At 35.4% G+C, this 72,089-nt stretch overlaps 3 protein-coding genes across 5 annotated transcripts in view; 2 read left to right on the plus strand and 1 right to left on the minus strand.

Annotated features, from left to right (window-relative positions):
• The window catches only part of LOC144562198 (GDSL esterase/lipase At5g33370-like), a 3,137-nt gene extending 3,121 nt beyond the window's left edge, over positions 1-16 (minus strand). Inside the window, exon 1 of the mRNA XM_078311369.1 lies at positions 1-16. This exon is cut by the window's left edge and continues 435 nt beyond it. The gene's annotated coding sequence lies outside the window, so the exon portion shown is untranslated.
• A 17,022-nt stretch (positions 17-17,038) lies between these two features.
• Positions 17,039-25,917, plus strand: CLASP (CLIP-associated protein). Its single transcript, XM_078311617.1, has 21 exons — positions 17,039-17,521; positions 17,787-17,942; positions 18,040-18,102; positions 18,336-18,404; positions 18,775-18,940; positions 19,346-19,507; positions 19,602-19,699; positions 19,807-19,881; positions 19,962-20,030; positions 20,191-20,276; positions 20,407-20,524; positions 20,775-20,873; positions 21,699-22,056; positions 22,481-24,102; positions 24,194-24,295; positions 24,388-24,492; positions 24,575-24,649; positions 24,806-24,874; positions 24,962-25,030; positions 25,161-25,262; positions 25,487-25,917. Exons 1-21 carry the CDS (start codon positions 17,189-17,191, stop codon positions 25,643-25,645), a joined length of 4,155 nt encoding a protein of 1,384 aa, XP_078167743.1. The 5' UTR covers positions 17,039-17,188; the 3' UTR covers positions 25,646-25,917.
• A 2,448-nt stretch (positions 25,918-28,365) lies between these two features.
• On the plus strand, positions 28,366-31,428 carry LOC144562354 (uncharacterized). 3 transcript variants are annotated; one of them, XM_078311569.1, is made up of 8 exons: positions 28,366-28,599; positions 29,263-29,349; positions 29,464-29,547; positions 29,619-29,759; positions 29,838-29,972; positions 30,192-30,294; positions 30,374-30,431; positions 30,545-31,428. In XM_078311569.1, the coding sequence occupies exons 1-8, from the start codon at positions 28,503-28,505 to the stop codon at positions 31,301-31,303; spliced, it is 1,464 nt and encodes a 487-aa protein (XP_078167695.1). In that variant the 5' UTR covers positions 28,366-28,502; the 3' UTR covers positions 31,304-31,428. The 3 variants fall into 3 exon arrangements, with proteins under 3 accessions (XP_078167695.1, XP_078167697.1, XP_078167696.1); XM_078311571.1 differs by having other exon boundaries at positions 30,192-30,261; XM_078311570.1 differs by having other exon boundaries at positions 29,856-29,972.
• The last annotated feature ends 40,661 nt before the right edge of the window (positions 31,429-72,089 follow it).

The following is a 72,089-nucleotide window of genomic DNA, read 5'->3' on the forward strand; positions in this document are numbered from 1 at the left end:
GGACCACAGAAATAAAAAAAAATTTCTGTGGGCTAGCTATGCATGCAGTATTGCAGTCAAGCATTGAAAGGCAGAGTCTCTTTTGGATAGACTTGGTTTATCGTAAATTTCAAAGCAACTGCAATTAGATAGAGAAAATATTAAGTAGAAGAAACGAATAATCTTTTTTTTGTTTAATTTTGTGAATTTTAATTACCCCAGCACACTACTATTCAATAAGAAAATTAAGTATTATAATTAATTCCAGTCGTTGGATTAACCAAAAGAAATATGAAAATTAAATATAATCAGTTTTATTTTTGTGGTAGCAAATACAGCTTTTTTTTTATTATTATATGTCAAAGATCCTACACTCTCTTCGTTTATTTATGGTTAAAACTTTCAAACCTATATTGCGAAATATTTTCATGTGAACAATTTTAATACACCTAATAATTGAGATTTTGATTAATGGACATAATTGAGGATTCTTTGATAGCTTTTTTTTCTATGTTTACTTACTCTATCAAATTGAGGTTCTTAACTCTTGTTGAAAGTACACATGCTTGTTTATTTTTTTTCTTATATATCCTGGGTTGAGTGACTTTTGAGCTATGAGAGCCAACTATATATAAAAAAAATTCTACAGAGAATGTGATCAATTTTATAGTACTATGACATTTTATTCTACATTATATAATAATACATAAATACAAAAAAAAATGAAGTCAATTAATTTTCTGTTGGTCAATTTCCAGACCACCCTTGTATATAAGATATACGAATAATTAAAAAATGGAGATAACTCTAGATTGCTTTTTTCTTACAATCCATGGTAGTAATTAATATATTTTTGTTTTAGATTTTTAGCAATTGAAATATATAATTAAAGGGTGCTATGAATTGTTGCATTGTTGAGCCAACTTCAATACGCACATAGTGATAGAACGTGACTAAAATGCCGGACTTGGTCACGTCACCTCACATGATTAAAAAAAAATTCACTTGAAGTGGCGTGAGGTAACTAAATTGATGGATAACAATCACATCACATCACATATAGTTATTTCATTGAAAAGAAAACAAAAATGCTAAAATGTATGAAAAAATTACAAATAATTAATAAAGAAATAACGTTGAAAAAATAGATCAGGTGAATCGATTACTGCATGACTAATTTCTTTCACTGCCCTTACAAAATTGACTTAGGGTTCACGCCTTTCTGTACTCCGGGCCTAGACAGACTTAAGGACTAAGACACGGGCACTAACTTTCTTTGGTTATGCTTCCTAATTTTATCGTTATTATTAATTATATTTCCTGACTTTCACGCTTGGTTGGTTGCATGCTTTACTAGCTAGCTACTGTATCTAAATATTTTTCTAAAATTGTCGTTTGGTTCTTTTGCAGTGTAATATTTCAACATATATAGGGTTATGGACTTATGGTTGTACTTGTGCTATATGCATGTTTTGATTAATTTTACATTGGGAATTCTCTCTGAGCAGGGAAACTTTGCAGATATATTTTGTAACTTGGTTCCTAGAAATGAATGTTTTTTGTTTATTATGCAACATTAGCTTCAGATCTGCTAACTATTTGATAATAGAGAATTATGACACAGTAAGTTAATTCCAAATTACAAGTACTTGTCCAACATGCGTATGTTGCAATCAGTATATATATATATATGTAGAGGCTGCTGGTAGCAAAATTCAAAGTCAAATTAAATGTTCTAAGGTTTACCTTGGTTTCTATATTAATTTTACCTTTCAAATCATATTGAGTTATTGACAAAGCAATCTTAGGCTAAGTTTATATACTGATTAAGCAATAACGAGATAACATAATAGCACCCTCTAAATAGTATGTTCTCACAAATTTTAACTAGGCATATCTTCTATAGATTGTGCCAGCTCAAACTCTGGCAAAGGTCATTTCAAATTTTCAACTAATACCTAAACAGGGGCAAATTGATCCAACGGCGCCATTGAACTACTTTTTTTGTATGGTGTTAACCTCACATGTCATTTATTACCATGTCAGATGGGAGATAGAGCTACACAAATATAAAGTTTCCAGCTATGCATGTGAGGTAAATAAATTATGTGGGGTAACAGTTTTAAACTTTAGCATGCCCAACTCATCATCGTCAGTTCTTATTGTGATGGTACCATTGTGTCATTATTTCATGTACAGTAATTGGACTTGATCGATACAATTTTAGTTTCTAAATCAGCGATGTATTTTATTTTACTTCTAAGCAAGGTTCTAAATAGCTAGCTATAGCTACGCGGTAGTTGCGCTATAATTTTTCAGACCTCAAAAGCTATAACGCTATTAACCGCTTTTCTTTTACAATGATTCTAAATAGCTAGCTATGGTTGCGATATAGCTGTGCTATAGCTTTTTTGAACCTTAAAAGCTATAGCGCTATAATCGCTATTTGATTAGAACCTTGCTTCTAAGCAATCTGAACCAATCAAGTTATGGCATCATTCATTTTTTCTTCACTAAGTTCAAAACTATAACAAGTAATGAAAGTAAAGCAAATGAAAAAAGAAGCAAAGCAAATTAAAGTGGAAAAAATGACAGAGACTAATAATGTATGCCAAAGAAGAACCAGGATGTAAAGTGAAAATATATAAAATTAATGTTAACCAGTATCGATTAATATTGGCCGAGGCAGAGTCAGATTTTCAAATTATGAGAGTCAAAAACACATTGAGTGATCAATCATATAAAATTTTAATGTTACGTAAGGGGGTCTAACATTTTACTCCAATATATATAGAAATCATGTATAAGTGCAGAAATTGGCTCCTATTCAGTAACACTGGATCCGCCTCTGAGTAACATCAAATAAAGTCTTCCCTTGTTAGGGTAATTGGTTTTAAATTCATAGCCCTAGTTTACAGCTGGTGCAAGTACTGAAATACAGATTCTACACTTAACTCTCACTAATGCTACCTACTGAGTTGCAAGACCTTCCTCTGAAGATTTCAATAGATTCACATGAAGAGAGGACCTAGAGGGGGGGGGGGGGGCAGGTGCAATGCTTGGGTGTGGACCAGACACTGAAGATTTTTAGTGTGATTGCTAAGAAATTATGAACTTCAAGGGCTTCTTTGCTTTTTTGATGTACCTTGTTAGCTTTCAATTTCTGGTTTTCTATTGAAGTTACTTCTGTTTTATTAAGATAGGCTTAGTTTTGATGGGATGAAATTGGTGGGGTTATTAATTCTTGCTATTACAAAAAAAAAAAAAATTCCAATAATCCGACCCTGGCAATTTGAATAGAAACAAAAGGGAGCGTTAATGAAAGAGGAGGCATGTCATGAACTATACTGGCACAAAGGTACCAAAACACTGGTGCATTGTCATGCAGATATTAAAGCATATTATGATATCAGATTCAGAGCAGTAAATAGTGCGTTGCCATGCTGTCTGATCCAATTGCTCATCATTTCAATGCTTTTTACCAGTCTGATCCATCTTCCATTCATAAATTTTTGGCGGTACACAGTAAATTATGTAACAAATTTACTGACGCATGCAGTTAAAATTTGTCCCTTCTCTCTCTCTCTCTGCGTACTAAGTAAGCACCAGTCCTCTTGTGGTACACTTCAACCAGTCTATTAAATTAGGCACAAATTCACAGGATGATTACGAAGAAGCTACGATTCTTCTCAATTTTTAATGATGAGGGTTCAGACACGATCTAGAACATCCAATCTGAAATGAACGGTGCAGATTGGACCGTGCAATGAGATGTGTTCGACTGGAGAGGATCGGAAGATTCGGACCCTGGCCTGATACAAACAAAATTAGATGATTTTTTTTTTTGGGCCTTTTGGAAAGGTGGCCCGTAAGCCATCTTTCTGTCGTAGCATTGAAACTTAAACGGTTCGAATTGAAATTTAAATGGTGCATTACCTCAAAAGGACCTGAACTCTTAGGGGCCGTTCGGCAACAAAGGATTAAGTCTCCTTAAGGCTTAATCCGCTTCCTTAGCCGCTTAATTCTACCGAACACCGGTTCTTTAGCGCGGATTAAGAACACCTCTTTTAGCTTCCTTTTGCCCGGATCTTAATCCTCTGTCCAGACTTTAAGGCACCCATACCCCTTCCTTTAGCTTCCTTAGCAAAACCCACGGATTAAGACAACCGAACATCGGTTCCTTAGCACTCCTTAAGCTCTTAATCCTTTGTTGCCGAACGACCCCTTAAGCATAATAGATGACTCGTTTCTTTCAGCACTGGTTATAATTTATTAAATTAAGTGAATCCGACCGATTTTTTTTTTTTTAAATCCATCAAAAAAAATAAAAAATTACATCTTCTATTTGTGATTTAGTCTCTCTTTCCATATCGAAAAATATTCAAATATTAATTCTTTCATTTGCTTGCTCTTCGTCTAATATTCATTTGTAAATTATTGTCTTTCGTTTCAATTGAAAGCTGATTTCGATTATTATAATTTGATAAATGATCAAATAGATACTTATTTCATTTCACTTGTAAAATTAATTGCTCTTTATTTATTATAATCTGTAATATTATGAAGTATGTACTATTAAATAATGTTACTTTGTAGATTTTTTTTTCTTATTTACTTGATTGAAAAAATCATAGACTTGGAACATCTACATTTCTGGTATTATTAGAGTTTCTAATCTTATGTGATAATTTCTAATCCAGTTTCAGGGATGTGGAAAAATTTCTTATTTAGAAACTATGCAATAAAGTTTCTTATTAAGAAATTGTTTATAAACTCCATACTAATCAAATGATTGGCTCAAATTATTTCTCATTTTTAATTTGTTACTGACGTAGCTTAATAGAAACTCTAAAATTAATTTCAGAGATGTGATTAACAATTATTTAGAATCGAAATCATCATGGCATGTGAGAGCAATTAATTTCTAAAATGTGATTAATATTTATTTAGAACTATTAAATAATGTTACTTTGTGTTTCTAAATAACTATTATGAAGTATGAACTATTGATAATCTGTATTATCAAGGCATGTGAGACAAATTAACTGTTAATCACATTTTAAAAATAACTATTAATATTTAAGTATGAACTATTAAAAAATGTTAATTTCAGAGATGTCAAAGATGTGGGAGTTACTGGAATGTAGATGCTCTGAATTAATTGTCATTTGTTTATTACTCTAATTCCTTTAGGTTGATAATGTTGATAATTAGTAAAAATATATAATATAATTTAAAAAAAAAAAAAAATATGTATGATAGTTTTTATTAAAATTACACTATTTGCAATAATTTTATTCTTAACCTCTCTGCAATGACGCAATAATTACACTAATCGTTTGGTCATTATTTTTCAAGCGCAAGCTTGGTTGCTATTCAATTCATTCTCCACTCCCAATTTGATTTGCCTTTCAAAGGGCTTCAATGTGAAATTACATACGGCATGTCACGTGTTGCCATGGCAAAGTACATAGACAAGCACCTGCCAGTTTGCCACACACAGTGTGTCACTGTCACGTACCGTACACAGAGAAATGTTGGGTAGGGATTTTAATCAAGTCATCATGGCATGACAGGTGTTAAATACAGCACGACACGTGTCTAATGTACCTTCAAGCTTGAATCCGCGGCCCAAATCAACCCGAATTTTTTTTATTAATCAAAAATAAAATAAAATAAATATCGGAAAATGATATCGTTTTGATCAGAAATTGAAATTTAGAAAAAACGAAATAATTTATTCCGTCCAGCTACATTATCTAAATGGAATAAATTATCCCGTTAAAATTAGTACTATGTTAATCTCGCTAATCAGAACAAAAAAATTCTTGGACGAGATAGATTGTCTCATCCAACGCTATAGCAATTTCTTCTATTCCATCCAAATTTTTTTTTCTGATTAGCAAAATTAACAGAGCATTAATTTGAACGGAATGATTTATTCCGTCCAAACGCTGTAGCTGGATGGAATAAACCATCCCATTTTTCTTAAATTTTTATTTTCCACCAAAACGATTCTCTTTCACGATATTTTAAATTTTTATTTTCTATTAATAAAAAAAATCGGCAAATCAACACTATCTGTTAGTTAGCATTAATTTCCTTCAATTTGGCGATGACACGTATAATGCTGGATCTGATTGGAGCAAAGCCCAACCCAAGGTGTTTTGCTTCAGTTCGACGCATCGATCAGATTTGAGTGTTCTTGAAAAAAATCATAGAATTATATAGAGTTAATGTCCCGTAAATTTTAGTTTTGTTAAGATTTTCTAATTTATTTTTAAAAAATATTAAAAAAGGAGAAGAATTTTAAGTAAATTTTTTGGGGGGGAAACGAAAAATTATAGAAATCATTTACGAGTAATATTCTATTTTCTTTCATTTTATTGCAATGTTTTCTAATTTTTTAATTTTTTTATGATTGTAACCAACAAAATTATTGTTATTGGTCCAAAAAACAGTAATTTTGTACCTATAAAATATATATATATATATATATAGAGAGAGATGGGCTATGGTGCATTGCAATGCATAGGCCATGGTGTGCATTGGACCATAAATCACCGATTCAAAGTCCAAATGACCGATCCAAACCGTTCATCTTGTTCTCCATATTAATATGTGCTTGGAGATCAAATTTTACATTTTTTGGAATTTTTTTACTATTTATTAAGCCACTTTGAAAATCGCTGATCCAACGGTGCCTTCTGATTTTACTGTTCCAAACAGTCACCGTTGGATCAGCGATTTTCAAAGTGGCATAATAAATAGTAAACAAATTCCAAAAAATGTAAAATTTGGTCTCCAAGCACATATTAATATGGAGAACAAGATGAACGGTTTGGATCGGTCATTTGGACTTTGAATCGGTAATTTATGGTCCAATGCACACCACGGCATATGCATTGCAATGCACCATAGCCCATCTCTATATATATATATATAGAGAGAGAGAGAGAGAGAGTTAGGCTGGGGTGCTATGGATAGCATAGTGGCCTCTATGCTACGGCTCAATATTCGAGTTTTCAAAATCCAAACGGTCGATCCGAACCGTTCATCTTATTCTCCATATTAATATCTGCTTGGAGACCAAATTTTACATTTTTCTGAATTTTTTTACTATTTATTAAGTATTTTACAAAATTGTTGATCCAACGGTGGCTGCACAAAACAGTAAAACCGTTGGATTATCGATTTTCAAAGTGGCTTAATAAATAGTAACAAAATTCAGAAAATTATAAAATTTGGTCTCCAAGCAGATATTAATATGGAGAATAAGATGAACGGTTCGGATCGACCGTTTGGATTTTGAAAACTCGAATATTGAGCCGTAGCATAGAGGCCACCATGCTATCCATAGCACCCCAGCCTAACTCTATATATATATATATATATATGATTTCCAAGCACATTTTAATACAGATATCATATTGAGCAGTTTGAATTGACCGTTTGGACTTTAAAATATAGATAAAAGATGTGAGACACGATGACACGATAATGCATTTTAACCCTTCTCAAAATCATTTTAAATTCAAGGATAATTTTACAGAAGCATGGCGTGTCCAATGACATCAGATTCAAATTTGCTCGATGTTATCTCAGAACTATCTGATTCGCTTCATAATTTGTGCACAATTGAAACACGATACTCACTAATTATGAAGCGAATCAGACGATTCCGAACAAGCATGAAACTTAAATCAAATTAGTTTGAATTCTAATCGGACGGTCTTAATCCAAAACTAAAATTTGAGTTACTTAGGCGAATCCAGACAACCCTAACCATCAACAAATAGTCCGGATCTTATGAGGAAACTCAAATTTTGATTTTAAATGAGAAGTGTCTAAGATTAGAATTTCGATCAATCCGGTGGAATGAACAGGATTTTTCTTAATATTCGTGACAAAACAAATTTGTCAACAACACCCCTAAAACCCCTCATTTTCCTTTCCGTCCTTAAGGGTGTGTTCGGCGTTCCCATTGGGAATAGGAATAGGAACTGAAAAAATACTGTTCACGTGAGAAAAAAAATTCAGTCTGAGTGAATTTTCTTTTTCCCACGTGAATAGTATCACGCCGAACAGGCCCTAAATTTGTCATGAATAGTCTTGGTAACCATCAGATATGTTTTGTAAAACAATAAATTGAATAAAGAAAATAATAACAGTATAATCTTAAAAAATTTGCATTACTAAATTTGACTAAGTTTAATGATTACAGCAAACTTGACTATATATGTCAGTTGAAAATAATTTATTTTTATTGGTTATAGCAAGCTTGCCTAATTGTTGTACTGGAGACTTAAAAGATTCAAAATGTTAATTATGATCATGATTTTCAAAGAAATCAACCATTAAATTTTATTTAATTTGAGACTGTTATCTGTAAAGTTTCGTCCGTTAGAACAACTATCAAACTATTCAGCATCTTGTTAATTAATTAAGTTCATTGATTGTACCAATAAATTATTTACAAATATTCTCCAAACATTTTTCTTATTAGCAAAAGAAAACAACCGGTTGTTGCTAGATGCTAATCAATTAATGGTTTTTTTTTAGCTAGGCTCGTACCAAAAAGATGCAACAAGAAAATTTTATATTATCCTCTACATATGATATCAGTTCGATGTTAGTTTGCTAAGGGTTAGAATAATGAAACAATAAGAAAGTGTCGTTGTTAGGTTAGATAATGACGTGATTGCATATCCTTTGGGCCATCTAATTAACTAATTCGTATCCACAACTAAAATTTCGTTTTGCTCCGCCGAATCAAATAACATTGATGAGGGATTTAATTACATCATCAAATAATAAGGACACATCTTGACATCATATGTTTACAAATTATTTTTCTGCTTTTAAAATTCAAACAGTTAATCTGAACCGTTAAAAATTATCTACGTATTAAAATATACTTAAAAGCCAAATTTTACATTTTTTGGAAATATTTTAGTATTAATTAAGATTTGTACAGAGTTGTTGTTTTCAGACAATTCTGCACCATTGAAAAATAGTAATTTTTCAAAAAAGCTAAAAAAATAGTAATTTTCCAAATAATGTAAATTTTGTCTCTAAGTACATTTTAATATGGAGATCATGTTAAACAGTTCGGATCGACTGTTTGAATTTTAAAATCGCAAAAAATGACTTATTAATATATGGTGTCAAGATATGTCACCATAAAATAATGTAATTGGATCCCTCCTCTTGATATATATGTATCCATTTCGTCATTTTTTATGGATACACATTTTATTTTTAATGTTAAAATAACGCGGATATCTAATGAGTCTATGGTATTATGCATAACATGATTTGGTCCGTATTACATATCAATATTTTCGTTTTTTAAATTCTAACAGTCGATCTGAACCGTTTAATATGATTTTCATATGAATATAAAATTTACTCTGCAAGTACATATTCATACGAGAATCATGTTGAATGGTTCAGATCCACCATTAGAATTTTAATAATAAAAATATTGATCCATATTACGGATCAACTTGTGATATGCATAGTACCATAGACCCACTCTATCTAAATTATCTAAATTATCCATTTTGTCTAAATATTTAAATATGGAGCTGAATATGTATTTTTTATTTAACTTGAGAATTTCGATAATATTAATTGTTTAGATCCACCTAAAATAAAATACAAATATATTGCGGACTTATAAGTTGATTGTGTATTAAGTTGTATGTAATTTTAGTATCATCCGATTTTACATCAGGTCATTAAATATTGTGTCACCAATTTAGTTAATTTAATAAATGTTAAATTTTGCATAAAAATTTATTATTTTTATCTAAATGATATACATATATTATGTATCATATTTTAATGTTGGATTTAAATTTAAAATCATCTATGGTGATTATTAAAATTGTTAAATTAATCAGTCAATGAAATACAACTTTTTATATATTAATATCCACACAATTGTATTTAGGAGCTTGATAATTGTACCCCAAATAAATCTCTCAGCGCGTTTCCCAAGTATTTAATGTATAACTTCCATTTTCAACGTCCATATTCGATCTTTTAAAGTTTTGTTTCTAACATTTTAAAATGCTACTCACAAGCATTTAAATGTATGTAGTTATAACTTCTAACTACTTTTGTATTCGAGCCAAAAAAGGAAAGATTATTTTCACCCACAGTTTTTTTTCCTTGGATCATTTTCGTCAATTTTTCCGATAATCTATGATGAATTTTGTGAATCTAAAAATACAAACACTTTTTACTTGATTTTATATTTCAAATGAGATCTAATGAAGAAATATTTTTGTGTTTTTTTGAAGTCGTTGTTTTTAATTTTTTTTGCAAAGTAAAGTCAATGAGCACTATTTAAATATTTAATACAACTACTTTTAACGATTGTATACAAAGGTTTAAATGCATCATACTACATGATCAACATCAGAGGTTTAAACGATTGAACATAATAGTTTTAAATGATGACACCAGAGGTTTAAATAGTTGTATACTGAGGTTTAAAAGTTGAAAATTTTAAAGTGCTCATGGAATTTAGTAAAAAAAAAAACAATTTCAAAATAACTCAAAAGTATTTCTTCATGGATCTCATTTGAAAGAGAAAATCGTGTAAAAACCGCTTGTATTTTTAGATTCGTAAAATTCATCACTGATTGTTCGAAAAATGTATGAGAATGATTAGAGAAAAATTAAAAAAGAGTGGATAAAAAGAATATTTTTTTTTTGGCTTGAAAATAAAAGTAGTGAGGAGTTAAAACTACACAGATTTGGAATTTTATTGCTTGCATATAGAGGTTTAAATGCTTGTGAATAACATTTTAAAATGTTATAAATAAAACTTTAAAAGCTTGAATATGGGCACTGAAAATGGAAGTTAAACAAAATTGGAAGACTTTTTCTGTTAAACTAATTGAGGGATGCACTTGGGTATGATGGCTTGGGGGACCATAACATTTCTCTTGTATTTATCCCCAATAATAGTAGTGATTAGACAATGATAAATTTAATATGAATTACAAATCAGAGTATTGGAAAGTATAAATTAAAATATTGTCTTTTATTAAGTACCTAATTAGTTAATAAGTTTAAATCCAATTAGATATTTAAATTCGATTCATTTTTTTTGCCCTCCCGACAAAAATTATGAGTCCGTCTCTGTATAGTATATAAGCCAGTTACCAGTGATTTAAAAATAGCAAAGAAAAAAATTTAGATATTATATATAGTATGCAGTGTGTTGTAAAAAACAGCCTTATCGGCCGTTTAATTGTTACCGGCGGCTAAACTGTTACGAATATACTTAACAGATGACTGTTTGCGGATGAAAACGATTACTCAGCCGTTTTACCGTTTAATCGTTCCTTTATTCCCGTTTTTGCACATTGACTTTTTATTATGTGATAGTGTGTGATAATAAGTTTTAGAAATTATTTATTGCAATTTTATTTGAGCTTGGACATACATTCAATATTTTTTTTATATATGCTTTTTCTTCTTACTTACTTTAAAATTGATTAATTTTTCTTCTATTTATTTATCATATATTTTTCTTACTAATTACTGATGTATTTTTTTCAATTAGTATGACATATTAATTTATGAAACTAAGTTGTTATTATAAACTAAATATAGCAATTTTATGTTAGAATGTTTCATTTCTTTCACATAATATGCTATTAGTATTTGAAAAAAGTTTAACTCTTGAATTTATTTTTTCATTAAATAAATGTGTTACTGACAGATGTAATGTGCTTATGTATTATGAAAAAATAAGCGTAGTGTCATGTTATAATAATGAAATTAAGTTAAATTATCTGATAAGTTTAATGAGTTAAATAAATTATGATATATATACATAAATTTAATAAAAACGTTAAATTATCTGCATAATTCATATTAATTAGTCGCATACCAATTAATCATTTTGCAGTGTCCCGTCCGTCTGACGAACGCATATCATTATTTACAACAGTGAACACTGGTATGCACTGAGGCAATTATATTGCATTAGCTATCTGCAATAGATTCCCTCCAAAAGCTAGTCAATGCATGTTTCCTCACCAAACTACGGACGTCTACCGTGAGTGATGCTGATGCATGCGTCTCAACTAAAGTTCATGATCTCTTTGCACTGATGTTCTTTCTCATCTTAAAATCGACATCTTTCACGTTTCGAAGATAGCTACTTTTGTCGTTGTCAATTTGGATCTTTAACCGGGACGGTGGGAAGTCGGAGCCGTTGGGCTGCCAAAGTGGTGAAGTGCCAAACTTTACTTTTTACTTTTTATAATATTCAAACCATGAGGGTTCAAATGTGCCATTGTTTTATGTTTTGATCTTATCTTAATATTTTTATCTTTGATTTTAAAATTTAAATAAAAGATTCAAACTGTTCAATATGATATTCACGTTAAAATGTACTTAGAGATCAAATTTTATATTTTTTAGAAACTTTTTACTGTTTTTTAAAATAGATACAAAATCAATGTTTTTCAGAATATTGTGGACCATCCAAAATCAGTGATTTTGTACCTATATTAAAAAATAGTAAATTTTTTTAAAAAATATAAAATTTAATGTCTATTGTCGAAGCATATTTTAACGTGGATATCATGTTGAGCGGTTTAGATCTTTTATTTAAACTTTGAAATCAAAGAGGCATGAAGTAATAGAGCATTTGAGCCATCCTCTATTCAAACCATCATAATTCATGTTAGAATATTTAAATTTTACAGATACGTATTAAAAAATCTTGTAATGACAAATGTTTAAAGATATTTATTATATAAGATTGTGAAAAAAAAAATCTTTTACGCGCCTCTATATTTGAAGTCTTTAAAATAATATATTTTTAACATAAAACAATATAGATTATGAATTATATTATAATTTGTCCTCATCTTAATGAAATATTTGTTTCATTAAAGCAAAAAAAATATGTAACGCTTTCTATAATTTTTTTTTTTAATAAAAAGTTGTTAGTCCGTTTCATTTAAAAAACTAGTTTCCAAAATACAATAAAAGAGAGCATAACTGTTTACTATCCACAATTACTGACATCCGAGAATAACAATTAAACCATAAAAGTTCATCATCACTTCCTTACATCACATTAATTATCATAATAGAACTAAATTATGGCAAACCAAAAGCAACTAGCTACTAATTAAACTAAATAAACAGTCAACTAAGAAGTGCTGCTAGCTGAGTCCTCTCCGGGTTGCTGGTAAGGTACTAGCCATAGTGACAAACGAAAAGTTCGGATTTGGTTCGGCGATTTCAAAAGTTCGTGATTCGGATATGATTCGGTACAATAATTAAGCCAACAAAAAAAAAATCCCAATGAAACTCCAGCAAAAAGAAAAAAATTCTATGACTTGCGTTTTTCTCGCGAATAATATGTGACTCGCATTTTATTCGCGAATAAAATGTATTATATGTTTTTTGTGTTTTATTCGGAGTACAGCTAAAAAACGTCAAAAAAACATTTTATTTTATATGCGAATTATACCCGAATCATGACTATAGTACTAGCTGAGTATCCGCTGGGTTCTAAATCTGAAAGGTATCACTAGTCTCTGGCAGCCACACTGGTACCAGATCTCTTGCTTGTCTCTTCACCATATTTGTCCAATAATTAACCAAAGCAATGGTCATTAGAATAATTAACGCTTTCAATATCTCTCGCTTAATATTGTTTTTCATCAAATTGAGCGCCTAATGTAGTAAGTTTTCGGTTTCGTCCCTACATATATAATATGTATATAACAAAAAATTATGCCTACAATGTTGAATTTTAAATTTAAACTTTATTTTTTTTAAATTGTCAACGACCCCTTTTATTTTAATATAAAAGTAATTATTTTAGATGCGGAACTGATTATTCCAGAACTTCAATATTAAAAAAGACAGATTTATCCCAGTCACCCGTTGACCAAGTCAAAGGCAGAGCACAATTGTAATTAGGATCTAAACAACCTGCTGTTAGGATTAGTTACTGATGATTCTTAAGGCGATATGAACTCGTTGTGGGTTGCATATTATGTCATACCGTTCTTGCATGAGCGCATTTCTTTCATGTTCAGTTTGTGTGGATATATCGCTCGAAGCTTTAGGCTCAGCACGGAGGGAGGAAACGGCAAATTTTTTTTTGTGCAGAGGTGAGAACTGGCGTAATTCGGATTGATCAGATGAACTTACTTGCTTCAGAAGAGGAGAATCGGAGAGGGAGTGAAGGGGAACAAAAGGGAGCGCGCACTGTTCGGAGGGGAGCGACAAGGTGATTTTGACAAAATCTGTCACCTCCAATTTGGAGTGTAGATTTTACTGTTTGGAGGGTTGTCTCTTCCATCGCTCCATCCCCTTCCTTCCCTTTAATGAGGATTTTCCCTTCGATACTGAAGCACAGCCTTAGGGTGTGCTCCACAAAATTCAAATAGAATGTAAAAGGGAGGAGATGAGAGAAGTAAGAGAGAGAGCTACTCTTTAAATTGGGAGTAGAGATCGGAGAAAAATTCTATTTAGTTGTATCTTGGTTGTTCTTCTCTTCTGTTCTCTTTTTTTGACTCCCCTCCAAAATTTTAGTTTATAGAGCAAAAAAACACTCTTCGAGCAATTCGGTCACCCATTCTCTCCCCCCTCCTCCTCTTCTCCCCTCTCTCTGGAGCACGCTCTTAGATTGCCTAGACATTAATTCTTTTCATACAATGTGCACAAAAATATTAGATGAGCCATATGTGAAGAAAATGTGATATTGGCATTATAAATTATTTTATGTTCTGCAGCCGTTGGCATTACAAATTTAATTGGGACAACAAATATTGGCTTTTTACTTGCATATCAACATTGACATTTATATTTAAAAATATTAATAACTATAAATTTAAAGTTTAAATATTAAATAAAGCTATTAAATTTGATATATATAACTTCTATCAAGACACATAAAAATCGAGGGATCTCATATCTATGGCTTTTGGATTCCATCACGATCGCAATTTTTTTTATTAACAATTCAAATTTGAATCAGCAAGATGTTGAACTATTAAAAAAAAAATGGAGCTTGTTTTTTTCCCAAAAAATCAACAATATTGAAATTAATCAGTGTTCTAAATAGCTAGTTATAGCTATAGCTTTTTTGAACCCTAAAAGCTATGACGCTATAGGCGATATATAGTTAGCTATCGGCACTATAGCTAGTTACTTAGTGCAATTGCTTATTTTTTTTAACTGTCCCGCTATACTGCTATAATCGCTATTTAAACTATTGAAATTAATTAATTTGTACCGTTAATTTTCACCTTTTTATACAAATTTAAATCAAAATTTTACAATTTTTTTGATGTAAATGAAACACTTCGACAAAAATTATTTGGAATTTAGAGTTATAAACTATTAATGAAAAAATGAGTTGCATCATGATTAGACGCCAAAAATATATAAACGCTGAATCCCTTCTTTAAAAGATTTTGAGATTTTGGCTTTTTTTAACATTAAGAGCTTTTTAATTGACTTATATACGAGGAGGGATCCACTTACACTGTTTGATATGACACTTGATTACACCTTACATTTTTAAAGTTTTCAAAATCCAAACAGTCGATCCAAATCGTTTAACAATGATGAATATATTAAAATGTGCTTGCATATTAAATTTTACATTTCGTTGAATTTTTTTTACTATTTATTAAGTATTTTACAAAATCGTTGTTTTTAAACTATTGAATTTTTGTACCTATATTAATAAATTGTAAAAAAATTCAAAAAAAATATAAAATTTAATCTGCAAGTACATTTTAATATATCTATCATGTTGAACGATTTAGATCGACCGTTTAGACTTTGAAAATATAAAATGTAATCCAGCGTCACTCAAAAACAGTGCAGGTAGATTCTCCTCCTTGTATATTAGCTTTTTTATTGTTGTCAGAACAAACCAATAATATCTTCAACCGTATATTAGTGTTTTTTTGTTGTCAGAACAAACCAATAATATTTTCGAACGTAAAAAGTTTACAAAATGATTACATCAATTTCCGCTCACCAGGTGACAGCTAAGTTTATTAAACTAGAGAGAGCGCGCAAAAGGTCGAAGTGTCGAACAGTAGCAATTCCGTTACTATTTAATTTGCTTCCAATTCCTGCTGCGTATAAAAGAAATCTTATATGGGCCGCCTTGTTTTAAAAAAAAAAAAAATCTATTATTTCCTTCTTCGAAAAAGCAAAGAATGAAACATTTTTCAACACGAACGTTTTTTTTTAATAAAAATACTAAATCTCTTTGATGATTTGTTTCTTGGAAAGAATAAATAATTATTAATTCCTCGTTCAACACACGAACCTTCTGACTTATGGGTACAAATATAATCGCTGTGATGATTTGTTTCTTGACGAGTAATAATTACTCGTTCAACAGAATTACCGCTGTAATAATTAATCGTTGAACACAATTACCGATTGCAATTCAACATTCTTCTCTCACAGAAAGACAACAGTATCGAATAGAAAAGCTCAACATTAAAAAAAAAAAAAAAACTTTTTTCATCGCATTTACTAGATCTCACAATTAAATGAATAAATATGATATGAAACTAATTGAGCTATGCGATAACAGAAAAAAAGGTTTGTTTTTGCAAATTGCAATATGGTAAAACTTTCCATGTCTAAACCGCGCTGTCAATTACATTTAGTGGTGCCATCGTAAATTATTTTAAGTTTCTGGTTTTAATAAATAATCCATTAACCTTTTCCCTCGTAAATATAAGTTCTCTGTTCCAGCATTTGTAAAACTTCATATGAAGCAAGTCATCGGCGTCTTTTAACTAGATGGGGTCTTTCTGCGGGTAAAGGTATTAATAGAGCTGTATTGAATTAACGTAGCGCAAAACCAATAGATAGCATGAAAAATATATAATTGGTGCGCTGGATGAAGCAAAATGAATTCTGTCAATATATTTACCCGTCCTGTTCTCTGAAAAGCACATTCGGCACACATAAGTTGTATAAAATCGTTACAGAGATTGTAATCTTTTCCCTTTTCCCTCTCATCTCTCCCAACCTAACTTTTTACTTTTGTTTCCTCTCTTCCCCACTCCCACTCTCTCTCCTCCCCCCCCTCACCGAACCAGATCCAATCCTTTCCACCGATCTCCGGCCAATCCCGCAAAAACCCTAGCCACAGAACCACCGACCTAACCTCCATCCAGCAATGGAGGAGGCACTGGAGATGGCGCGAGGCAAAGACACCAAGGCTCGCATGGCCGGGGTAGAGCGACTACACGAGGCACTGGAGAAATCCAGTAGGCCCTTGACTTCGTCCGAAACAGCATCCCTGGTTGATTGCTGTCTAGATCTGTTGAAGGATGGGAATTTCAGAGTGGCGCAAGGAGGGCTTCAGGCGTTGTCGGCCGCAGCTGTACTTGCTGGAGAGCATTTCAAGATCCATTTAAATTCTCTTGTACCAGCGACTGTGGACCGGCTTGGAGATGGCAAACAGCCTGTCAGGGATGCCGCACGCCAACTGCTGGTGACTCTCATGGAGGTAAGGCATGTCCAAATTATAAAGCTACATTGTAGAGAAAGTGAGAAATTGAGGGAAAGTGAGAGACAGTTTTGGGAAGTCTACTTATTTTTTGCAATGGAAAATGAATTGATTTACTTTAATGAGCTATTTCTATTCTGAGAGAGTATCACAATTTACAGCAAGGAAATTGTAATTAGATTTAAAATATAGTTTGCATTGCAGTCTTTTATTTTGGAACTCTCATTTTTTATTCCCGTCGCACCAAAACAATGTCTATAAATAGGTTTCTTCACCCACAATTATTGTGGAGAGAGCTGGTAGTTTTGCCTGGACAAATAAAAGCTGGAGAGTAAGAGAAGAGTTTGTGAGAACAGTTGCAGCTGCTGTGGGTCTGTTTGCTTCAACTGAGCTCCCTCTTTTACGCGCTTTGCTTCCTAATGTAAGTGGCAAACCTCGGTTGATTTGGATATAATCGAGCTAGGATTTTAAAGGGCCTTTGTTATTACAATAATCTGTGAATAATCTGTGCTTTTCAGGTATTGCATTTGTTGAATGATCCCAATCAAACTGTGAGAGAAGCAGCCATGTCATGCATTGAGGTTGGTATTTTTATTTGTTTAAACTGAAACCCTAGGTCAATTGCCCATGAACAACCTTATAATGAAGGTACCATAACACCACTCCTGTTCATTACGTACTGGCAGAACTGTGACAGAACAGCTAAAGTTCACTTTATGTTATTTTTTTAAATTATTTATGTAATTGGTGTTTCTATGAACCTTTATACATTTAAATTGGAATGACTTTTGTGTTACTATATTTGTATTTTCAGGAGATTTATAGGCACATGGGATCTCAGTTTCACGAAGAGCTGCAGCGGCATAATATCCCATCATTCATGGTATCATACTTAATGCTTTATCTTTCCGGGTATCATCTTTATTGATGAATTTTGACCATAAGATTTGAACATCGTAAACGAGTTCAAGGCTGGGCTTATACTTGGTCAGTAAAGTTGTAACCCTACCAGTTACTACAATCCTGTTTCAGCTAGGTTATGTTAGTCATGCCACCAGTTTTAACTACCTACTACAAAGTTTACTAAAAGTAGCTTAATCAGGGTTTTTTAAACTTTGGCTGGTTCATTGGGGTGCCTCTATGAGATAAAATGAGTAGGTGTGTTGTTGCTTGGTCTTTTCTTTCATTTTTTTTAATCAGGCATTATTACATCGTCATTTGGCCAACTAAGAATATTTGCCGTGTAATTGCAGTTGAAAGAAATAAATGCAAGAGTTGAGAAGGTAGAACCAAAAGCTCATCAGTCTGATGGCACTGCTGGTCACTATGTCCATTCAGAGGTCAAGTCATTTAATTCAAACCCTAAAAGAAGCAGCCCAAGGACCAAGAGCACACCTAGAGAGAGTTCCCTGTTTTCTGGCAAGTTTCTTAATTAATCTTAAAACAAAACTTAATGACAGCCATGTTTGATTTATTTTTTGTAATTTTCCTAGCATCTTCAATGGAAGTACTTTATGTGGTTTTAATTAATTTGGTCCATGACTTTTAGACTGTAATCAAGCATAATAGTAGTCTATTGCTGGAAGCATGCTGCTTTTTCTGATCTTATTTGTTCTAGTTTGTAAGCTTCTACAAGCTTTTGCTGTTAGTATCCAGGCAACATGATGACTTCATTTTTATCCAAAAAACATGATGACTTTATAGTATGTAAATCTCTCTTGTAAAAAGCTTAGTGAGTATAAAAGTAAAATCTCCATATTAAGATTGAGAGCAGGTAGTATTACTTGCATGGTAAACTCAAACCTTTTTTTTGACAAAATATAGGAGATGGAGATATTGTAGAAAGGCCAGTTGATCCAATAAAGGTACATTCTGAAAAAGAATTGATTAGAGAATTTGAGAAAATCGCAGCGACTCTTGTACCAGAAAAAGATTGGTCGGTTCGAATAGCTGCCATGCAAAGAATTGAAGCATTGATCTATGGAGGTTTGTTGTCCATGAAAGAATTTTGTTGAACTCTATGTATCATTTATTTTGTGAGTTTTCCTCGTTAATATTGAAATTCAGAATTTTCTGCCAGGTGCTATAGATCATCCATCATTTCATGGTCTCTTGAAGCAACTAATCCAACCTCTATGCACTCAATTGTCAGATCGGAGGTCTACTATTGTAAAACAGGTACTTTTGATTATCCTTGTACACTAATAGCTTAATAACCTTTATATCGTTTGTATGCTATTTGTCTGTGCTGTTATTTAGCAATTATGTAATTTGCTTTTTTTCAGGCATGCCATTTGCTAAATGTGTTATCCAAGGAACTCCTTGGTGATTTTGAAGCCTGTGCTGAGATATTTATCCCAGTAATAATCTTAAACCTCAAATTTTTTGCTGGTTAATTTAAAGTCGATAGTTTGTTAACTTACAAATATTTGATTCTCAGGTACTATTTAAGCTTGTTGTGATAACTGTTCTTGTCATTGCTGAATCCTCTGACAACTGTATTAAAACTGTAAGTATAACTTTTTCCACATGATGTAGTAAGGTCTTTAGGTTTTTGTATTTACTTGCACCTTGTGTTTCCCACATCTTACCTTTTATACTCTTGCCTGAGATTGTATTTACCTACATACTAGTATTTTGCATATTAATCTTTCTGCCATTTCTACTAGATACTAAGGAATTGCAAGGTAGCACGTGTGCTTCCAAAGATTGCTGACACAGCTAAAAACGATAGAAGTGCAATTCTTCGTGCTAGGTATGTTATATTTATCTATATATTTTTTTCTGTTGTGGTTTTAAAATAATCATATTTTAAAATGGATCATTTGTCCCTGAAAGAATAACAATTGCAATAAAAAAAATGACTTACAATTTTTACAAGTCAGGTGCTGTGAATATGCGCTTCAAGTACTAGAGTATTGGGCTGATGCCCCAGAGATACAACGCGCAGCTGATATATATGAAGATCTCATTAGATGCTGTGTTGCCGATGCTATGAGTGAGGTGAGCAGTCCTACTTTTATATGTTTTATTTGTGTGTTTGTGCTCACCACACCCGCATCTGTTGGGCAACCAGTTGACAAAGATTGAATTATCAGTAGTATTTTTTTTATTGGAGATACTCCTCCAATCTCGGTCTTGTTATGTGTCACATGGCATCACGGCCTTTCCAATTGTAGTTTATTTCCAATTTGTGGCCTGATTGCATTTTTTTTTCCTCTGTCAATGGCTAATAAATTAGAGACCTTTGCAGGTGAGATCGACTGCCAGAACTTGTTACCGCATGTTTTCTAAGACATGGCCCGAAAGGTCACGCCGTCTCTTCATGTCTTTCGATCCATCCATACAGAGGGTATGATATTATCTTATTGAATGATTGCATCTTCTTCTTCAAGCGAAATTATTTCCTTGTATAATACTGTGGTCTCTCCTATTGAGATAATTTTGGATAAAAGAGCATTCTTATTGTCTTTTATAAAAGGCGGTTCAAATGTCTCCACTTTTGGTGCCTCCATCATGCCTCCACTTTTGTTTTAATAATTCAAAATCTAAAACTCAAATATTAAAATAAAACCTTTAGATGTGATCTATAGCATTTCTCTATGCATACTTAAAAATTATGATATATTGACTTTGTTATTGGCATCAAGAGTATGAAAAATGTACTGGACAATTTCTGGACGTTGATTTTTCAAATTATCAATTCATGTTGAAACAATGTGACATATCATAAGTTTTTAAGTGCACATAGAGTAATATGGATCACATCCAACAATTTTATCTAGTATCTGAGTTTTAGAAGTTTTATTATTAAGAATTCAAAATATGAAGGCAATAATGGAGGCATTTGAACCCTCCTTTCATTTTATTTTCATGGAAACTAATATGGCTGCCTTAGTACTGTTTATTTTGTGTTCTTGAACAAAGTTTCTTCCCTGATACTTGTGCAGATCCCTAATCCTTTTGCCTTTCCTGTTGAGATAATGTTGGATAAAAGCATCTCGTATAATCTTATATATTGTTTCTTGAAATTAAAATAACTGCCTTGAGAAAGAAACAGAAGTTAGCATACAGTACTAACAAGTTTCTTCACTGATACTTGTGTACATCAAAAGAACACAAAAGATGGAATATCATGCACATTCTTATCACTAATGTTTTTTTATATGAAATGCAGCTGCTTAATGAAGAAGACGGTGGAATGCACAAGAGGTACGCTTCACCCGCTCTTCGTGACAGAGGTGGGTCCATACCTCTCTCTCGCACCTCCCACGCCTCTTCAGGCCCCAATGTTATCCCTGGGTATGGCACCTCGGCCATAGTAGCTATGGATAAGAGTGCCTCAACCATCTCTTCTGAGCCCTCTCTCTCCTCTACAAGTCTTCTCTCTCAGGTAAAGCCTAACAAAACTGCTGAGAGGAGCTTGGAGAGTGTTCTCAGTTCGAGCAAGCAGAAGGTGTCAGCTATTGAGAGTTTGTTGAAAGGCGTCTCTGATAGAAATTTCTCAGTTGCACGGTCGTCAAGCTTAGACCTTGGTATTTCTTTAAAACTTTTCATTTGCTCACTGTATACCAGTTGGTACCAAGATGCACTGCACATTGATACTGGATCTTCTGATTTGAATGGTCCCAATTCATTATGAACTAAGATTTGCTCATAAATTGGTTTTACAATTCAACTTAATATGTGCTGGTACAGTTATGTAAGTGCCAGACAGTGCCTGATCTGGTTGGCATGCTTTATTGCATTGAAATATGATGTGTAGTTCTTGATTATAGCCTCTCCAAGTTTAACCCAACTCACAATTCTCAGTTTAAGAAAATAGCAAAAAAAAAGTGTGGTCAAATTTTAAAGATAATTGTCAACATTTCAGTCTTTGCTGATCATTTTCACCTTTTTGAAGTTCTAGAAAAGTCTAATTGAGAAAGCAGCACCTTATTCTCTTACATTGCTTTGCAGGTGTTGATGTTCCCTCCTCTCGGGACCCACCTGCACAAGCGTCAAACCGCCTCTCTCTACACAATTCACTGGTTGACTCAACCCTGCCCACTGTATCAAAAATTGGTAACAGTAGCACTTTCCGAAATGGTGGTTCATACCTTCCAGAAAACATGACACCTCAGATTCAGACCTCCAGAAGCAACCCTAGATCAGCCTATTATGGTGCTCATCAACCTGATCTATCTCATTCTTATACTAAAAGACAAACTGAGCGGCACATAGACATGGACAGGCACTATTTGGATAACATGGCCTTGTACAGGGATTCACACTCAGGTAGCTACGTGCCTAATTTTCAGAGGCCTCTGTTGCGCAAACAATCAACACAGAGGGCTACATCAGTCAGCCGTCAGATGTTTGATGATGGTCAGGTCTCACCTAGTGAAATGACTGATAGTACCCCAGCTTCTTTAACTGATGCACTTAGCGAGGGACTTAGCCCAAATTCTGACTGGGTTGCACGCGTGTCAGCTTTTAATTATCTCAGGGGTTTGGTTCAACAAGGACCAAGGGGTGTACAAGAAATAACCCAAAATTTCGAAAAGGTTATGAAATTGTTCTTTCGCTATCTAGATGACCCACACCACAAAGTTGCACAAGCTGCCTTGTCAACTCTAGCCGAGATTATACCGGCCTGTAAAAAACCCTTTGAGAGTTACATTGAGAGAATTTTACCGCATGTATTTTCAAGGCTTATCGATCCCAAAGAGCTTGTCAGACAGCCTTGCATAACTACTTTAGATATAGTTGGTAAAACTTACAATACTGATACAATGTTGCCGGCCCTTTTGCGGTCTCTAGACGAACAGAGGTCTCCTAAGGCCAAACTTGCTGTAATTGAGTTTGCAAACAAGTCATTTAATAAACACGTGGTTGACCCAGAAGGTGCATATAGCAACGGCGGATTTTTAAAACTTTGGCTCGCGAAGCTGGCACCACTGGTGAATGACAAAAATTCAAAATTGAAGGAAGCATCTATTTCTGGGATTATTGCAGTTTATTCCCACTTTGATTCAGTAGCAGTGTTGAACTTTATTCTGAGTTTGTCAGTTGAAGAACAGAATTCCCTTAGAAGGGCTTTAAAGCAATACACACCTCGAATTGAAGTTGACTTGGTGAATTTTCTCCAGAGCAAGAAAGAGAGGCAACGACCCAAGTCATATGACCAGTCTGATTTGAATTTTGGCAACTCTTCAGAAGAAGGGTTTGCTTTCAGCTCGAAAAAGGGATATCAATTTGGTCGGTACTCAGGAAACTCACTTGATGCGGGTGATTCCGCACGCAAATCAAGTTCCATGCAAGAACAGACCCAACTAAGCCTTGATGGTATTGATACTGTCGGTGCATGGGCAAGCAATGATTTTGATAAGCCAGAGAGGAATATAGACATAGAGAGCTCGATTTCTACACCAAGGTTGGATTTGAGTAGGTTGGGTTTGTCAGATATTAAGACTGGTACTAGCTATGGTAGAGTTGGTGAAGCAGTACAAGAGGCGAGCACCTTGCCAGAGAAGGTTGGTACTGTTAAGAACAGCCCAATTGCGGATAATGGGCCTAGCATACCTCAACTTCTCCACCGGGTACATGAGCAAATTCTTTCTTTCTAATTTGTTATTTTTCCTTTTGGTTTTTCTGTCATACTCATGCCCCCCTTTCTCTCTCCATCTCCAGATAAGCATTGCAAATGAAGTAAGTACGAGCTCGGAGAAAAGGGAAGCATTGCAACAGTTGGTGAAAGTCTCGAGTGATAATGATGCCTCTATATGGACAAAGGTTTGCATGTTAATATAACTACTTTACCTCTGCATTGTGATCATAATTTCTCTTCTGATATTTTCTAATATAAATATGTATTAATGTCTCAGTACTTCAATCAAATTTTGACTGCTGTGCTTGAGGTATTGGATGATCCCGAGGCATCTGTGAGAGAGCTTGTACTATCTCTAATGCTTGAAATGCTTAACAATCAGGTTATACTTTTAACATTTGTGTTTGCTTGGAACTTATAGTCGTATGAAAGGTTTCATTGAGAGATGTTACTTTGCTTTTCAGAAAAGTGTAATGGAAGATTCAATTGAGATTGTATTTGAAAAGCTGATTCATGTCACCAAGGACGCTGTTTCCAAGGTACGCTTCTTTATCTGCTTCTTGAAATGAAAAGGTGTCAGATGGACACCTAATATGTTTGTGAATTTTTCTAAACACGGTATTCATATCTTGATGTGTTGCAGGTCCTTGAAATTTTTAAACTCAAGTTTTCATAATTTACCTTTTGTGCTACAGGTTTCAGATGAAGCACACAAATGCCTAAACGTCTTGTTAACGCAATATGACCCGTCTAGATGTCTTGGGGTATGTGCTATTCAAATTGGGAATAAAAATATATTTTAAGTTCTTATCTTCTTTGCTTCTTAAAGGCAGGGTGTAACGTGTTTGCAGGTGGTTGTGCCATTGTTGGTTAGTGAAGATGAGAAAACCTTGGTAGTATGTATCAACTGTTTGACAAAGGTATCTCATTTTCAGATATTATTTTATTTCTGCACTGCTTTAACTCAAATGCCTCAAAATGAAGTCATAATCCACCTACTCCCTAAGGGATTACAGAACTTAACATCAGGACTTATGTTCTTTATTGTAGATTGTGGGGAGGCTGTCACAGGAAGAAGTAATGACACAATTACCTACCTTTTTACCAGCACTTTTTGATGCTTTTGGTAACCAAAGCCCTGATGTACGCAAGGTATGTTGATATGGTATCAGTATAGACTCCCAGAGCACCAAGCCAAATCCATACCTCTTTTAAAAATTATCACTGCTAGATCCTCATCTAAACAATAAAATAGGTGACAAAAAAAGGTTGGCATTATGAACTAATAAGAATCAAGATAATTGATTCCAAACTGTTGTTTGGACTCCTATATTTTATTTATAAATCTAACATATAAACTGTGTTTGTCTCTTTAGACTGTGGTATTTTGCCTGGTGGACATCTATATCATGCTCGGAAAGTCCTTTTTGCCTTATTTGGAGGGGCTAAGTAGCACGCAATTGCGACTAGTAACTATTTATGCAAACAGGATCTCTCAGGCTCGGTCAGGTGCATCAGTTGATTCCTCTAATTGATGAGTGCATTTTTTGTTCATTAGCATGTTATATATTGACACTTGCTTGTATGATTGGTGCTTGCATTTTGAGAGGTTTGATTCATTTGTGTATTTGTATAGAGTGAGAGCTTTGTACTAGAACTTCAATGAGATTTGGAATTTTTTTTAGAGTGAGGATTTGGTTTCTTTAGTTTTAGGTTAGGCGCAGAATGTACAAAACGAGTACAAGATCTCTCTGTCTCTACCTATCTGTCGTTTACTAGTTTAGGGAAATCAAGCTGTTTTTGTGTGTATACGTTTGAAGTTTTAAATTTTGCTGTATCATTTAGTGTGTACTATCTTCATTGGCAAAAGGTAAATCTACAGGAATGCAACAATCGTCCAGAGTATTTTCATCAAAATGTTATTTACAATTTTTATATAATGAACTAAGGTTGTGCCCTTGGAACATTCTATCGTGACTTTTTGGAAAAATCTCAACCGTTCAAATACGTTCTGTATGAATCTCAATTCTCAAAGCTCAAATAATACTGCCCCCTGCGCTATCCCCGAATAGGAACTGTACACATCGCATGCACTTGCAATTCGCATCCTTTGGGAAATCTCAACCGTTCAAACGTTCTGCACGCATTGCAATGCGTAAATAATACTGCCTCTGCGCTATCCACGAATAGAAACCGGACACGTCAGTCAAGCAAAATGTGAGATATCTCAGAGGATACGCACTCACGTACTTGTGCCCTTGGCCACTGGAATTCAGATCCAGTGCAATACCAAACCGTGTAGAATGAGATCTAAGTCGTCCGTTTTTAATATAGCACAGATCTCACAGCAAACATCTTATATTCTAAATTGGTACCAAATTGATTTTGATCCGGCTATGAGTTTCACTTTAGGGGGAATTTCATGTATACCCCTCAAAAATTTGGAAATTACGTATTTCCCCCTCTAAAATTTATAATATCATACCCTTCTTAACTTCAAAAACTCACAAATATACCCATTTTAATGTTTTTTCTATTTAAACTCATTTTAAATGTCTGGAGTACCTATTTTACCCTTTATGTATACCCTCTCTCCATCTATCTGTGTCTGTCTAAGGCGTGGAAACTAGAAATGAAATGAATAACAAAACTAAGGTTTTTTTTTTTTTTGATTAGAACAAAACTAAGGTTTTAATTAAACTTCAGGAGCAGAGGAAAGATTGGTGGGTCGCAATCGAACGACTCTTGTTAATTCAAATTTTACCTCCTTTGAAAAATATCTCTAACTGATCCCTGATCAACTTGATATTCCTGAAACTAGAATAAAATTTGCATTTGCATCTATGTTGAATAAACTGGCAAAAGTTGCATATGTATGTGTTCAAAAGCAAAGGTTAATGGAACCTATAACTGACGGTTGGATAGTAGCTGGATCAAAACCTTTCAATTATTATTGTTTGTTTCATGAGATTTTTAAGGAGTATGTGGTACTAATTACTCTAATCATATTTAAAGGAAACTGTCTTTCTCCTTATCTAATAGCCAAGGCAGGGCATAGAAAAGAGTACTGCTACCTTCATAAACCCGTCTAAGTCAGTCTCTTCTGCATCCACTACAAGAGGTGCAAAGGGAGTTTTCTTAAGGTTGCTGAACCATCTCGGTTTCTATTAGAATGCAACGCATCTACCCCACTATGCCCTTCGTTTATAAGTTCTAGTTAGTGATTCTACGGCATATGTGATGTTTGAAGGATTAAGTCAAATCAAGTTTTTCCAATCATATTAAGGATAGAAGGTTTGCTTAATTGATCAAACAAAAACATTAATGATTTAGTTTCATTATTCAGTCTTTTCTCTTGATCAGCTAAATTTTTTCGAAAGGCTAGATATAAAGTATGCAGTAATGGTCTTGAGAGGTGATTAAGAGAGAGCTCAGTGACATTGAGACTGGTACAGAGGTCGAGCTCAGTTCGTTGTGAAAATCTAATTGTTCAAATTTTTAAATCGTTAATACTTAATAGTCATTAAATGGGTCCCACTTTCTGATAGAAAAATTGAGCCCGCCAGCATGAGTGCGTATCCTCTGAGATATCTCATATTTTGCATGACTGACGTGTCCGGTGCCTATTCGGGGATAGTGTAGGGGCCAGTATTATTTGAGCTTTGAGATTCGTGCAGAACGTATTTGAACCATTGAGATTTTCCAAAAAGTCATGCAAAATATGACATATCTCAGAGGATGCGAATTCCGCCAGCATAACCTGGTTTGCCTGATTTTGCATATGAGATGCACCAGATGACAACTTTGTGAGTGCGAGAAACATGTTGACGGTGTTTGTTGAACTGCAGGAGAGAAAGAATGGGCTAGAGTTGGAGAAGCATCAAGTGCATAACTGACGAGGAGTTTAGAAGCCATGTTTATTGACTGGGTTGAGATAGGGGACATGGGTAAAGGAAGAGGGGATAAAGTTCCGATTTAGAATTTGGGAAACAACTAGATTTGACTGGTTGCATTATTTAATTATGAGGGTAGAATGGAAATTTCATAAATTTTAAATAATTTTTAATAGAAAAAACAACTAATTGGGTAAATTTGTGAGTTTCTAAGATTTAGAGGGGTAAATATGATATTATAAATTTTAGAGGGGGAAATACGTAATTTCAAAGTTTTTGAGGGGGATACGTGAACATGGTCGGTTATCTTATTAGGAGATACTCAAGACCAAAAAAGCAAAGAAAAAGTTTTTAATTTGTGTGTTTACAGGCCTGAAGAGTCCAGAGAAAGAAAAAGGGAGAACGCTGGAAGAACAAGTACAATTGTTTTTTACATTTTAGTATTAGGCCCAAAAAGCACAAGAGGAGAGGTATTTTGCGCGCTGGGGCCGATCTGGCCATGGAGCGGTCGATCCCTGGATCTTCTTCCTTCCCGCGCTCGCGCCGATCATCTCATGTCAGCTCCAAATTCACATCTCGCTTCAACTCCTCCTCAGGTCAATCTCTGTCTATTTCTTTTCTTGATCGCACCCCTCTGCTCTTTCTCTGTTGCACGCGTAGCGCGATAGGCGGTTATCTCCTATCTGTCACGCACTGTTTCGCAAATGCGTATTTCTCGAAATGCCATTTTGAAATATTTAACTGAAGCTACATTTTTAGGGTTTTTTTGGGAAAGAAAACACAGTTTTTTTCCTATATATCCCCCATAACTTGGATATTTCCGAAACAGACCATGGCTAGCACCTAGCATTCTTACTAAACCAGGTTATTACTTTGAGGTCACTGTCTGTTTTTATTATTTTTTTTTTCAAAGGACCAAAAAGCACTTTACTCCAAGAAAAAAGTACTAGAATTATCCATGCTTTTCAACAAATAACCATAATTACCTGTGTTTTTTTTTAATATCTGCTTCTGCCAAAAGCCTGAGATGATTTGAGAAGTAGGGCCTTCTGATTCAAAATCAGATTGGACTCAAAATTTTGGTTTTGTTTCTAACTAATAATTTCATTGATATATCGATAGAAGATAAATTAAAAATCTATGCTCTTGTGCAAACCATTAAGCAATTTACTTTTTGTTAACGACAAGCAACTAAATTACAGGGAAAAGAAAAACAATCTCAGCATTTTCTTTATCTATTTCTATTGTTTGTTTTACAGGAACCAAACCAAACAAAAAGGTCAAGTTTGCAGATTTTGATGATGTACCAGATAAATTTTCTGGTCATGCCAAAAGAACTATTCGAGGTAACTTTCTACTCTCGTTCACCTCTTTAAGAATTACTCTTTCTAGGAACAGTGAAAATCATTCCTGCTATCAGTTAATATATGCTAGTTTTAATTTAATCACTTTTTCTGTAGACCATGGAACTGGTGGTGGGAAGACATCGGAGTTCATGTACTTCAAGAAAATATGTGGCACTGCTGGCCAAAATGATATATCTAGTAAGAAAAATATTCATCTCCAAGTCTTTAGAAATATGATATCCAGATGTAGTAATTTTTTTCTTTTACAGAACCACAAAGAGTAAAGGCACAAGAATCCAATAAAACAAGGATTTCTGTTTCCGACCAGGTTGAGAAGGAAACACCTAGTGATTGTATCCACTCCATTTCTCCTCATGAAGAGCAATTAAATGAAAAGCTTAGCTGTTCTGGTTTGTTCTTGACTGTAATTTTTTCTTATTGACTAAAATAATCCAAATGTAATCAAACTTTAGTTGAATTGACAAAAGTCACATGCATTGTTGTAGGACTATTTGAAACACCAATTTACAAATTTCATAAGGAGAGCACGCATCCTGCTCTTAAGCTCACACCGCTAGCTCAAGAGCCATTGCTCTCATCTCCAGAGGTTTCTAGAAACTCAAGTGAGAATATTTTAACACTGTTATTTGTTCCAGATTTCTCTTTGGACTTGATGTACTGAAAATTTGAAACATGTAGCAGGGTTCTTCTGTATTCTCAAATTCTTAATACTGTGTGCTCATTTGGACAATGTAATTTTTCTGGCAAAAGCCAAAGGCTCTCTTGCAAGCACAGCACTTGGATTAGGACATGAATTAGCTTCTATTGTCTCATTGCTTCAGATGCGGAATGTGAAGGAAGCGTGCGTTCAAACAAAAGGAGAAATCTAATCAAATTGGCATCCAAGACACTGTCAGTAGGAGTTGATGATTTCTTCCTCAGAAGGTTTTATGCTATCAATTTCAAACATCTGAGGTAATACTCATATTTCATTGACCTAAACTGAGAACTTACCTTTTTTCAGGTCAGATTTGATTGGAGAGCTAATTCAGAGGTTAGGCATTAAGCCGCATCCGGAAAATGTAAGATTGTTTTTCATTTTTAATTTAAAATTGGGATGAATAGGAAATTTGTTGCGATTTGATCTTTCTTTCTGGCATTTTTGGTCTGATTTAATGATTCATTTATATGACAGAAAAAAAGTGTCTCAATTTCACACTTAGAGACACCAATGGAGAAGTACACCCATTCTGGGCACAGATTCAAATTGGAAAATTCAGCCCATTATGCAAGTCATCTCCCAGTTCTGCCTTCTATTGAAGCGGGCCTGGAGCCCAATATTAGATTAGGTTGGTCAGTTCAAGAACTCGAAAACTCAGAACTCTATCCTGATTTTAGCACGGGCTTTATACATGACCAAAATGCTCATGCTAGCACTAGTTATCTGCTACCATCTTCGCCATGCCATGATCTGGTCCCATATAGTTATCCATTTGGCGGTGAAGTCCAAGATCAACCCCTGGTTCCCTACGCTTGTTTTCAAAGTCCAGTTGAGAAACTCAAATCTGAGCCAATGAGTTGGGATGTGAAAGAGAAAGAAGAGGCACAATCACATTTGCCTCTGGCATTATGCAATTCTGCTCATTTCTATAACAAGTCTGAAGAATTTGGTGGAGATGTCTTTTTTGGTTCGCCTCCCAGGACAGCGCTTTCTGCACTTGAATTAAATTCTTCTTTTGTTTGTGAAAGGGAAAACCTCTTTTCTCACATTTCAGATGCAGATTTTAGCTTGGCAAATGAGCGAAGCCTTGTGTTTGTGAAGGAGAATTCAGTGAATTGTCTTTTGGAATTTGGTTCTGATCTCCCCCTTCTGAATCCCCAGTATTCCCTCAGTAGATCAAACTGGTGTGCTTATCCAAAAGATAGCTCTGATCCCTTCTTAATTGATACTTAATGTAATCTTTGTTAACAACTTGAAGTCTGTGAAGGTTTTTTTAGTTTGATGTAATTAGTATATTGTGAAGAGAAAGAAAACACAAATCTGTCTTTTTGAAGATAGTATTGAATGGTTTGACTATATTGTGGAGTTGGAACAAATTTGGAATTTTGTAAAGGATTTAGTGAGGGGATGAGAATGATAACAACTGTAGCTAGCTTTGTAAATCGGAGGGGACCATTGTATTTCGATAATTTTGATAATTTTTTTGAGTAAAAAGGGGGAAGTCCAGTTTCATTAACTGAAACCAAAGTTAACTTACAAGATAAAAGAGTTTAAAGAGCAAAATTTCTCACTGGATGAAAACTAAAACATCACTTTCTAAGGCAATATAACGCCAACCTAAACTCAGTCAACAATTGAGCTACAATGCCAGGGAATATAACCTCCCATTCACAAGCAGTCAAGAACTAACACTAAATATTTTTCTATAATAGGAATTTGCTAAATTTTCTTCTCAACCACTGCGATAATTTTGATAATAAAAGATAATTGGTAAGCAATCAATTTATAATAATGAAATCCGACATTATTTGCAGTAGTATACTTTGTTGATCCTTCTAATTAATCATCAACTATTAAGCATCATCTTATATGAGGCAATTAGTCATATAGGTGATTAATTTTTGTTTTCTAGATTTCATTGTCGTTTATTTGTGAACCGATTTACATCGTAAATTTTAATCATACTTACAATTGCTCCATTGCAGACTCCAAATATTGCCTTGTTACCCAACTAGTTGAAGAAATCGATAGACAACTACAGTGCACCATAAGCAGCAATCTAGTAGTTTACTGCTGTTTATTTAACAGGCTCGACTGTTTTGAGCCAACTATGTCTCATGTAATGTAGTTGCAAACCTTCTGTAACCACATTTATTAATCAAATATGGGTATGTAAAGGATTATGTAAAAGAGAGACGGAGAGAGAGAATTGGTTCACAAATTAATCTGTATTTTGCAGTTACATTGAGTAGTCTTTGTATAGACCTTCTACCAGTACACGCACTGGTTCAATATTACATACTCTGAATAACCTTAAGTGGTTAATTATTGATAATTACTATGACTAAATTTTAACCCACAACAGATTGACTAGTCTTCGGATCTCAGGAATAGCTAAAGGTGGCTAAGCTACCCTATGATTTTAAAATTTTAATTATATGTATAGAAATTGAGTTGAATTTTCTTTTTCTTTTTTAACTTTTTATATAATCTAGCTACCCTCAATAAATGACATATATTTAGTTGTAGCATAGTGATTAAAACTCTATTTTATAGTTGAGAGGTCTTGGATTTAAATACCACTCACTACAATTGTACATTTTAATTTTTCAGCCACCCCCTATCAAATTTTTTTTAGTTCCGCCCCCTAATATATTAGAGCTCTATTACTCGCCCCTTAAGTGCAGGTTTAGTAGAAGCTATACTGAGCTTGAAACGTAAAAACTGGAGCTGCGTAGGGACATTCCTTAGGTTAGTAGATCAGCAAGTTGATTCCTTGAGAAAATAAAACACACCAATAGCTCATTTGAAGCAACCCTTTCTCTTACGAAGTGATATGTATATAATAAAAAATCATACATATTAGGGTAGTTGCTGTTAGTGTTGTGATATAGAAGTCAATCATATAATGATTGTTTTCTAAGTTTTGTTTATATAATTGAATGATTATGTTTATCATTTTATTTTTTGAGTATTTTATTAATTATAGATCATTCAGGTTGAGGACTTGGAATTGTTGAACTCTATAAAAGATTTAATAAATACTCTAAAATGTCCATAATCTTGGTAATTAACAAGGAACATTAATTACCGGCATAAGATTAATATTTGGATTAGATGATGATCATGTTCCGCAGATCATATGACAAAGAGTTATCAATCTAATCAAATGGATACCTGATAGAGATCAGGAGATTGGACGTGACCAAAATAAAATATTTAATATGGATTGTGTTTGTGTCATTAATGTTTTATTTGTATATGAATTATAAAGTATGAGATGATTGTTTCTCTCACATGAGAATGCGTATTTGTGGGTATTATCCAACGCTGTCTATAACTGGCAGTCATATAGATTCTACCTCAGTATGTATTGCTTATATGGAGAGATAATAATCATCAAGCATACCAATGTCCCTCATGTAAATGAGTGATGATATTATTGGGCCCCTTGATGAAATACTACAAGTATGTGCACATATCATTAAGGAGTTAATTATATTACTGAATTATTTCGGAATCAAGAAACGAGTAGATTTGCAAGGATGACACATTCCTACCTTGAATCTATTCATGATATCATGAGACATGGAATTGACACGAGACAATTGTTGCTTTAGGGATCGTGATATAGCAAGTACTTATCATCTGTGTCTTTTGGGTAATTACAATACATATTACTAGGTGCCGCTTGTAATTTATGAAATCGAAAAGAGTTTCAGATTCCATTGCCAAATGACATAGATCCCACAGGGTCACACCAATGAGGAATTATTTAGAAATGCACTTTGATTAATTTGACATGTGTGACATGATTGATAAATTGAGTTATCTATCTAAACACGAGACAATTAATTATGGAGATAATTTATATTATGGATTTAATTAAATGGTTTAATAAAATTCAAATATCGGAAAAGATTAAAATGGAAGAATCTTTGTGAGCCACAAAAAAGAGTTTTTGTGTACAGCAAAGAGTTATGTATTTCCACCACTTTTTCTATGAACAGAACTTAAAACGGGCATATCTCATCAACTGTAGCGCTGTTTTCAGTGTTTTATGACTTTTCAAAAATCTTGCGAGAAGATCTACAATTTGATATAAAATAAGCTATAGGTCTATGCCGCATTCGGTATGCCCATGTCGCATGCGGTATCGCACAGTGCGCTGTTGAGCCAGAATCGGCTAATTTTGGCCCATAATTAATTATGGAAGTCGGTGGAGAACATGGCAGAAAGTGGGAAACGTGTCTAGGTTGGTGGGTCTCTTCTAAAGAGGCCCATAATTATACAACATGAAAGCTATATAAAGAGGTCCCTACTGCCTAGAGAAGCATACCCATTCATTACTCATCTTCCTTAGAGAGCCGAAATCTTGATTCAAATACTAGAATCAAGACCTAGTTCTCTTGGAGGATAGGGATTAAGGAACGACCAAACTATTACTCTCTAGCAAGAGAAAACTTGGTTTCTAATTAATTTCTTGGTGAATACCGTGGAGAGCTTCTACTTTGAAGTCTCAACTTGGTGCAAGCCGTTGCAAGGTATCAACCACCATTAGCATCGACAAAGAGGTGAAGGATCTCCGACCTTGCATCTCAAGGACCTTCCTTTCTTGTTTGGAGACAAGAAACAAAAGGTATGATGTTTATTGATTTGAAAATTTGATTTTGGTTTGATTTCAGTCGCACATGATTATCTCTTTTGGTACTTTATTGTCAAAATTTTGAAATTTCGCTGCCTTAAGTGCCATGAATGCCCAACAGTTGAAACCCAATACAACACTCTAATTGAAGGTCTTTGCAGTACCAAGTAATATATGCAGATGGAAAGACAATAGGGTAGTTGCAACCCCAATACAACACTCTAGTTGAAAGTTTTTGAAGAACACCAGTAGTGTCTCCATATGGCAAGAGAAGAGGGTGGTTGCAATCCTAATACAACACTCCAATTGAAGATCTTTGCAGCACTCTAGTAGTTCTCAAGATGGCAAGAGAAGAGGGTGGTAGCAACTCTAATGAAGGCTTTTGTAGCATACTAGTAGTGTCTTCAGATAACAAGAGAAGTGGGTGGTCGCAATACTAATATAACACTCCAATTGAAGGTCTTTGCAGCACTTTAATAGTTCCAATTGGAAATGAAAGAAGGTCGTTGCAACCCTAATATAACACTTCAATCGAAGGTCTTTCCAGCATTCTGGTTGTGTCTCGAAATGACAAAGAAAGAGAGTAGTTGCAACCCTAATACAACATTCCAATTGAAGGTCTTTGCAGCACACTAGGAGTGTCACCAGATGGTAAGAGAAAATGGTGGTTGCAACACTAATACAATACTCTAAGTGAATATGTTTGCAGCACTCTAGTTGTATCTCCAAATGGTAATATAAGAGGTTGGTTGCAACACTAATACAGTACTCAAATTGAAGGCCTTTGTAGCACACTAGTAGTGTCTCCAAATGACAAGAGAAGAGGGTGGTTGCAACTCTAATATAACACTCCAATTGAAGATGTTTGTAGCATTCTAGTTGTCTCAAAATGGCAAGAGAAGAGGGTAGTTGCAACCCTAATACAACACTCCAATTGAAGGTGTTTACAGTACTTTAGTAGTGTCTCCATATGACAAGAGAAGAGGGTGGTTGCAACCCTTATACAACACTCCAATTGAAGGTGTTTGTAACATATAGTAGTGTTAGTTTGTAATAATCTAGAAGTCAATAATACGATAATTTATCATAAAGCTTTGTTCATGAATTGAATGTTTATTTATATAGCATTTTGTTGCCTTGAGTATTATTGAATTTATGGATCATTTCGAGTTCATGACTGAAATTGTGAAACTCCATAATATAGATGATATATACTCTTAAAAGGTCACTGACCAAGGTAATTAGCAGGAACACTAATTACTGCGATAAGGTTAGTATGTGGATTAAAAGATGGTTAAGTTTTACAAACCACCTGACACGAGATGTCATTTTAATCACATAGATACATGTTTTAGAAACATGGTATTTGACAGACCCCGAATGAAACATTAAATAGAATTGTGTTCGTGTCATTTATGTTTTCATTCAGTGTCACGTTCTACAGTATGAGGTATTTATCGTTCCCACTGAGAAATATGTATGTGTGATTGTTATCCACCGCTGTCCGTAAAAAGCAGTCATAACGGTAGCTTTTCCATATGTATAGCTTAGCTGAGGAAGTGATAGTTTACCAAGAATACTATTTGTCCCTCGTATCTCTATACGAGCTATAGCATCACTGGGCCCCTTGATAGAGTTAGATTATCTGCTAGCGGTATAATTACAAGAGTAATTATATTTGATAATCTGCTCAAGATCAAGAAAAGATTCAGTTAGCAAGGATGACACACATCTATCTTGAAACTAATCTGATAGCTATGAGACAGAAGAACAGACACAAGTAAATTGTTTACTGGATCGTGATATTGTACAGTACAGCATCATCTGTGTAATTGGATGGTCATGATGTGTTGCCAGATGCCACCCATGACTAACAGAAGTTAAAATAGTTTTAACTCTGTTTACCAACATAACACAGATCCTATTGGGTCACACCATATAGGAGTTAATCGGAGAATCTTATTTTGATTGATTATAAATTGGTTATGATCAATGATAAGATGGTTATAATTAATTATACGTGTTATAATTAAATTATAAATGTTATGTAAAAATAACAAGCAAAAACATTGGTTAATTTATAAACGTGTGTGACACGTTGTATAAAAGTTAACCGGTTAATTTATAAATGTGCAGGACACATTGTATAAATTACCGAAACAACAACCGCAAGAAAAATATATATAATTATTCAGAATAATTATACGAATATTATTTGTGTTCGGGCCGAGGGCATTCGAGTCTTTTCAGATTCGTCCTTATCCGCATGACACGTCATCGATCCTATCCAGATGACACGTCATCGATACCGAAACAAATAACCGAAAGAAAAATATATATATAATTGTTCAGAATAATTATACGAATATTATTTGTGTTCGGGCCGAGGGCATTCGGGTCTTTTCAGATTCGTGCTTATCCGCATGACACGTCATTGATCCTATCCAGATGACATGTCATCAATCCTATCCACAAGGGCAAAATGGTCATTTCACACCTATGCCACCTTGCATGTGTAGAAGCATGGAGAAGAATGTGGAAGGGTGTGGAAGGGGTATTTTGGTCATTTCACATATAAAAGGATGAGGTGTCAATGGCATATCTTGTAAATAGGCCGAACTTGGAGGGCATTTTGGTCTTTTGCAACCGAATCTAAACACTATAAATAGGGGTGGAGGGGTAGAGAGAGAAAGATATATTCACATATATACATATGCACATTCACATGTATCTTTTCGTGCAGAAACGAATCGGTATTTTCTCTCTTTCTCGGTTTCTCTCCCAAATAGTGTTTCGGTTGAGAAAAGAAAGTTATTAGTAGTTGACGTATAATCTTGCGGGTTGTTGTGGAGAATATTTACGGGATCGATGAATAGTGTTTTACCGAATTTAGCGGTATGTCAGTTTTGCATATTGATGAAACTGAGCAACCGAAAATTCGTGTTTACGGGTTTTCGTCTTTTCCCCGTGAATAGTGTTTTTGCAGAATTCCGCGGTTTACGGTATTTCTGGCAGAAGAAATAAACCGCTCTCCAGTTAGTCCTGGTGGATAACCGATAGAGGTATCACACGTGTGATACTCCGAGTCGATTCCTTCCCTGGTGAGGCTCTACTCGCTCGGTCTGCATTCCAACTGTGATTTGGAAACAAGGTATAAATATGTTATATTAATCTATTTAATTTGTAAGTAGATTAAAGTTTTAGAAATCAATCATGGAGTAGATCTGTAAAAGGATTAAATTGGGTTTTGATGCCAAAGGAATACTGAAGGTGGACCGCCTTGGAAAGTTTCCTGACATACCCCGTTTAATCCTGAGCTTAAGTTGGCCGTAGAAATTTTTGTTCTACGGTCATTCCGCAACTTAAGCCTAAAAGGGGTTCCGGTTAGCACACCGCGCAAAACCCAACAAGTAGTATCTCTATATAGAAAGAAAATAAGGTAGTTGCTGTTAGTTTGTAATAATCTAGAAGTCAATAATACGATAAATTAATCATAAAGCTTTGTTCATGAATTGAATGTTTATTTATATATCATTTTGTTGCCTTGAGTATTATTGAAATTATGGATCATTTCGAGTTCATGACTGAAATTGTGAAACTCCATAATATAGATAATATATACTCTTAAAAGTCACTGACCAAGGTAATTAGCAGGAACACTAATTACCGCGATAAGGTTAGCATGTGGATTAAAAGATGGTTAAGTTTTACAAACCACCTGACACGAGATGTCATTTTAATCACATGGATACATGTTCTAGGAACATGGTATTTGACAGACCCCGAATGAAACATTAAATAGAATTGTGTTCGTGTCATTTATGTTTTCATTCAGTGTCAAAGTTCTACAGTATGAGGTATTTATCGTTCCCACTGAGAAATATATATGAGTAAGTGTTATCTAACGCTGTCCGTAAAAAGCAGCCATAACGGTAGCATTTCCATATGTATAACTTAGCTGAGGAAGTGATAGTCTGCCAAGAATACTACTTGTCCCTCGTATCTCTATACGAGCTATAGCATCACTGGGCCCCTTGATAGAGTTAGATTATCTGCATGCGGTATAATTACAAGAGTAATTATATTTGATAATCTACTCAAGATCAAGAAAAGATACAGTTAACAAGGATGACACATATCTACCTTAAAACTGATCTGATAGCTATGAGACGAAGAACTGACACAAGTAAATTGTTTACTGGATCGTGATATTGTACAGTACAGCATCATCTGTGTAATTGGATGGTCATGATGTGTTGCCAGATGCCACCCATGACTAACAGAAGTTAAAACAGTTTTAACTCTGTTTACCAACATAACACAGATCCTATTGGGTCACACCATATAGGAGCTACTCGGAGAATCTTACTGATTAATTATAAATTGATTATAATTAATATTAAGATGGTTATAATTAATTATACGTGATATAATTAAATTATAAATGTCATTTAGAATGACAAGCAGAAACAACGGTTAATTTATAAACGTACACGTTACGTTGTATAAAAGTTACCGAACAATAACCGAAAAGAAATATAATTGTACATGACAATTATATATATATGATTTGGAATTTTAATTGTTAATTATGGATTTGAATTATGGGTTTAAATGCCCAAAATAATCAAAGTCTTAATTAAAATTAAAGGCCCAAAGTCAAAGCCCAAAATCAAAGCCTTTTACTATTCATGCCTTAATGGGCCAAGGGCAAAATGGTCATTTCACACCTATGAAACCTTGCATGACACCTTAGGGGTGTAGAAACATGGAGAAGAGTGTGGAAGGGTGTGGAAGGGGTATTTTGGTCTTTTCACATATTAAAGGATGAGGTGTCAAGGGCTTTTGGTAAATAGATTTGTTTTGAGGGGTATTTTGGTCTTTTGCGAACCTCCTCAAAACACTATAAATAGAGGGGTGAGGGTAGAGAGAAAATTTGCTAATTCACATGTTAATCTGATTACTTCGTTAATCGGTTTTTCCACTCTTCCCTGATTTCGATTATTACGAGATTCGGAAAAATATATTTTTAGATTCTGCGGTATTTCATGTTTTGCTTTATTAGTAAAACAGAATAACTTGCATTCTTAAATATATTTAAATTGTCCCTTTTTCGGTGAATAGTGTTTCTACAGAATTCCGCGGTTTACGGTATTTCTGGCAGAAGAAGTAAATCGCTCTCCGGTTAGTCCTGGTGGATAACCAATAGAGGTATCACACGTGTGATACTGCGAGTCGATTCCATCCCTGGTGAGGCTCTACTCGCTCGGTCTGCATTCCAACTGAGATTTGGAATCAAGGTATAAATTGTTATATTAATCTATTTAATTTGTAAATAGATTTAATGATTTAGGAAATCAATTATGGAGTAGATCTGTAAATAGGATTAAACGAATCTTCTTGATTCATTTAATCCGTAGCTTAAGTTAGATGTAAAATTTTTTGTTTTACTCTTTCCGCAGCTTAAGCTAATTAAATGGGTTTGAACCGTTCCTCGAAACCCAACAGTGGTATCAGAGCTCAAGGCTCTCCCGCTGATTGATTTTCTAAAGTTATAACTTATGCAAATAAGGTGCATGTACCGCGTATCGGTTTAAATTCTTACATTTGCAGCACAAGTCCAAAACCGATTAGAAATGAGATTTTCTTGGTTCGGTTTTTCGACTAAGAAAGTTAAATTAGATTTACGCTTTCTTTATGCTTTCTTTATATTTTCGTTTTCAAAAACTTTTGATCGCGTTAAAGTTCATCGAAGAATGTGATGAAGCAATAAAGTACCTTAGTAAGAGCTGTCATTTCCACACCGTAAAAGAGATGGATCTGTCTAGGAAAGATTGAGTCTAAGCGGTCCTTGTGACCCCGATCTTTCCTGGGAGCCCCTTTTACACGTCCTAATGGCTGGCCGAAAAGGAACTTTGTCACGTTACCAAATTGCTTTAACGCTTTTGAAATGGCAAAATTTAGTGTAAATCTTTCGCCTTTTCGAAAACCTTCGGAAAATAAAGTTCATCGAAGAATGTGATGAAGCAATAAAGTACCTTAGTAAGAACTGTCATTTCCACACCGTAAAAGAGATGGTTCTGTCTAGGAAAGATTGAGTCTAAGCGGTCCTCGTGACCCCAATCTTTCCTGGGAGCCCCTTTTACATGTCCTAATGGATGGCCGAAAAGGAACTTTGTCACGTTACCAAATTGCTTTATGGAACGAAAAGAATATCTGTTTTAAAAACATGTAAACTGTTTATATGCTTTAAACGGTATAGAATAAAGAACTGAGCATAGCTGCAAAATAAAGAATTAGGAACTGATAAATATATATATACCTGACTTGGTCCCGTATATAAGTAAATTAGATTTACTGCTTTGATATGAACTGAATAAATTAGATTTATCGCTTTCATGGAACCGTGAAAGAACGTGATGTCAAAGAAAGATTTGTGAAGGAACTCACCGTTGTCTTTCTGGCAAACGACTTTCACGTGTCCGCTAGAATGTCTAAAGTCAGTTGCAAGAACTGACTGCTTAACACAATCTAAGTATATGAAAGAGATACTGCTAAGAATAGAAAGTAATGGAGATCATATTCGGTATTCTTTCTAGACTTCCTTTCCACGACTGCTTAATGAAGCATATGAAAGAGGTCTCTTTAAATACGAATAAAATCACATTAGTCGTTCTTTCTGGCACGCTAAGAATAGAAAGTAATGGGGATCATATTCGGTATCCTTTCTAGACTTCCTTTCCACGACTGCTTAATGAAGCATATGAAAGAGGTCTCTTTAGATACGAATAAAATCACATTAGTCGTTCTTTCTGGCACATTAAGGATAGAAAATAATGCGATCACATTTCGTACTCTAGACTTCCTTTCCACGACTGCTTAATGAAGCATATGAAAGAGGTCGCTTAAAGATACGAATAGAATCACATTAATCATTCTTCCTGACATATCTCTTTTAGAGATTGCTGGCACTGTTAAGCATAAACACCAACCCATTAAATACTAAGTAGTATGCCCTTCCCACTCTATCCTCCTCAAACCATTGTTCATTGGTTGATGATTAAACTACTCAGTAGACATCGCCTTTTACCTTTGGTGGTCGAGGGTTATGTCCGACATATCAAACCAAATAGAGTGAGGTTACTTGCCAATGATTTCCAAAACAGTTTTGGGCTTGGGGCAAAGTCTTCGTTAAATACACGTGATGTTTTAACGAAACCAAGAATCACAAAGAGGTGTGATTAGCAAGTTTGCTTACCTAAGATAACTAATAGCCATGATATGCATACTGCCTTGGTTATTGGTGAAAATAGGGATCTTGGTCCTACTGCAAAACGGGAATAGAACAAATTTGCAGTGAGAGTTTTATCATTAGAATAAAACATTACATGAACAAAGCTAAAATCTTTACATTTAACATTGTAGTAATATGGCTAAAGAAACATCCTTCTCTCTACGCTCCTTGCTCGAAAAACAAACACGTGAGAAAAGGGAATATATCCGAAATACACCGGTCCCTGCTGAAATAGTAGAGAGCAGCTCTATCAGTACTCACACGCTTCGTATGACAAGCGATGATGAGAAACTGGAGAAGCTTAACTGTTCGTGGAGCCACGAGTTGGCCACGGAAGTTATCCTGAACTCATTTCCTCCCAGCTATTCGGAGTTCATTGTGAACTCCCATAAGCAAGAGTTGGATAAAAGCTTGCAGGAGCCCCAACGGATGCTGAGGATCACTGATAAAGACATTGAGAATAGCTCTCATGTCCTCATGATCCAAGAAGGTGGGAGGAAAATAGAGAAAGCCCCAAAGAAGGTGGCTCCGAAGTACAAAGGCAAAAGGAAGTTGGTTCTAGGAACGAACTCTCCCAAGATAAAAGTTTCTGCTAACTTTGACTGTTATTTCAGCAATAGCAAAGGTCACTGGAAGAGAAACTGCCCGAAGTATCTTGAAGATATGAAATTTGAGAATGTCTCAAAAGTCTCAGTCTCAAGTATCAATGTTATTGAAGTTAACGTTGCAACCTCTATTAATGATTGGGTACTGGATACCGGATCATGTGCTCATATTTGTTCAAATATGCAAGCACTGAAAAATAGGAGGAAGCTACATAACAAGGAGATACAACTCCAAGTTGGAAACGGAGCACGAGTTGCAGCCGTAACAGCTGGTAATATAGAGTTGTGTCTACCCAGCGGGCTTGTAATGGAACTAGAAAATGTATATTTTGTTCCTAGCATTTTCAGAAACATCATTTCAATCTCATGTTTAGAGATGAATGGTTTCTCTTTTGTAATAAAGGACAATAGATGTTCTATATACAAAGATGAATTATATTATGGATCTTCATATATGATGAATGGTCTTTATATACTGGAAATGGACAAACCCGCGTTTAACATCAATAACAAACGACTCAAAACATCACATGAAAGCACGACTTACATGTGTCATTGTCGCCTTGGTCATATAAATGAGAAACGCATCAAGAAGTTACATAAAAATGGACTTCTTGGTAAATTTGATTTGGAATCAATTGACACATGCGAATCTTGTATACGAGGTAAAATGACCAAAGCGCCTTTCTCCAAAAAGGGCGAAAGGGCAAGTGACTTGTTAAGTCTTATACACACGGATGTATGTGGACCTATGAGTACTTGCACAAGAAATGATTTTTCTTACTTTATCACGTTTACTGATGATTACAGTAGATACGGTTATGTCTACTTGATGAGACATAAGTCTGAATCCTTTGACAAGTTCAAAGAATTCAAGACTGAAGTAGAAAATCAATTAAACAAAAGTATTAAGGCTCTACGTTCTGACCGTGGAGGCGAATACTTGAGTTTTGAGTTTAAAGAATACTTAAAGGAATGTGGGATAGTCTTACAGCTCACACCTCCGGGACACCACAATGGAATGGTGTTTCTGAGAGACGGAATCGAACTCTACTGGATATGGTTCGATCCATGATGAGTGAAGCCACTCTTCCGAAATTGTTCTGGGGGCACGCACTAGAAACTGTTGCACGAACAATAAATATGGTTCCATCCAAGTCAGTAGAAAAGACTCCATACGAGTTATGGTTAGGGAAACTCCCAAATATGTCTTATCTTAAAATATGGGGTTGCGAAGTATTTGTCAAACGTCCGACGTCTGGCAAACTTGATCCCAAAGCTGACAAATGCTTCTTCGTAGGATATCCTAAGGAAACGAAAGGATATTACTTCTATTACCAATCCGAGAACAAGATAGTTGTTGCTCGTCATGGTATATTTTTGGAGAACGAGTTTCTCGCAAAAGGAAGTAGTGGGAGTAATGTAATACTTGAAGAAATTCAAGATACATCACACAATACAATATCTGAACCAGATCAGATTAACCCACCTCTTGATACTTCGGCTGATGAGCATCTGGAAGTACCAAATCCACAAGTAGCTGTGGATGAGGTTCTAGTCCCGAGCTCAAGTACTTCAACGCAAGTTGAAGGAGAACTAGATTCGCAGACTGCTGTGGATCAAGTTCAACAGCCTGAAGAACAAGTGCTACGTAGGTCAACAAGAGTAGTCCATGCACCTGAAAGGTACTTGGGACTGCACGAGATCTCAGCCTATGACACTGAAGATCCTTTGACCTATGCAGAAGCAATGGATAGGCCCGACTCTGATAAATGGCTGGAGGCCATGAGATCCGAAATACAGTCCATGTATGACAACACGGTCTGGAACCTAGTTGTACCACATGATGGGATAAAACCCATAGCTAACAAGTGGGTTTTCAAAATGAAAACAGACATGGATGGTAAGATGACTATATACAAAGCACGGCTAGCAGCGAAAAGGTTTCAAACAAATTCTAGGAATTGATGAAATTTTTCGTCCGTGGCTATGTTTAAGTCAATTCGGATACTCCTAGCAATTGCCGCATTTCATGATTATGAAATATGGCAAATGGATGTCAAAACCGCATTCTTAAATGGAAATTTAAGAAGAGGATGTGTACATGACACAGCCTATGGGATTTGAAGATCCAGAGAATGCTGGGATGGTATGCAAGCTTCTTGAATCCATTTATGGATTGAAGCATGCATCACGGAGTTGGAATCTTCGATTTGGCGAAGAAGTCAAAAGCTTGACTTCATCAGATGCGAAGAAGAATCTTATGTGTACAGAAAAACTAGTGGGAGTGCCATCGCCTTTCTTAATCTTATATGTAGATGACATACTCTTAATAGGAAACGATATTCCTCTATTGCAATTAGCCAAGTCTTCATTAAAGAAAAGTTTTCTCAATGAAGGACTTGGGCGAGGCTGTCTATATATTAGGCATAAAGATCTACTGAGATAGATCAAATAGACTTATAGGTTTAAGTCAAAGCACGTACATTGACAAAGTGCTGAATCGGTTCAGCATGCAGGATTCTAAGAGAGGATTCCTGCCAATGTCTCATGGTGTTCAGCTAAGCAAGACTCAGTGTCCTTCGACTACTGATGAGCGAAGCATTATGAGTAGAGTACCATACGCTTCGGCTATTGGCTCTATCATGTACGCCATGTTGTGCACTCGCCCTGATGTCTCGTACGCTTTGAGTGTGACGAGTAGATATCAGGCTAATCTAGGCAAAGAGCACTGGATTGCTGCAAAGAATATCCTTAAGTACTTAAGAAGAACTAAGGATATGTTTCTCGTCTATGGTGGTGATTCCGAGCTTGTGATTAGTGGTTACACTGACAAAGTGCTGAATCAGTTCAGCATACAGGATTCTAAGAGAGAATTCCTGCCAGTGGATCATGGTACACAGCTTAGCAAGACTCAGTGTCTTTCGACAACTGATGAGCAAAGCACTATGAGTAGAGTACCATACGCTTCGGCTATTGGCTCTATCATAAACGCCATGTTGTGCACTCGCCCTGATGTCTCGTACGCTTTGAGTGTGACGAGTAGATATCAGGCTAATCCAGGCATAAAACACTGGAATGCTGTAAAGAATATCCTTAAGTTCTTGAGGAGAACTAAGGATATGTTTCTTGTTTACGACGTTATCACCTAAGATTGTAAACATAATAAGATGTTTATAATTAATTATAAAAGATATAATTAATATAAATGTGATGTAAAGATATGCAAAAATTGACACAATCAGCAACACAGCTGATCCACTCACAAAACCTCTTCCCAAGCCAAGCACGAGATGCTTAATGCTTTTATGAGTCTGGAACACATAGAAGATTGGCTGTGAGATTTTCTCATGATCTACGAGATCTTAGAGAATATAGAGTTTTGTATATAAGTAGGGCCTACGATGATTGGCTCCTAGCTTAAGTGGGAGATTGTTAGTTTGTAATAATCTAGAAGTCAATAATACGATAAATTAATCATAAAGCTTTGTTCATGAATTGAATGTTTATTTATATATCATTTTGTTGCCTTGAGTATTATTGAAATTATGGATCATTTTGAGTTCATGACTGAAATTGTGAAACTCCATAATATAGATAATATATACTCTTAAAAGTCACTGACCAAGGTAATTAGCAGGAACACTAATTACCGCGATAAGGTTAGCATGTGGATTAAAAGATGGTTAAGTTTTACAAACCACCTGACACGAGATGTCATTTTAATCACATGGATACATGTTCTAGGAACATGGTATTTGACAGACCCCGAATGAAACATTAAATAGAATTGTGTTCGTGTCATTTATGTTTTCATTCAGTGTCAAAGTTCTACAGTATGAGGTATTTATCGTTCCCACTGAGAAATATATATGAGTAAGTGTTATCTAACGCTGTCCGTAAAAAGCAGCCATAACGGTATCATTTCCATATATATAATTTAGCTGAGGAAGTGATAGTCTGCCAAGAATACTACTTGTCCCTCGTATCTCTATACGAGCTATAGCATCACTGGGCCCCTTGATAGAGTTAGATTATCTGCATGCGGTATAATTACAAGAGTAATTATATTTGATAATCTACTCAAGATCAAGAAAAGATACAGTTAACAAGGATGACACATATCTACCTTAAAACTGATCTGATAGCTATGAGACAGAAGAACTGACACAAGTAAATTGTTTACTGGATCGTGATATTGTACAGTACAGCATCATCTGTGTAATTGGATGGTCATGATGTGTTGCCAGATGCCACCCATGACTAACAGAAGTTAAAACAGTTTTAACTCTGTTTACCAACATAACACAGATCCTATTGGGTCACACCATATAGGAGCTACTCGGAGAATCTTACTGATTAATTATAAATTGATTATAATTAATATTAAGATGGTTATAATTAATTATACGTGATATAATTAAATTATAAATGTCATTTAGAATGACAAGCAGAAACAACGGTTAATTTATAAACGTACACGTTACGTTGTATAAAAGTTACCGAACAATAACCGAAAAGAAATATAATTGTACATGACAATTATATATATATGATTTGGAATTTTAATTGTTAATTATGGATTTGAATTATGGGTTTAAAAGCCCAAAATAATCAAAGCCTTAATTAAAATTAAAGGCCCAAAGTCAAAGCCCAAAATCAAAGCCTTTTACTATTCATGCCTTAATGGGCCAAGGGCAAAATGGTCATTTCACACCTATGCCACCTTGCATGACACCTTAGGGGTGTAGAAACATGGAGATGAGTGTGGAAGGGTGTGGAAGGGGTATTTTGGTCTTTTCACATATTAAAGGATGAGGTGTCAAGGGCTTTTGGTAAATAGATTTGTTTTGAGGGGTATTTTGGTCTTTTGTGAACCTCCTCAAAACACTATAAATAGAGGGGTGAGGGTAGAGAGAAAATTTGCTAATTCACATGTTAATCTGATTACTTCGTTAATCGGTTTTTCCTCTCTTCCCTGATTTCGGTTATTACGAGATTCGGAAAAATATATTTTTAGATTCTGCGGTATTTCATGTTTTGCTTTATTAGTAAAACAGAATAACTTGCATTCTTAAATATATTTAAATTGTCCCTTTTTCGGTGAATAGTGTTTCTGCAGAATTCCGCGGTTTACGGTATTTCTGGCAGAAGAAGTAAATCGCTCTCCGGTTAGTCCTGGTGGATAACCAATAGAGGTATCACACGTGTGATACTGCGAGTCGATTCCATCCCTGGTGAGGCTCTACTCGCTCGGTCTGCATTCCAACTGAGATTTGGAATCAAGGTATAAATTGTTATATTAATCTATTTAATTTGTAAATAGATTTAATGCTTTAGGAAATCAATTATGGAGTAGATCTGTAAATAGGATTAAACGAATCTTCTTGATTCATTTAATCCGTAGCTTAAGTTAGATGTAAAATTTTTTGTTTTACTCTTTCCGCAGCTTAAGCTAATTAAATGGGTTTGAACCGTTCCTCGAAACCCAACAGTTGCAACCCTAATACAACACTCCAATTAAAGGTTTTTGCAGCACACTAGTAGTGTCTCCATATGGCAAGAGAAGATGGTAGTTGCAACCCTAATACAACACTCTAATTAAAGATCTTTGCAGCAATCTAGTAGTGTCTCAAGATGGCAATAAAAGAGGGTGGTTGCAACTTTAATACAATACTCCAATTAAAGGTCTTTGCAAGACTCTAGTAGTGTCTCGAGATGGCAAGAAAAAAAAATAGTTGCAACCCTAATACAACACTCCAATTGAAGGTCTTTGCAGCACACTAGGAGCGTCACCAGATGGTAAGACAAAGGGTGGTTGCAACCCTAATACAACACTCCAATTGAAGGTCTTTGCAGCACACTAGGAGCGTCACCAGATGACAAGAGAAGAGGGTCGTTGCAACCCTAATACAACACTCCAATTGAAGGTGTTTGTAGCATTCTAGTTGTCTCAAAATGGCAAGGGAAGAGGGTAGGTGCAACCTTAATATAACACTCAAATTGAAAGTCTTTGCAACACTCTAGTTGTGTCTCCAAATGGCAAGGGAATATGGAAGTTGCAACCCAAATAAGTTGCAACCCAAAAAATACACTCCAATTGAATGTCTTTAGAACACTAATGTCTGTAGATGGCAAAAGAATATGACAGTTACAACATTAATACAACACTCCAATTGAAGGTCTTTGTAGCACTCTAGTAGTGTGTTCAGATGGCAAGAGAAGTGGATAGTTGCAACTTTAATACAACACTCCAACTGTAGGTCTTTGCAGCACACTAGTAGTGTGTTCCCAAATGGTAAGAGAAGAGGATGGTTGCAACTCTAGTACAACACTCCAATTAAATGTGTTTGCAACACTCTAGTAGTGTCTCCTAATGGCAAGAGACGAGGGTGGTTGTAATCCTAAAACAACACTATAATTGAAGGCCTTTGTATTGTCCCCTATGTTGTATGATACAGGTACGAGTATTGTATCAGATACGATACAGATACGGTGATACAGTAATTTTAAAAAAAATCTAGGACACGATACTAATTATATATATATATATATATATATATATATATATATATAGAGTACGGCTAACGCGCTTCCTCTAGCATATGGGCCGAAATGCTTCCGGTGGAAATTTAAAATTTCAAAATCCAAAAAGTCGATCTGAACCGTTCATCTTCTTCTCCATATTAATATCTGCTTGGAGACCAAATTTTACATTTTTCTGAAATTTTTTACTATTTATTAAGCCACTTTGAAAATTGCTGATCCAACGGTGGCTTACTATATATATATATTATTTATTATTTTATATATTGCATTTAAAAAATCATAATAAGTCTAATTAAAAAGGTACCCTTGCGGAGGTAGTGACAATACCTCTTGTCTTTATGGATTGTTAGATAACCTACCCTTTCATTGTACACAAATCACCTTAGGGATAATAGGTTAGTCCTAACCAGTCTAGTCTACCCCAGATTCATAGAACCAAAGATTCGATATAGAAAGCTTTGGGAAACCAAATGTTATTACATATGAGTGATCAGGAATTTACCAAATTCAGTACCAATTAGTAATAGTAGATGACTTCAATTAAAGAACCCAAATAGGTAGTGACAACCTAGGCTGGAGGTATATTAATGTGAAGACATGAAATTATGAATGGTATATGTTAGGAGGTAAATAAGCCAATCCCTATTAAGACATGACATGAATTTAGAGAACTCCAAAAGTAAATAGATTGACCAAGGGATTGTTGACCAAAAACCCTTAGACTTCATTATCTTGATCACAAAACCCTTTTATTTGCATCTAATTTAGTCTTTTGTTACAAACCAACAGCTTCGGGTATTGAACCCAAATTTAGTTTAATTTGCAACAACCCCCCCCCCCCCCCATTTACTTATTTGTAATTTATTTAGTTTTAATTTAGTTTAAGTAAAAATTACAATTCCCTTAGTCTTTGGATCGATACCTTAGTACTACGAGGATAGATTGTGCGCTTGCAATTCAATCTTCTTTGCGTAAATAGGTTTATAAATTTAAAGCAAAAGTGTATGAATTGGACCAAAAATAATTACACCTAAAATACACAACATTGTATCTTCACATGAAAAGAGAAAAGGGTTGGCAACCTAATACAACACTCCAATTGAAGGTGTTTGGGGCACCCTAGTAGTGTCCCTATATTGCAAGATAAGAGGGTTGTTGTAACCCTAACAAAACACTCCAATTGAAGGTGTTTGGAGACTCTAGTAGTGTCTCCAGATAGAAAGATGACAGGCCAATTACAACCCTAATACAACACACCAATTGATGGTTTTTGGAGCACTCTAGTAGTGTCTCTAGATAGCAAGATAATAGGATATTTAGAACCCTAATACGATACTCCAATTGAAGGTGTTTGGAGTACTCTAGTTGTGTCCCCAGATGACAAGATAATAAGACATTTACAACCCTAATAAAACACACCAATTGAAGGTGTTTGGAGCACTCTAGTAGTGTCTCCAAATGATAAGATAATAGGGCATTTACAACCCTAATACAACACTCCAAGTGAAGGCGTTTGGAGCACTCCAGTAGTGTCTCTATTTGACAAGATAATAGGGCATTTAGGACCCAAATACAATACTCCAATTAAAGTTGTTTGGAGCACTCTAGTAGTCTCTCTAGATGGCAAGATAATAGGGTATTTAAAATCCTAGTACAATACTCCAATTGAAGGTTTTTGCAGCACTCTTGTAGTGTCTACAGAGGGCAAGATAATAGCGAATTTACAACCCCAATACCATACTCCAATTGAAGGCGTTTGGGGCACCCTAGTAGGGTCTCCAGATGGCAAGATAATGAGGCATTTATGACCCTAATACAACACTCCGATTGAAGATGTTTGGAGTACTCTAGTAGTATCCCTATATGGCAAGATAATATGACATTTAGAACCCTAATACTAAACTCCAATTGAAGGTGTTTGGACCACTCTAGTAATGTCCCTATATGGAAAGATTATCGGGCATTTACAACCCTAATACAAGACTCGAATTGATAGTGTTTGGAGCACTATAGTAATGTCTCTGGATGGCAAGATAATAGGGCATTCACAACCCTAATATGACACTCCAATTGAAGGTGTTTGAAGCACTCTAGTAGTGTCCCTATATGACAAGATAATAGGGCATTTACAACCCTAATGCAACACTCGAATTGAAGGTTTTTGCAGAACTATTGTAGTGTCTTCAGATGACAAGATAATAGGGCATTTACAACCCTAATACAATACTCCAACTGAAAGTGTTTGGGGCACTCTAGTAGTGTCCCTATAAGGCAAGATAATAGAGCATTTACAACCCTAATACTGCACAACAATTGAAGGTGTTTGGAGCACTCTAGTAGTGTCTCTATATGCCAAAATAGTACGGCATTTGCAACCCTAATACAACACTTCCATTGAATGCATTTGGAGCACTCTAGTAGTGTCTCCAGATGGCAAGATAATAGGGCATTTACAACCCTAATACAACAACCCAATTGAAGGTTTTTCGAGCACTCTAGTAATGTCCCTATATGGCAAGATAATAGGGCATTTACAACCCAAATACAACACTCCAATTGAAGGTGTTTGGAGCACCATATATGTGTCTCTATGTGGCAAGATAAGAGGGTTGTTGTAACCCTAATAAAATACTCCAATTGAAGGTTTTTGGAGCACTCAAGTAGTGTCTGCAGATAGGAAGTTAATAGGGCATTTACAACCCTAATATAACGCTCCAATTGATGGTGTTTGGAGCACTCTAGTAATGTCTCTATATCGCAAGACAAGAGGATAGTTGCAACCAAAATACAACACTCAATCGAAGGTGTTTGCGGCATTCTAATAGTGTCTCCAGATAGCAACATAAGAGGGTAGTTGTAACCTTAATAAAACACTCTAATTGAAGGTATATGGAGCACTCTATTAGTGTCCCTAATGGCAAGATGATAGGCCATTTGCAACCCAAATACAACACTCCAATTGAAGGTGTTTAGAGCACTCTATTAGTGTCTTCAAATGACAACATAATAGTTCATTTACAACACTAGTACAACACTCCAATTGATGGCATTTGGAACACTCTAGTAGTGTCTCCAGATGGCAATATAATAGAACATTTACAACCCTAAAATAACACTCCAATCGATGGCATTTGGAGCACTCTAGTAGTGTCTCTATATGGAAAAATAAGGGGGTTGTTGTAACCCTAGTAAAACACTCCAGTTGAAGGTGTTTGAGCACTCTAGTATAGTATCTCCAGATTGCATGATCATAGGGCATTTATAACCCTAGTACAACACTCCAACAGAAGGTGTTTGGAGCACTCTAGTAGTGTCTCCATATCGCAAGATAGTAGGGGATTTACGACCCTAATACAACCCTCCAATTGAAGGTGCTTGGAGCACTCTAGTTGTGTCTCCAGATAGTAAGATAATAGGGCATTTACAACCCTAATACAACACTCCAATATAAGGTGTTTGGGGCACTCTAGTAGTGTCTCTATGGCACGATAATAGGGCATTTACAACCCTAATATAAACACTCCAATTGAAGGTGCTTCGAGCACTCCAGTAGTGTCTCCAGATGGCAAGAAAATAGGGCATTTACATCCCTAAAGTAACACTCCAATTGAAGTTGTTTGGAGCACTGTAGAAGTGTCCCCAGATGGCAAGATAATGGGGCATTTACAGCCCTAATTCAACACTTCAATTGAACGCTAAACCCTAAACTCTAATAAAACACTCCAATTGAAAGTGTTTGGAGAATCTAGTAGTGTTTCAAAATGGCAAGATAACATCATTTACAACCCTATTACAACACTCGAATTGATGGTTTTTGGTGCACTCAAGTTGTGTCTCTTTATGAGAAGATAATAGGACATTTTCAACCCTAATACTACACTCCAATTGAAGGTGCTAGGAGCACACTAGTAGTTTCTCCAGATTGCAAGATATTTGGGCATTTTACAACCCTAATGTAACATTTTAATTGAAGGTGTTTGAAGCACTCTAATAGTCTCTTCAGATGGCAAGATAATAGGGCATTTACAACCCTATTATAAGAATTAAAGGTGTTTGGAGAAGTAGAGTCTCCAAATGGCAAGATAATAGGGCATTTACAACCCCAATACAACACTCCATTTGATGGTGTTTGGCGCACCCTAGTAGTGTTTCTATATGGCAAGATAGTGAGATATTTACAACCCTAATACAACACACCAATTGAAGATGTTTGGAGCACTCTAGTAGTGTCTCTAGATAGCAAGATAATAGGGTATTTAGAACCCTAATACGATACTCCAATTCAAGGTGTTTGGAGCACTCTAGTTGTGTCCCCCAGATGGCAAGATAATAAGACATTTACAACCCTAATAAAACACTCTAATTGAAAGTGTTTGAAGCACTCTAGTAGTGTCTCCAAATGATAAGATAATAGGGCATTTACAATTCTAATACAACACTCCAAGTGAAGGCATTTGGAGCACTCCAGTAGTGTCTCTATTTGGCAAGATAAGGGCATTTACAGCCCAAATACAATAATCCAATTAAAGTTGTTTGGAGCACTCTAGTAGTGTCTCTAGATGGCAAGATAATAAGGTATTTACAATCCTAGTACAACGTTCCAATTGAAGGTGTATGGAGCACTCTAGTAGTGTCTCCAGATGGCAAGATCATAGGGCATTTACAACCCTAAAACAACACTCCAATTGAAGGTGTTTGGAGCACTCTAGTAGTATCCCTATTTGGAAAAATAATAGGGCATTTACAACCTTAATACAACACTCTAATTGAAGGTGTTTGGAGCACTCTAGTAATGTCCCTATATGGCAAGAAAATCGGGCATTTACAACCCTAATGCAACACTCCAATTGAAGGTGTTCGGAGCAATCTAGTAGTGTCTCCAGATGGCAAGATAATAAGTCATTTACAACACTAATACAACACTCCAATTAATGGCGTTTGGAGTACTCTAGTAGTCTCTATATGGCAAGATAATAGGGCTTTTGCAACGCTAATACAACACTTCAATTGAAGGTTTTTGAAGCACTCTAGTTGTGTCTCCAGATGGCAAGATAATAGGGCATTTACAACCCTAATACTATACTCTAATTGAAGGTGATTGGAGCACTCTAGTAGTGTCTCTATATGCCAGGATTGTAGGGCATTTACAACCGTAATACAACACTCGAATTGTAGGTGTTTGGCGCACTCTAGTAGTGTCTCTAGATAGCAAGATAAAAGTGCATTTACAACACTAATATAACACTCCAATTGGTGGCGTTTAGAGCACTCTAGTAGTATCCCTATATGGCAAAATAATAGTGCATTTACAACCCTAATACAACACTTGAATTGAAGGTTTTTGTAACACTCTAGTAGTTCATCCAGATGGCAAGATAATAGGGCATTTACAACCCTAATACAATACTCCAACTGAAAGTGTTTGGGGCACTCTAGTATTGTCTCTAGATGGCAAGATAATAGGACATTTACAACCCTAATACAATACTCCAACTGAAAGTGTTTGGGGCACTCTAGTAGTGTCTCTATATGGCAAGATATAGGGCATTTACAACCCTAATGCAACACTCCAATTGAAGGTGTTCGGAGCACTCTTAGTAGTGTCTCCAGATGGCAAGATAATAAGACATTTACAACACTAATACAATACTCCAATTAATGGCGTTTGGAGCACTCTAGTAGTGTCTCCAGATGTCAAGATAATAGGGCATTTACAACCCTAATACTATACTCCAATTGAAGGTGTTTGGAGCACTCTACTAGTGTCCCTATATAAGGCAAGATAATAGGGTATTTACAACTCTATTACTACATTCCAATATAAGGTGTTTGGAGCACTCTAGTAGTGTCTCTATTTGCCATGATAGTAGGGTATTTACAACCCTAATAAGACACTCCAATTGAAACTATTTGGGGCACTCTAGTAGTGTCTCTATATGGCAAGATAACAGGGCATTCACAACCCTAATACGACACTCCAATTGGTGGCGTTTGGAGCACTCTAGTAGTACCCCTATATGGCAAAATAATAGTGCATTTACAACCCTAATACAACACTTGAATTGAAGGTTTTTGTAACACTCTAGTAGTTCATCCAGATGGCAAGATAATAGGGCATTTACAACCCTAATACAATACTCCAACTGAAAGTGTTTGGGGCACTCTAGTATTGTCTCTAGATGGCAAGATAATAGGACATTTACAACCCTAATACAATACTCCAACTGAAAGTGTTTGGGGCACTCTAGTAGTGTCTCTATATGGCAAGATATAGGGCATTTACAACCCTAATGCAACACTCCAATTGAAGGTGTTCGGAGCACTCTTAGTAGTGTCTCCAGATGGCAAGATAATAAGACATTTACAACACTAATACAACACTCCAATTAATGGCGTTTGGAGCACTCTAGTAGTGTCTCTATATGGCAAGATAATAAGGCTTTTGCAGCGCTAATACAACACTTCAATTGAAGGTGTTTGAAGCACTCTAGTTGTGTCTCCAGATGTCAAGATAATAGGGCATTTACAACCCTAATACTATACTCCAATTGAAGGTGTTTGGAGCACTCTACTAGTGTCCCTATATAAGGCAAGATAATAGGGTATTTACAACTCTATGACTACACTCCAATATAAGGTGTTTGGAGCACTCTAGTAGTGTCTCTATTTGCCATGATAGTAGGGCATTTACAACCCTAATACAACACTCGAGTTGAAGGTGTTTGGTGCACTCTAGTAGTGTCTCTTGATGGCAAGATAAGAGGGCATTTACAACACTAATATAACACTCCAATTGTTGGCGTTTAGAGCACTCTAGTAGTGTCTATATATGGCAACATAATAGGGTATTTGCAACCCTAATACAACACTTCAATTGAACGTGTTTGAAGCACTCTAGTAGTCTCTGCAGATGACAAGATAATAGGGCATTTACAATCCTAATACAACACTCCAATTGAAGGTCTTTGAAGCACTCTTGTAGTGTCTCTAAATGGCTAGATAATAGGGCATTTACAACCCTAATACAATACTCCAACTGAAAGTGTTTGGGGAACTCTAGTAGTGTCCCTATATGGCAAGATATAGGGCATTTACAACCCTAATGCAACACTCCAATTGAAGGTGTAAAGAGCACTCTAGTAGTGTCACCAGATGGCAAGATAATAAGACATTTACAACACTAATACAACACTCCAATTAATAGCGTTTGGAGCACTCTAGTAGTGTCTCTATATGACAAGATAATATGGCTTTTGCAGCGCTAATACAACACTTCAATTGAAGGTGTTTGAAGCACCCTAGTTGTGTCTCCAGATGACAAGATAATAGAGCATTTACGACCTTAATACACCACTAAAATTGATGGCGTTCGGAGCACTTTAGTAGTGTCTCCAGATGTCAAGATAATAGGGCATTTACAACCCTAATACAGCACTTCAATTGAAGGTGTTTGAAGAACTCTAGTAGTGTCTCCAGATGGCAAGATAATATGACATTTACAACCACAATACAACACTCCAATTGAAGGTGTTTTGTGCACTCTAGTAGTGTCCCTATATTGCAAGATAATAGGGCATTTACAACCATAATACAACACTCGAATTAAAGGTTTTTGTAGCACTCTAGTAGTGTCTCTGGATGGCAAGATAATGGGGCATTGACAGTCCTAATAAGACACTCCAATTGAAACTATTTGGGGCACTCTAGTAGTGTCTCTATATGGCAAGATAACAGGGCATTCACAACCCTAATACGACACTCCAATTGGTGGCGTTTGGAGCACTCTAGTAGTATCCCTATATGGCAAAATAATAGTCCATTTACAACCCTAATACAACACTTGAATTGAAGGTTTTTGTAACACTCTAGTAGTTCATCCAGATGGCAAGATAATAGGGCATTTACAACCCTAATGCAATACTCCAACTGAATGTGTTTGGGGCACTCTAGTATTGTCTCTAGATGGCAAGATAATAGGACATTTACAACCCTAATACAATACTCCAACTGAAAGTGTTTGGGGCACTCTAGTAGTGTCTCTATATGGCAAGATATAGGGCATTTACAACCCTAATGCAACACTCCAATTGAAGGTGTTCGGAGCACTCTTAGTAGTGTCTCCAGATGGCAAGATAATAAGACATTTACAACACTAATACAACACTCCAATTAATGGCGTTTGGAGCACTCTAGTAGTGTCTCTATATGGCAAGATAATAAGGCTTTTGCAGCGCTAATACAACACTTCAATTGAAGGTGTTTGAAGCACTCTAGTTGTGTCTCCAGATGTCAAGATAATAGGGCATTTACAACCCTAATACTATACTCCAATTGAAGGTGTTTGGAGCACTCTACTAGTGTCCCTATATAAGGCAAGATAATAGGGTATTTACAACTCTATTACTACACTCCAATATAAGGTGTTTGGAGCACTCTAGTAGTGTCTCTATTTGCCATGATAGTAGGGCATTTACAACCCTAATACAACACTCGAGTTGAAGGTGTTTGGTGCACTCTAGTAGTGTCTCTTGATGGCAAGATAAGAGGGCATTTACAACACTAATATAACACTCCAATTGTTGGCGTTTAGAGCACTCTAGTAGTGTCTATATATGGCAACATAATAGGGTATTTGCAACCCTAATACAACACTTCAATTGAACGTGTTTGAAGCACTCTAGTAGTCTCTGCAGATGACAAGATAATAGGGCATTTACAATCCTAATACAACACTCCAATTCAAGGTATTTGAAGCACTCTTGTAGTGTCTCTAAATGGCTAGATAATTGGGCATTTACAACCCTAATACAATACTCCAACTGAAAGTGTTTGGGGGCACTCTAGTAGTGTTCCTATATGGCAAGATATAGGGCATTTACAACCCTAATACAACACTCCAATTAATGGCGTTTGGAGCACTCTAGTAGTGTCTCTATATGACAAGATAATATGGCTTTTGCAGCGCTAATACAACACTTCAATTGAAGGTGTTTGAAGCGCCCTAGTTGTGTCTCCAGATGACAAGATAATAGAGCATTTACGACCTTAATACACCACTAAAATTGATGGCGTTCGGAGGACTTTAGTAGTGTCTCCAGATGTCAAGATAATAGGGCATTTACAACCCTAATACAGCACTTCAATTGAAGGTGTTTGAAGAACTCTAATTCAACGTGTTTGGAGCACTCTACTAGTGTCCCTATATAAGGCAAGATAATAGGGTATTTACAACCCTATTACTACACTCCAATATAAGGTGTTTGGAGCAGTCTAGTAGTGTCTCTATATGCCATGATAGTGGGGCATTTACAACCCTAATACAACACTCGAGTTGAAGGTGTTTGGTGCACTCTAGTAGTGTCTCTTGGTGGCAAGATAAGAGGGCATTTACAACACTAATATAACACTCCAATTGTTGGCGTTTAGAACACTCTAGTAGTGTCTCTATATGGCAACATAATATGGTATTTGCAACCCTAATACAACACTTCAATTGAACGTGTTTGAAGCACTCTAGTAGTCTCTGCAGATGACAAGATTATAGGGCATTTACAATCCTAATACAACACTCCAATTGAAGGTCTTTGAAGCACTCTTGTAGTGTCTCTAAATGGCTAAATAATAGGGCATTTACAACCCTAATACAATACTCCAACTGAAAGTGTTTGGGGGCACTCTAGTAGTGTTCCTATATGGCAAGATATAGGGCATTTACAACCCTAATGCAACACTCCAATTGATGGCGTTTGGAGCACTTTAGTAGTGTCTCCAGATGTCAAGATAATAGGGCATTTACAACCCTAATACAGCACTTCAATTGAAGGTATTTGGTGCACTCTAGTAGTGTCTCCAGATTAAAAGAAAATAAGGCATTTACAACACTAATACAACACTCCAATTAATGGCGTTTGGAGCACTCTAGTAGTGTCTCTATATGACAAGATAATATGGCTTTTGCAGCGCTAATACAACACTTCAATTGAAGGTGTTTGAAGCACCCTAGTTGTGTCTCCAGATGACAAGATAATAGAGCATTTACGACCTTAATACACCACTAAAATTGATGGCGTTCGGAGCACTTTAGTAGTGTCTCCAGATGTCAAGATAATAGGGCATTTACAACCCTAATACAGCACTTCAATTGAAGGTATTTGGTGCACTCTAGTAGTGTCTTCAGATGGCAAGATAATAGGACATTTGCAACCACAATACAGCACTCCAATTGAAGGTGTTTTGTTCACTATAGTAGTGTCCCTATATTGCAAGATAATAGGGCATTTACAACCCTAATACAACACTCGAATTGAAGGTTTTTGCAGCACTCTTGTAGTGTCTCCAGAGGGATAGATAATAGGGCATTTACAACCCTAATACGACACTCCAACTGAAACTATTTGGGGCACTTCAGTAGTGTCTCTATATTGCAAGATAATAGCGAATTTACAACCCCAATACCATACTCCAATTTAAGGCGTTTGGAGCACCCTAGTAGGGTCTCCAGATGGCAAGATAATGGGGCATTTACGACCCTAATACAACGCACCAATTGAAGATGTTTGGAGCACTCTAGTAGTAGCCCTATATGGCAAGATAATATGGCATTTACAACCCTAATACTACACTCCAATTGAAGGTGTTTGGAGCACTATAGTAATGTCCCTATATGGCAAGATTATCGGGCATTTACAACCTTAATACAAGACTCGAATTGATGGTGTTTGGAGCATTGACAATCCTAATAAGACACTCCAATTGAAGGTGTTTGTGGAACTCTAGTAGTGTCTCTATATGGCAAGATAATAGGGCATTCACAACCTAATACGACACTCCAATTGAAGGTGTTTGGAGCATTCTAGTAGTATCCATATATGGCAAAATAATAGTGCATTTACAACCTTAATAGAACACTTGAATTGAAGGTTTTTGCAACACTCTAGTAGTTCCTTCAGATGACAAGATAATAGGGCATTTACAACCCTAATACAATACTCCAACTGAAAGTGTTTGGGGGCACTCTAGTATTGTTTCTATATGGCAAGATATAGGGCATTTACAACTCTTATACTACACTCCAGTTGAAGGTGTTTGGATCACTCTAGTAGTGTCCCTATAAGGAAAGATAATAGGGCATTTACAACCCCAATTCTGCACAACAATTGAAGGTGTTGGGACAACTCTAGTAGTGTCTCTGTATGCCAAAATAGTAGGGCATTTGCAACCCTAATACAACACTTGAATTGAAGGTGTTTGGAGCACTCTAGTAGTGTCTCCAGATGGCAAGATAATAGGGCTGTTACGATCCTAATACAACACTCCAAATATAGGCGTTTGGAGCACTCTAGTAGTGCCTCTGCATTGCAAGATAATTGGGCATTTACAACACTCAAATTGAAGGTGTTTGGAGCACTGTAGTAGTGTCTCCAGATGGAAAGATAATAGGGAATCTACAAACCTAATAAAACACTCAAATTGAAGGTGTTTGGAGCACTCTAGTAGTGTCTCCAGATGGAAAGATAATAGGGTATTTACAACCCTAATACAACACTTTCATTGAAGGTGTTCGGAGGACTCTAGTAGTATCTCCAGATGGCAAAATAATATGGTATTTACAACCCTAATACAACACACCAATGTAAGGTGTTTGGAGCAACTTGGTAGTGTATCCAGATGGCAAGATAATAGAGAATTTACAACCCTAATACAACACTCCAATTGAAGGTGTTTGGTGCACTCTAGTAGTGTCCCATTCTGGTAAGATCATAGGGCGTTTACAACAAAAATACAACACTCCAATTGGAGGTGTTTGGAGCACTCTAGTATTGTCTCCAGATGGCAAGATAATAGGGTATTTACAACCCTAATACGATACTCCAGTTGGAGGTGTTTGGAGCACTTTAGGAGTGTCTTCAGATGGCATGATAATAGGGCATTTATAATCATAATAAAACACTCCAATTAAAGGCGTTCGGAGCACTCTAGCAGTGTCCTTTTATGGAAAGATAATAAGGCATTTGCAACCCAAATACAACACTCCAATCGAAGGTGTTTGGAGCAATCTGGTAGTGTCTTAAGATGGCAAGATAAAAGGGCATTTACAACCATAATACAACCCTCAAATTGAATGTGTTTGGAGCACCCTAGTTGTGTCTCTATATGGCAAGATAAGGGGGTGTTGTAACCCTAATAAAACACTCCAATTGATGGTGTTTGGAGAATCTAGTGGTGTCTCAAAATGGCATGATAACAGGGCATTTACAACCATAATAAAACACTCCAATTGATGGTGTTTGGTGCACTCAAATAGTATCTCTAAATTACAATATAATAGGGCATTAACAACCCTAATACAACACTCCAATTGAAGGTGTTTCGAGCATTCTAGTGGTATCTCTAGATTGCAAGATAATAGGGCATTTGCTACCCTAATGCAACACTCAAATTGAAGGTGTTTGGAGCACTCAAGTAGTGTCTCCATATGATAAGATAATAGGGCATTTACAATACTAATACAACACTCCAATTGGTGTTTGGAGCACTCTAGTAGTTTCTCCAGATGGCAAGATAATAGGGCATTTACAGCCTTAATATAACATTCCAATTGAAGGTGTTTGGAGTACTCTAGTAATGTCCCTTTATGGAGAGATAATAGGGTATTTACAACCCTAATACAACACTCGAATTAAAGGTTTTTCAAGCACTCTAGTAGTGTGTCCAGATGACAAGATAAGAGGGCATTTACAACTCTAGTATAACACTCGAATTGATGGCGTTTGGAGCACTCTAGGAGTGTCTCCAGATGGCAAGATAATAGAGCACATACAAACCTAATATAACACTCCAATTGATGGCGTTTGGAGCACTCTAGTAGTGTGTCTCTATATGGCAAGATAATAGGGAAATTTACAGCCCTAATACAACAGTCTAACTGAAAGTATTTGGAGCACACTTGTAGCGTTTACAGATGACAAGATAATATGGCATTTACAACCCAAATACAACACTCCAATTGATGGTGTTTGGAGCACTCTAGTAATGTATGGCAAGATGATAGGACATTTGCAATCCTAATACAACACTCCAATTGATGGTGTTTGGAGCACCCTAGTAGTGTCTCTATATGGAAAGAATAGAGGGTTGTTGTAACCCTAATAAAACACTCCAATTGAAGGTGTTCGGAGCACTCTAGTAGTGTCTCCAGATGGCAAGATTATAAGACATTTACAACACTAATACAACACTCCAAATGATGGCGTTTGGAACACTTAGTTCCTCTATATGGTAAGATAATAGGGCTTTTGTAGCGCTAATACAACACTTCAATTGAAGGTGTTTGAAGCACTCTAGTTGTGTCTCTAGATGACAAGATAATAGAGCATTTACGACCTTAATACAACACTCAAATTGATGGTGTTCGGAGCACTTTAGTAGTGTCTCTATATGGCAAGATAGGGCATTTACAACCCTAATACAACACTCCAATTGATGGCGTTTGGAGCACTCTAGTAGTGTCTCCTGATGGCAAGATAATAGGGCATATGCAACCCTATTATAACAGTCCAATTGATGGTGTTTGGACCACTCTAGTTGTGTCTCTATATGGCAAGATAATAGGGCAATTTACAACCCGAATACCACACTCCAATCGAGGGTGTTTGGAGTACTCTAATTGTGTCTCCATATGACAAGATAATATGTCATTTACAACCCTAATATAACACTTCAATTGATGGTATTTGGACCACTCTAATAATGTCTCTATATGGCAAGATAATAGGGCATTTACAACCCAAATACAACACTCCAATTGAAGGTGTTTGGAGCACCCTATATGTGTCTCTGTGTGGCAAGATAAGAGGGTTGTTGTAACCCTAATAAAACACTCCAATTGAAGGTTTTTGGAGCACTCAAGTAGTGTCTGCAGATGGGAAGTTAATATGGCATTTACAACCCTAATATAACGCTCCAATTGATGGTGTTTGGAGCACTCTAGTAATGTCTCTATATCGCAAGACAAGAGGATAGTTGCAACCCTAATACAACACTCTAATCGAAGGTGTTTGCGGCACTCTAGTAGTGTCTCCAAAATAAGAGGGTAGAACCTTAATAAAACACTCTAATTGAAGGTGTATGGAGCACTCTACTAGTATCAATATGGCAAGATAATATGTCATTTGCATCCCAAATACAACACTCCAATTGAAGGTGTTTAGAGCACTCTATTAGTGTCTTCAAATGGCAACATAATAGTTCATTTACAACACTCTAATTGATGGCATTTGGAACACTCTAGTAGTGTCTCCAGATGGCAATATAATAGGACATTTACAACCCTAAAATAACACTCCAATCGATGGCATTTGGAGCACTCTAGTAGTGTCTCTATATGGCAAAATAAGAGGGTTGTTGTAACCCTAGTAAAACACTTCAATTGAAGGTGTTTGGAGCACTCTAGTTGTATCTCCAGATTGCATGATAATAGGGCATTTACAACCCTAGTACAACACTCCAACAGAAGGTGTTCGGAGCACTCTAATAGTGTCTCCATATCGCAAGATAGTAGGGGATTTTTGACCCTAATACAACCCTCCAATTGAAGGAGCTTGGAGCACTCTAGTTGTGTCTCCAGATAGTAAGATAATATGGCACTTACAACCCTAATACAACACTCCAATATAAGGTGTTTGGGACACTCTAGTAGTGTCTCTCTATGGCACGATAATAGGGCATTTACAACCCTAATATAACACTCCAATCGAAGGTGCTTCGAGCACTCCAGTAGTGTCTCCAGATGGCAAGATAATGGGGCATTTACAGTCCTAATTCAACACTTCAATTGAAGGTGTTCGGAGCACCCTAGTATTGTCTCTATATAGCAAGATAAGGGAGTTGTTGTAACTCTAATAAAACACTCCAATTGAAAGTGGTTGGAGAATCTAGTAGTGTCTCAAAATGGCAAGATAACAGGGCATTTACAACCCTATTACAACACTCGAATTGATGGTGTTTGGTGCACACAAGTTGTGTCTCTTTATGACAAGATAATAGGGCATTTACAACCCTAATACAACACTCCAATTGAAGGTGCTAGGAGCACACTAGTAGTGTCTCCAGATTGTAAGATATTAGGGCATTTACAACCCTAATGTAACATTTTAATTGAAGGTGTTTGGAGCACTCTAATAGTCTCTTCCGATGGCAAGATAATAGGGCATTTACAACCCTAATATAACACTTCAATTAAAAGTGTTTGGAGCACTCTAATAGTGTCTCAAAATGGCAAGATAATAGGGCATTTACAACCCCAATACAACACTCCATTTGATGGTGTTTGGAGCACTCTAGTAGTGTTTCTATATGGCAAGATTGTGAGATATTTACAACCCTAATACAACACTTCAATTGAAGATGTTTGGAGCACTCTAGTAGTGTCTCTAAATGGCAAGATAATAGGGTATTTAAAACTCTAATATGATACTCCAATTGAAGGTGTTTGGAGTACTCTAGTTGTGTCCCCAGATGGCAAGATAATAAGTCTTTTACAACCCTAATAAAACACTCCAATTGAAGGTGTTTGGAGCACTCTAGTAGTATATCCAGATTGCATGATAATAGGACATTTACAACCCTAGTACAACACTCCAACAGAAGGTGTTTGGAGCACTCTAGTAGTGTCTCCAGGTCGCAAGATAGTAGGACATTTACAATCCTAAAACAACACTCCAATTGATGGTGTTCGGAGTACTCTAGTAGTGTCTCTATATGGCAAGATAGTAGAACATTTACAACCCTAAAACACTCTAATTGAATGTGTTTGGAGCTCCTAGAACTGTTTCCAAATTGCTTGATAATAGGGCATTTACGACCCTAATACAACACTCTAATAGATGGTATTTGGAGCACTCTAGTAGTATCTCTCGATTGTAAGATAATAAGGGATTTATGACCCTTCTACAACCCTCCAATTGAATGTGCTTCGAGCACTTTAGTTGTGTCTCCAAATGGCTGGATAAAAGGGCATTTACAACCCCAATACAATACTCCAATTAAAGGTGTTTGGGGCACTCCAGTAGTGTCTCTATATGGCAAGATAATAGGACATTTACAAACCCTAATACAACACTCCAATATAAGGTGTTTGGAGCACTCTAGTAGTGTTTTTTTTATGGCAAGATAATAGGTCATTTACAACACTCCAATTGAAGTTGTTTGGAGCACTCTAGTAGCGTCTCGAAATGGCAAGATAAAAGGACATTTACCACCCTAATACAACACTCCAATTGAAGGTATTCGGAGCACTCTAGTTATGTCTCCATATGGCAAGATAATGGGGCATTCACAACCCAATACAACACTTCAATTGAATGTGTTTGGAGCACTCTAGTAGTATCTTTGGATGGCAAGATAATAGGGCATTTACAACCCTAATACAAGACTCCAATTGATGGTGTTTGGAGCACTCTAGTAGTGCCTCTATATTGCAAAATAATTGGGTATTTACAACCCTAATACAATACTCAAATTGAAGGTGCTTGGAGCATTCTTGTAGTGTTTCTAGATGGCAAGATAATAGGGCATTTACAACCCTGATATAACACTCTAATTGAAGGTGTTCGGAGCACTCTAGTAGTATCTCTAGATTGCAAGATAATAGAGCATTTACAACTCTAATAGAACACTCCAATTGTAGGTGTTCGGAGCATTCTAGTAGTGTCTCCAGATGACAAGATAATAGGTGTAGACACCCGAAATTATGCAATCTCAAAAATGAATAATATACTCGCACGGAATGTAGGTTATGAAATCAATGATATACCGAGAATTATGATTGAAAATAAGTTGTGTTTATTTGGTTAAGTGTCAGTATTAATGTTGTCCAAATATTTGGAAAAATCGAGCGAAAAAAATCTTTGCGGATTGCAAAAATGAATTTTTGTGGGTATCAAAGAGATATGAAATTTTACCACAGTTTCTGGCCAAAACAAAGACGATTTCGGGCAATTTCTATCTCAATTCCTGACCAAAATCGAAATGCTAAAAAACAACACTATCTGAGAAGGCTGAAACCTGTTTCTTGCTGGAACTGCGGTCGAAATAGCCTGTTTCTTGCTGGAACTAAGGCTGAAACAACTACACAGAAAAGTGGGTAGTTCAGACATAGCCGAAACAGACTATTTTCGGACGAAACTGAGACCAAAACTGACTAGAAAATAGTTTTTTTAGTAACGTTAATTATGATTGAGTGAAAATGATGGGCAATACTTCTAGGATATAGGGAACTGCTTGTAAACTGCATGTATGTTATATATGAATCCTACGAAAACAGGTAAAACAAAACAGTACCAAATAAATCCTACAGCTGTAGACACGCCAAATTATGTAATCTTGACAATAAAAAATATACGCTTGCATCAAATGTAAGTTGTGAAATCCGTGACGAATGAAGAAGGTAATCTTCATGCATCTGGAAAATGAGGTATGCTTTGTAATTAAATTTTTCGGTTAGTATCATTTGTTCCTAGTTTCAAGTTGAATATATGCACTACAAGCTGAACATTATGGTCAGCATGAGAATATTATGAAAGATATTTCAAATATAATTCTATCCACTGTAATGATAATTATATTATTGACAGTTTTTTATCCACGGTTTTAAGATTAATTCTAGTAGTATGTATCATCTCGCAAAATTATGATATGAACTAGTTATTTTGGTTTAAATTGTGAATTGCATCATTCGAGCCTGAACAAATGTTAAGTACACCAAAATACCAGTTCTAAGCAAGTATCACATTATCTGTTATGACAGAAATAAGTATTCAACTCTCGCTTTGATAAGCTATAAATATCTAAACATGTAGTATGATATTTCTTTTTAAACCTAAGATATAATAGCATTTAAGTAAGGTATGATAATGCATAACTACGATTAAGAATTTTATAAAATATATTTCTTTCTTGTATCCTCTTCTAAAAGTTAAACTAAATATGTCTAGAATAAGAATAAGGATCAACCAATTAATTTGGTTTTGATAGTGTCAACGAGTTGCACCCAATGAAACATTCTAGATGAAGCAACTATATATGCATATTAATCATTTGCTGGCAAAGAAAATCAAGGACATATCGCCAACATGTTCGTACTTAAATATCACCCTCATTAATTACTCAAACATTAATTATTACATGTTGTATGATACTAAGGTCATATTGCATTCAAAATCATGTCATGGTTTTCTGTCTAAAAGTAAGTAAACCCCGAATGCATTTTTCCAAAAAAAAATCTATACAATCAGGTCTTATCAATATTATTTTCAGAAAAAATGTGAACTATTAGAATACTTTTTAAATATACGGGAGCTCTTAGAATTCATTCTTCACTGTGAAAGACATTACTATTTCAAGCATATATTATTTTCATCACCAAATTGAAACCTTTTTAGGTAAAGAATAATATGTTGTGTACAAGTTATTTTATCTAAGTGTTCTAGAATTAGTACATATATTTTCTGATGCTACAAGAAATTTAGAAATATTACATCTAATAAATTTCACTACATTAAAAAGCCTAAGAAAAAAATTCAGAAAATTTCAAATGAATTTAGTAGCAATATGACAAATTATGATTATAAAATATATATTCAAATCACATTTACAAGTGCCAAAACCAGCCAAAGAACAACTTGTATACTCATTTTCAGCTATATTTTGGCTCCTTATGTTATTTCAAGTCAAAAGAGCAACTTGTACTTGACATATCAGCAAGATTTTTGCCAACTTGCATTTAAGTTTTTCATATTCCTGCATATTAGAAAATTTAATTAAGTTAATGTCTCACAATACTTATATTTATTAGGATAAAACATCTCACCATTTAGTTCAAACAAAAATATTTTCAAGGAAAAAAAACTGAGATAAACTATTCTTAGCAAATCATGCATGACAACGCAATTAAAACAAACAACACAAATTATATATGGTATTGTCCCTCAATCTATAAGCTAATAATTAAGTTGTGATCATTTGATGCTTAGTTATTTGTGTCATTATCAATTTTGTGTCAATGAACCTATAACAGACTAACTATATAATGGAAGTCATATGGTGTAGTAAAGACTTGCTAATAATTAAGCACGTGGTTTATGGTTATCCAACTCAGGCATATCAACTCAATGAGCTTGTGTATCATGATAAAACTATACTATTTGATTTTGTGAATTATGCTACTACAAGCTAGGGAGCCTTTTCAAGCATTCCAAGGTAAATATATATCCTAATTAAATTTGAGGGACAATGAGTAACGTTAGTTGCCACTATCCTACTTGAAACAAAGATAAATTAGTTACTTTTTATATATAAAAAGATCATCCCTGAGATCTCAAATTTAAACCCTAAATTATCTACCTAAACTTACAAAATATTAACAATATTTTTCTGATTTAATTCATATGCAAAAAATCCCAGCAGCTAGAAAAGAAACTCAGCAGAAAAAAATTCCAGCAGCAGTGCAGTTTTTCCAGCAGCAAATTCAGCGGTAAAACATGATATTAAGAGCGATATAATTAGCATATTTATGCATATTAAAAATATATAGTCTAGTCATGTCCTTGCTGCAATTTTCAGCTTTTTTATCTTCTTGAAAATCACCTAAAATAAGTACAAATCTCTGAAATGAACAAGGAGGACAGCAGGATTCCAGCTGCTGTGTTTCCACTTATTCTTGGTGAAAAACATGATTAAAGTATGTAAAATGGTCATTAAAATTAAGAAAAACCTGTTAAGTACCTGTGTACATTGTTTGGATTTTGTTCCTTCATTATAATCATTATATTTCAGTGTTTTTGACAGCCTTTTTCTAACTCTAGTCAAATCTGTTCAGCTGTGGGGCATGGCCTTTAGCAGCAGTTTAAGCATGATTTTGAGGTTCAAGAGGCTTCAAACTTCACCTATAAATAGTCCCCAACATCCTCGCTATATCTTCATGGTTGGTTAGAGCATCTAAAGCACAAAAAGAGAGCAAAAAAAAAGTCCATTATTCAGCCCACAGAAAAAAAAAACAGCAAAGGAAAAAACATGTTTTCCACAAACATTCCCATGAAACCCTAATATAATGAGCTCCAAAAAATTATGAGTGACAATCTTGTTATGCTATCCCATTAACCAAGTTCTCAAAAATACTAAAACCATCCATCCAAGCCATTGAAAAGATCATCATGACGTTCTAATAACAAGAATGAAGATCAACGTGGCTTGAACTTTTTGATTAATTTTCATTTCTTTTTAGTTGCTTTATTTCTGTTTTTTTTCTTCCTTCTTCCTTCTTTTTATTGTTGTTGTTAAGCTTACTTATCTCATTTTGTAACATATATTATCATTGAAATAAAATTTTGAAAGCTAGAATTAGTAGACACCAATTTAGCGGGTGAGTGTGGTGCCTAACACCTTCCACATTCATAACCAAGACACGAACCTAGCTTATCCATGGGCATATATAAATTAGATTGTGTATTTCCTGTTGTATATCAGGTGGCAACTCCGAATCAATTTTAAATCACACTTAAAAGGTTGAGTCGAGCGTTGGTTTTGTAGCACGGTAGCTATAATAGGGTTTTTACAACCCTAATGCAACACTCCAATTAAAGGTGTTCGGAGCGCTGATAGGGGTGAAATAAGTCGTTATTTTTCATATCACTTAACCTAAATTATTGCCATTTATCGAGTTGCAATTGCTTATTTTATAGAGAATCAAATTCATTTTTGTTATTTTTACTTGATTTTAAAGAATTGCAGATTTTCAATGATATTGGAGCTAAAACAACCATAAAACGATGCAATTCTGACATTCAGCCTCAGCTGTACGGATGCCTTCATCCGCATGCGGCCCAGAAGTGCTACCGCAGATAGTTATGCCAACAGTGTGGTTTACATCTAAATCGCATGCGACTCAAGCATCTGCATGCAGAAACTGCCAAAACAGCGGTTAGAGATCTAACTTCCCAATCAAGACCTATATAAGCATATCGATGCCATGGAAAGATCTCTCTCTCGAATCTCTGAACATCTGAAGACTTATATACATTCGAGAGCACTTAGAACTAGGGTTTCATTCTTATGGAGGTTATGCAAAGGAAAAATCAATAGAATAGCAAGGCTCCATTAGAAGAGGAGGAAGAGACAAGACTTGAAGACGGTGTGCATGAGAGAAGAGACATCATAGGTGTTCTCCTTCCATTCCTCTCTCTGTTGCTCTCTCTTTATGTCTTTCATCTCTTTTGTTGTTGAACCCGCCATGAGCGACTAAGCAACCTTTTTCTAGGGTGAAGACATGCAATCTTGAATTCTTATGAGTCTAATCTAGTTGTTTATTTATATTATCATTGCATTATGATCTGAATTCATACTGAAATTTATGTCTTATGTTCTTGCTTAACACACACACACAAATCAGAACATAGAAAAATACCAAAAAAAATCCAGAAAATAGAAAAACACAAAAATTTGAATAAAGATGGAGATAGAAAAATGAGTACGGGCGCCTACATAAGAATGGTTGTCAATAGGCTTGAATGATCTCCCAATAAAAGGATATGTAAATATGAGTCTTTCCACCCGACTTGATCTAGGGCCCGATGAAATTCTTAGGTGTATTCAGAATGCATAACCTCTCGGTTGTATCTATGCGTTAGAAGGGTGAAACCGGAACAAGTGAGAATGAGGAATTTATGCATTTTTGTTATTTAATACTTTTAATTTAAATTTCTACATTTGCATAAGTCATGATTTGTTAGCACACTTAGTCACTTAGCTTTATCCCAAACCTAAAGGTATGGTCGAAGAAGGGATCAAGGCATAAGGAGAAAGGTGAAATGGATATTTATCTTCTTTATGGCTATTCTAATCGTAATGGTTTTAAATTTCTATTTTTGAAAGATTCTGATTAAAGTCAAAAAATAGTGTTGCAAATGCAAATGTTTCTATTTCTAAAAGATTTTCGTTCAAGTACAAAAATAAAAGTTTAAGCAAGTAATTTCATGGCAAATCCAGATCTAAAATAATTTAACAAGTTTTTAATTTGGTTTAGAGTAATGTTTAAAGGTTCGAACCAAGGTATGTGTGATCCGGGAACGAATTGTTTAGATTTGCTTGGGGACAATCAAATCTATCACATTTGTAAAATCTTCATATTTTATTCGGGGACAAACAAAATCTCAGATTATTTGTTCGGGACAAATAAAGGTTTAAGCTTGGGAGTGTGATAGGGGTGAAATGAGTCGTTATTTTTTCGATCACTTAATTTAAAATATTGTCATTTATTGAGTTACAATTACTTATTTTCTAAAGAATCAGATTCATTTTTGTTATTTTACTTGATCTTAGAGAATTGCAGATTTTTGGTGATATTCGAGCTAAAACATGCATAAAACGAAATAATTCTGACATTCCGCCTCAGCCGTGTGGATGCCCTCATTCACATGCAACCCAGAAGAGCTGTCGCAGGAAGTTATGCCCTCTGTGCAATTTATACCCAAACCTCATGCGACTCAGGCATCCGCACGTAAAAACTGCCAGAACAGCAGTTACAGCTCTAACTTACCAACCAAGGCCAATATAAGCATCGGGACACCTAGAAAACAGCTGGACATCTATTCACCATTCCATACCACAGAGCATATAGAATTAGGGTTTTCTCTTATGGAGGCTATGCAAAGGAGAGATTAGTAAAATAACGAAGTCTCCATTAGAAGAGAAGGTAGAGACAAGACTTGAAGATGACGTGCATGAGAAAAGAGACAACATAGGTGTCCTCCTTCTATCTCTCTCTCTCTCTCTGTATTGCTCTCTTTCTTAATGTCTTTTGTCTATTTTGTTGTTGAACCCGCCATGAGCGGCTAAGCAACCATTTTCTAGGGTGAAGACATGTAATATTGA

Source organism: Carex rostrata, chromosome 11 (genome assembly GCF_964058835.1).
Source record: "Carex rostrata chromosome 11, lpCarRost1.2, whole genome shotgun sequence".
Taxonomy (NCBI): Eukaryota; Viridiplantae; Streptophyta; class Magnoliopsida; order Poales; family Cyperaceae; genus Carex; species Carex rostrata.

Bases quoted from the DNA above. Each gene is read 5' to 3' on its own strand.
- CLASP (XM_078311617.1), top strand. From the start codon at position 17,189: ATGGAGGAGGCACTGGAGATGGCGCGAGGCAAAGACACCAAGGCTCGC. The intron at 19,700-19,806 runs GTACTTTTGATT...GCTTTTTTTCAG, and splicing joins GGTCTACTATTGTAAAACAG to GCATGCCATTTGCTAAATGT. The intron at 24,875-24,961 runs GTATGTGCTATT...ACGTGTTTGCAG, and splicing joins ACCCGTCTAGATGTCTTGGG to GTGGTTGTGCCATTGTTGGT.
- LOC144562354 (XM_078311569.1), top strand. From the start codon at position 28,503: ATGGAGCGGTCGATCCCTGGATCTTCTTCCTTCCCGCGCTCGCGCCGA. The intron at 29,350-29,463 runs GTAACTTTCTAC...CTTTTTCTGTAG, and splicing joins TGCCAAAAGAACTATTCGAG to ACCATGGAACTGGTGGTGGG. The intron at 30,295-30,373 runs GTTTTATGCTAT...ACCTTTTTTCAG, and splicing joins GATGATTTCTTCCTCAGAAG to GTCAGATTTGATTGGAGAGC.